Source organism: Takifugu flavidus, chromosome 10, assembly GCF_003711565.1.
Source record: "Takifugu flavidus isolate HTHZ2018 chromosome 10, ASM371156v2, whole genome shotgun sequence".
NCBI lineage: Eukaryota > Metazoa > Chordata > Actinopteri > Tetraodontiformes > Tetraodontidae > Takifugu > Takifugu flavidus.
The window spans coordinates 8,149,217-8,221,305 of NC_079529.1; the positions used below are offsets into that span (position 1 = coordinate 8,149,217).

At 43.4% G+C, this 72,089-nt stretch overlaps 3 protein-coding genes and 1 long non-coding RNA gene across 5 annotated transcripts; 2 read left to right on the top strand and 2 right to left on the bottom strand.

The window, feature by feature from the left end:
* Nucleotides 1-22,959: 22,959 nt before the first annotated feature.
* Nucleotides 22,960-25,983, bottom strand: LOC130532878 (transmembrane protein 74). Of its 2 annotated transcripts, none has more exons than XM_057045795.1 (2): nt 25,844-25,983; nt 22,960-25,253 (listed from the first exon to the last, which is right to left on the bottom strand). In XM_057045795.1, the coding sequence occupies exon 2, from the start codon at nt 25,190-25,192 to the stop codon at nt 24,377-24,379; it is 816 nt and encodes a 271-aa protein (XP_056901775.1). In that variant the 5' UTR covers nt 25,193-25,253; nt 25,844-25,983; the 3' UTR covers nt 22,960-24,376. The 2 variants fall into 2 exon arrangements, with proteins under 2 accessions (XP_056901775.1, XP_056901777.1); XM_057045797.1 differs by lacking the exon at nt 25,844-25,983 and adding an exon at nt 25,702-25,840.
* Nucleotides 25,984-30,584: 4,601 nt separating this feature from the next.
* trhra (thyrotropin-releasing hormone receptor a) lies at nt 30,585-36,571 on the top strand. Its single transcript, XM_057045634.1, has 2 exons — nt 30,585-31,828; nt 33,693-36,571. Exons 1-2 carry the CDS (start codon nt 31,019-31,021, stop codon nt 34,134-34,136), a joined length of 1,254 nt encoding a protein of 417 aa, XP_056901614.1. The 5' UTR covers nt 30,585-31,018; the 3' UTR covers nt 34,137-36,571.
* On the bottom strand, nt 31,921-32,698 carry LOC130532788 (uncharacterized). The gene is made up of 2 exons (XR_008952430.1): nt 32,265-32,698; nt 31,921-32,207 (listed from the first exon to the last, which is right to left on the bottom strand). It is a non-coding gene; the product is annotated as an uncharacterized LOC130532788 (long non-coding RNA).
* Nucleotides 36,572-58,793: 22,222 nt separating the features above from the next.
* eny2 (ENY2 transcription and export complex 2 subunit) lies at nt 58,794-60,230 on the top strand. Its single transcript, XM_057044973.1, has 5 exons — nt 58,794-58,882; nt 59,044-59,126; nt 59,269-59,339; nt 59,740-59,814; nt 59,935-60,230. Exons 2-5 carry the CDS (start codon nt 59,059-59,061, stop codon nt 60,006-60,008), a joined length of 288 nt encoding a protein of 95 aa, XP_056900953.1. The 5' UTR covers nt 58,794-58,882; nt 59,044-59,058; the 3' UTR covers nt 60,009-60,230.
* Nucleotides 60,231-72,089: the final 11,859 nt, after the last annotated feature.

Below are 72,089 nucleotides of genomic sequence, written 5' to 3' on the forward strand. Positions count from 1 at the left end.
TGGAGCAGTGCCACCAGTTGTTCTTATCTGGTGACCAATCTGTTGCCGAGCAACGCTCTTTAAATGCCATTTCCGACTCTTGAACTGAACGTCCCGCTCTGTGGAAACGCAATAGTCCCATGTTGGAAATAAATACTGCAGGAGCCGACGTGTTGTGAAGCGACGTCCCAATATTACCCTGATTGAAGGGAGTTTCACCTCAGAAATCACCACAGCTATTCCATTCATGTTCATTTGTTTTTATTGGATTATATTAGCCCTCATCATTTAAAACCAAACCGAATCACAGCAGTGGTGAATTATAGTATTATTCAGACACACTCCATGACCTGACTAATCTAAAGTGCTCTGAAAACGTCAAATAACTTCAGAGATAATTTGACAAATATAACGCGATGTTCCGTCTGGGGCCAGGATTCCAGTTTACCTCTTGAATTCATTCATAGCTTTTCATCCCCTCTTTCCTTGTCTTCATTTCTCCTTTTACATTTGCTGGGTATGGGTTATGGGTTATGCTTCAAATAACCCCAGCTCCCTTCCTTTTCCCCTTTCTTGCTCAGAAACGCGTAAAAATGTCTGGTCATAATAGAATTATACGGGGTAATTAAAGTAATAGTTCTATTTTCATTTTTATGGATTTAGATGAGAAAAATGTCTTATTGGTTTGGAGGAAATGGGGGATTTAATGCTGCACGACTGCACACTTTCACCTGTATTATACAATGGAAATCAATTGTTTTTCTGCCAGATGAAGCTCACCTGAAGGAGGGACATATTTGTGTCTTCCATGGAACAAGCTCAGCAACACCCCTTGGAAGACAGTTCAAAATATCCCAGGAAATATCGCATTTTTCTTTAAGCTATCGAATTCTGCACGCTCCGATGAACTTCACCGTCTCTCCGCAACCTCTTGCGGACTCTTTATTCCAGCTCAATAATCTCAATTGTCCCGGTCTGCTCGCATTGAACCCACTGTATCAAACAGATGTAATGATACTGTACATATCATATGCTGAGTGATGCATCATGGTCTCAAGAGTAAGATTACCTTTGCGGTGGACGTTTGTCGATAATTTCCTCCGGGATGTTGAATATTTGTCATTTCGCTCTGAGAAACGATCATAGAAGCAAATTTGGTGGTTTAAAGCAAGGCGGAGACATCTTGTGTCTCAACACTGCCGTGGTTCTCATTTATGATTCGGAAATGTAAGGAATGAAGCAATAATGGGGACCTTCGCTGGTATGGGTTTGAAACATGATTTTACCTTTATGTTTTAATGTACAGAGAACCCACGCTGGTCCCTTTTGGTCCATGTCTCGTCTCTGAAGATTTATGAGCCATTTTACAGTCACAGAGTGCAACATTACTCCCAATGACAGGTCGGTGTCTGTGACCTTTGTTACGTCAATAAACGTCATTTGTGATTCACGCGTCTTTTCACAAGCACATCCGCCAATCCCGACGACAACATAAGGGTTAAATGTTTTCAAAAATAAAGTATTGCTTTGGAATTTGGATTCCACATCTGTCAGCAGCGAAAGAGGGAAAACGAATTATCCATCATCAAGAAGCATAGAACCAGTAATTTGTTCATGGCCGTCCAGCACCGAATCATCCACAGCAGATGCCCCAGTGCGGCTCTCTGCCATCCCAGCTAACCTTCCTCGATTCTCGTCTAAGTTGCCGTCACTCATTAGGCACTAAAGTGGCCCAGGTTCTCAGTACCACACCTACTAAAAGGTTTAATTCTATCAATAGTGAATAAAATGTCTCTTTAATGTGGATTTAAAGGTTCTCGCTGCCATTCTCCACTGAGCAGCTTTTAATTTCGACCGTTTTCAGGCTAACTCTTAAACAAGTCCAACCATTTCAGACAAAAATGTGCAGATGAGGGAATTTAATCCAAGTGAGCTGTTTTGTCTCTAATTCATACTGCTAATATAATATGCTGTGAGGGATTTATGCCTGCTGGACGCTCCGGTGTGCGTTTCAAAGCGTCACACGGTGCAGTATGAGTTGCAGGTTTGGTTTTTGTCCATGGGAAGGTCTGAGACGAGCCTGATTTATTTCCTGACCACAATGAAATCAATTCAACGGCTGTCACGGTCCATCAATAAATCTGATGGCTCATACAGGAAACGTCAAGCTGAAGTCCCACACAATGGTCCAAAGGGGTTTTACTGCTGGTCTGTTGTTGACAAGTTCTTTCCGAGCTATAGTTATTGCCAGGTCAACCTACGGACATAGTATTCACAGAATTCTAAGGGAATCATCTGATATTTCTGAGAATCAAAACACACCAGCTGAATTTTAGACCCTATGACCACAGTACACTTTGGGTAGTTTTCCCTGTTTTCTTCTCTGATGTAAGTCCAACTGCTGAGTGACTGACAGAACCAAAGTCCACTATAAAACTGACACACCCTTTTACTCACTGAATCACACTTTTCCCCACCTCTTCAAAGCTTGAATATCAGCTCACACACATAGCAAAAACAGTCAAAATATCCCGTCTGTTAGCTTTTGTACCTTCAGACATCCAGCCTCATTTTGGTGGGGATTTTTTGCCAGAGACTTCTGAGGGCTTTTAGGTGACTGCCTTTTAGATTAGCTCATCTTTACTCCAAAGCTATCTAATAGTTCTAAGGTGTCTCCTCACTAGCATGATGCTCCCAGCACGCTCACAGAGTCATTCGTCATTGTGAAATGTAATCTAAATATAATCGTGTGGGCGCTGAAGGCTACATTAGCACGCCCGCAAAGTCAAATGAAATAATTCTCAAGTTTACTTTCCTAGATTAGCATGACAGCACACAGATGCAGATACACCGTGCATTCTGAGCTGATCATTGCTACCACCGAGTAAGAAATGTCGGGAGTCACAGAACTATAAACTGTGACAATGCATTACTATTCACACACAGATGTGTATGTTGGGTGAACACTTTATGTAAGGCCTTAACTGATGATGGTCCTGCGGAGGGAGGCTTGAGTTACTGAGGAGGCAGCTGAAAGGACCTGAGAAGCGTGAAGCACGGTACATATGGCCTTCTGGACCGGCCTGATTTCCAAAGAGATAAATAGCCAGGGGGGAAATGTGGATATTACAGAGCCATCACTTTTAGAGAAGGAAGACGGAAGATTTTTCATCCCCTCCTTTCATGGAGGCGATAAATGGCAGCAGAGAACAGATTAATATAAACTGTTTGATCCGTTTTTACTTGAGGCCTCAAGTAGAACTATACAAAATCATTTCCTGTTGATCTAACATTCAACCTTAAGGTAATTGGTGCTGAAAAGGGCTTGATTTTTAAGTGCAAAAACTATTTGTAATTCTTTTCAAACATGCTAAGAACACATGATATTTGCTTTGCCTGAAGAATGAAAAATGAGCAAAATGTGGTTCTGAGATACTAAAATGAAGTTCTAAGCTTAATTTATTCATAATTTTTGTTTGTTTTATCAATAATGTGATGAGATCTCCTCAATCTAGATTCTAGACAGAGACTCCCAAGAAAACAGAAAAGTGCAGCGTCATCTACAAACTGACGCATTCAAATTTGAAGTTTCACTTCCATCTTGATCAGATTTAAAAGTGTGGAGACTCTGGAAGAGTTTATGACCCATGCTGCAGTCTTCCCCTTCTACAGAGCTCTCATGGTCTCCATTTTTTTTCCCCCTGCAATCTATGGTCTGGATAAGATCGCTACATGGTTTAGAGAGCCCAGGCAATTATCACTTTAAACACATACCTCATCTTTTTGCATTAAGAGTGATTTTAACTGTGATTGCAATGTACTTTCAACTATGTACCGAAATCCCACAAATCCAAGGACAATGCCGAAAGCCAACTTCTAATTTGTTTACTTTCAACAGCAATGTTCCTTCTGATCACAGAGTTCGGGAAACTTCTGGCACCTGAAGAACATCTTTGAGGTAAGGCAGATTATTGAACTCAAGCTGTGGTTCTCTAATATCTGGCACAATGAAAATGGGCCTTTTTTTTTTACCCCAGTGAGCAGTAAGATGGGGGTCATGTATCACCTCCTGATAGATTCGATCATTAAACCGGTCTTCTTTCATTGTTCTCTGTCATTTCAGGATGGATGTCCGACCAACCACTCTTAGTTGCGCTCTTACAATAATTCAAAAGCAAAGAGTGTTTGAAGGCGACCCTGAAATGACAAATGAAATCAGTGGCAATAAGTCAACATGCAGCATATGAAATGGACCAAACTGGGCCATTTGGAGATGACAGATACTCTTGCTATCCCACTGTCCATTATCTTGACCACCTTTGCACTGGCCTTTCACTCCACAAGGAAGAGAGGGAACATCTGAAGGTAATCAGAAGGAGTGGATGGAAGCGTTTTCCAGGCTGACCGCAGTACAAAGAGGGTCATCGTAGTTGTGGGGTCCTGAGGAATGACTGATGCTGGGTCATGTTTTGGTACAGCATGCTTCTCAAAGGATCATCTTTCCAAACACCACGGGGTGATATCACATATGTACCTGTTTAACTCACATATTCTGGCCTAAAGCACCAGCAGGTGCCATCGGCTTTAAACTTGAGACAGACAAGAAGTGAGAAGAGAGACAAAACTCTGAAAATAAGCGGGAAAGTTTGACCTGTTAAATACACCCAAAGACACTGATTTGATACAGATGCATACTGTGGAATAAAGTAACTACGGGTAGATTTTGCTGTTTTACTTCATATTAACCCAAAGTCTCCAAATCGGAACGAGCTGGACATTCACCTTCAACTTTAGGGTAGCTTTTGATCAATTTCAAACTGCCATACCATTAGTGGAATGTTAGCCGTCAAGGCCCGAGCATAATTTCTGTCTTCTTGAGGGAGGGCACTTGCTTGAATCGCTTCAAATCAGGTAACGCTCCATTTACTGGGTGTAATATTCCCATCGAGATGTGTTTTGGTTTTGCAGGCCTCTCCAGGGAGATGGACTGCAGCTCATGGTGAGTCATCCCTCAATAACATCAACAAAACGTCCTCTTATTCATGCTGGCACTAATCCTGGATTGCAATGCAGTCGCTGCTGACCCCGTCTGGGAAGGACATACATGCCTGACAAGTTCACACCAGCATGATGAACCAATCATTGATTATTTCAATGGAGTCAATGGAGGCTAAATATATAATGACACTTCATTAAGTCAGCTATATGGAAAGGGGCAGGGGCAGTGTTTCAGCCAAAAAATCATTCTGGTGCACCACCATTCTGGTGTTCTGTTCATCCCCAGAAGAGCTGAAGAGGATTCAAAATCATACTGTCTCCCTAAATAGGAAATCTGTACTCATTAAAAGTGGGAATTGAGAGCTCGATTGTATCAGCGTTTACCCGGCGTGGAGCTTCCCTAAGTGTAGAAATAAAAAAAACAATTACAAAAAATAAAGGCAAACATTGTTTGTAATGACTAGCTTGGGCATCAGGATCAGTAACCATTCACACAGTCACACTCTATTGCCTGACCATCCTGGGCAATTTGGGGTTTAGCATCTTGCTCAAGGACTGCGGTGGCAGGGAGTCAAGCCAGTGTGCTCAGGCCCGGGCACAACCACCCTGGTTTTGGTTGAGACATCCATGACCATACGAGGCGCTTTTTGAAACAATAACATGATTCAACGTATTGGACTGACTAGTCGACATAATCACATAGCTACTGTATTTACATCGGTTGGATGCAAATACATTAAGACCGAGACAAGAAGGAGCCAGAAGATAGACTCAGATATCTAAAAAATATTTCGACACTTTAGAAGGCTCAACATAGACAACATAATAGGACTCCTGGCGTTAAAGTGCAACACTGACAAAACAGGAAGTTACAAAAAGCTGAAAGACACTCATGGGATAGAAGCCACTGCAACGAAGATGCCCTGAAATGAGCAGCTGATCAATCAATTGCAAAATCTCCCTCTTTTGTCAAGTCCAGTCTAATCTAACACTTGCTTATTACATCTTGATACGTTTTATTGAGAATGGTATAACATTATGTTCTTAATGAGTCCATACTGCACTGCGGTGCTCTGTGTCCTCCAAGTGATTATCATTTAACACTCACCGCTCTTTATTGGTTTTATATCGCTCGTATAACACCAGATGTAGGAAAGCTGAATTCTCTTTTCCTCCGTGCCGGAGACTCCTGCGCTCTCCTTTACATGTTCCATAGATTCGCCTTCGACATCCTGCTTTCAGCACTTTGGGATTTATATAGAGGCCGTTTGAACATCCACCAGAGGTTTATGAACCCCGATAAAATTATATTTTGTCCAGTCTTCCAAATGGTCAGACCACAAACCATCCAATCGTGGCATTAACAGTCAGTATTGACCTGATTTTCAGCTGCGGCCTGCTCCCATGGCATCCTTTCAAAACTTTGAAGACAGGCCTCTAGCCCAAACCTTTGCACGGCTGGAGAAAGCAAACGAAGCCAGGCGCTTATTCTTATTCTACAAATGTGAACAAAAAAAAATGTTGGATGCATTTCCAGGTCTATCACTGTTTCAGACGCTTTGGATGACTGCCTTGATCGCAGCATCAAACGCTCACCGGTATGTTCCGTGTGAACCGAGGATCTCGTAAGAGCATTCCGTGTGGTATTAGCCATGTGTTTGTTCGCGATAAAAATCTTTTTTGAATGCATGGTGTGGTGGACACGTTTATTCTGACAGATTAATATGGATACTGATGGGCAATCTTGGCGAACCCGGAGCATTTTTTGATTCCGAACAATGAACAGATGAGTGAACTCCAAGAAACTTCTCACCATATTCTATTTCAATAAACATCTACACTGCTGATCATTATTTTATTTAAACTCAATTAGAGCATAAATTAGATATTTATCTTGTCAATTTAAAGTCCTGTTGGATTGCGAGGTCATTGACAGTTTTTCCATGATTGTTGTCATAGGCCTTGCAGACTTGACGCTTGTTTTGAAACCACACAGAATCCTATCTTTGCACAGTCCAGGCTCCCCTGGACGATTAATCACAACATGAATACGGCCAAAACAATCCCCCTTGAACCCATTCACATCTTTTCCAATCAGAAGGAAAAGGCTCATTTTTTTCAGATGATGTTCAATATATTTCATTTTCAAAGGCATATTAGCTGTCTTGCACCTAAGATGATTGTTTTCTTCAGATTGTCTCACTGGACAGTCTATTTGTCCATATCAGAAGACAATAACAGTGCATGATGACTATAACTGTCCTCTGAACATGGTGTCCAAAAGTCTGGCAGCACCAGCCCAACATCCTAAACTTCAGACGTGTGGAATATATCCTCCCACCACCAAAGGATTACACAAAGGAGACATGAGTAGAAACTGGCTGTGGTTTGACATAGAAACATCACAGAGGAAAGATAAGCTCCTGTGGTTGTTAGAGAAGGACCCAAAACACCCAGTGACCCCAGGAAACAACGGTGAAGATGCATCTCAGTTCATGCATTATCATGATTCCAGTCCTTTGGGTGCAACAATTCTTGGTAGTCTTCCAGTGAGCTTAACTGCTCAGTGATCATAACCTTTGGTATGGAGCTGTGGGAAAGTATCACATTGAAGTGAATACCAGTGCATTTCCACAGGATGGCTCAACTTGACCTTAGGATAAAGGGCATGGAGCTCCAAGATCCCATAGAAGGTTAGTAGAGGCATTTCTCCTCTCTATCAAGAGGAACCAACTAAAGAGAATCAGTGTCCGCCCCAGCATCACCAGGCAGGAGACTCGGAGGGAGAGCCAGGATAGGGTGTGCAGCTCTGTATCTGATCTAGAGGAGCTGCAGGACGACGATGGTGAGAGGACGAGGACAAGATGATGTCAACTTCATATGGCTCTAGGGTTCATTTCAACAGGTTTACTGCTAAAGACAGGCCACATTTTAAAGTCAATAACCACACTATAAATTATTGGTGCAGCTCATTAGCAGTCAGTTGGTGAAATGAGCAGAGATCTGGTAGATTTAGTAGAGTTGCTCCAACATGAAAAGAAAAGTGAAGGTTGACCTTTCCACATTGAACATTATTCATCTCGGCCTTATGAAAAGTACTTAAATTAAAAATGACCATACAAAAACATTCGTACGATATTAAAAATGGGCTCTTTTTCCATTAATAATATCAGTTATTAAACTTGGTGAATGATGACAAATCATGACAAGTATGTGGTCAGCACTGATCCAGTTATAATTGGACAGCTTTAAGAAATAACCCTACCCAAGAACCATGTCAACCATCACAATGAGGAACAAGAACTGCATAAGCCGTGTTTTATTCAAACAAGGTGTGCACAGTATGAACTGAAAAATGAGCTGGCTCGGATCCTCCGGTGCTGCAGAAGCAACTATTTGCGTTTCAAAACACAAGACACACACATATTTCAGTCCGCATGAGTCAGATTTGTCTGTGGTGTTCTGATCTCACACACACACACACACACACACACACACACACACACACTGTGACAAGCACATTTCCGTGTGCTCCCTCCTCAAGGCTATGAATCAATCAAGCTTAGGTGCAATAAAACCAGAAATGCGGTGTGCTTATTATTACATTAAACACACTGTTGTCAGTGTCTCTTTTTTTTCTGCTTCTGTGTCTTTTGCTGCTGGTCACTGATGAGTGTTTTATGGCCCTGCAAATCTTAGCACATGATCTAGATACATTAATGGGGCCCTGTACTCCAGTAAGACTGTGTTTAAGCACTGACGTTATAATTTTGACTGGCGAAGGGTCTGTGATGCAGCGGTCACAGTGGTCCAGCTATCTTCATGTGGCCTGTTTAAAAGCTTGGATCGGAAGTCTGTGGCAATGTTCCTGTAAGAAAGTCATCTGAACAATAGCTCAGACTGTGCTCGCTCGTGCCTCAGCCAGTATCAAAACAGAAAACATAATGTCTGTGTTTTGTAATATCAGATTCCATAATAAAAAAGGCGGCACTGGGCCGCAACCACAGTTTGAACACACCTAGTGAGTTGTGTTCAGATGTTGCGTAGCCCTGCGAATATGTTTGTGATCCATGTTTAAGGAAACATGCAGGTATCAGTGAGTCAGACTTAAAATTATTGGACTTTGGCCAAAGTGGAGGTCTAAGCCCTGAGTGCTATGTGCCGGTGGACATCGCTGCCTGGGCAGTGCACACCCAGGACCACATATTGTGTTTCTATAAGTCCTACTGCACAGCTTTAGACTAAAGTCTGTTTGGCCCTCAAAATCCTAAACTATCAAAGTTTTTACCACAAAACCAATGGAAATGTTTAACAATACCCAAAAGACAAACTTGTGTTCTCCTCTATTTCATCCCCTGAATCTCTTCTGTAGCCTGACAGAGATGATTTATTTGTAATTTATTCTAAGATTACTGTTGGGATGGAATTGTTTTGTAAGTGAAATAAACCATGATGAATTGACAAATTCTATTGGTATTTATTTGATACTTGGGAATAATACATATCCAACTGCACCCTGTTTCTGAATGTTCTGCAAGTTTGCACATGAAAGCACTCTAAGCACGCTTACTGAGGCAGAGCCTTTGGTAAAATGTGAGGATATACGATGTCTCAGGCAACAACAGTACTCAAGGTGCTTTGAACAGCTGCAGTTTCTGATGTTCAAGAAAGAAGATCTTTGTAAACTTCCTTTTTAAAGTCTTGTACTAACAGAATTTTACAATCTCTCATTAAGGATTGTTTTTGAGGTACCTGTGTGCACTGAACCATTATATTGCTCCGTTATTTGTTTTGCAGAGCTTCACTATAAAAACAATCTTCCACTGTTATTTTGTCTCTCCCTCTTTACAACTTGCATTCACTTTTATATGCAGTGTTTTGAGGCTTCCCCTCTTATAGCTCAGGATGCCTTCATGCTTCTCACCTGTGGTGCTCCCTGATGCACCACACCTGAGGCTACAATACATAAACAGCATGTTTGTGTGTTGCAAATTTTAAATGTTAGCACTGAACTGTCTCCATTTAAGCCAAAACTCCTGACTTCTGTTTCTTTCACATTTCTGGTAACCAGAAACCCAAAAGCTGTTACATCAAGGAGCCAATGCCAAGCTCCAGAATTACTTACTTGGGTATTGGAAAAGGAATGTCCTGATTTAAACTTTGATCTAAAGCATTGCAGCAAATGGCCACACCCCCAACAGTTCCATTTGTATCTGTCTAAAAAGTCATGGTTTGCATTTTAGAGCCATAGTAAAGTTAAAGAATTAGAATTCTTCCCACATGCCAACAGAGGCTGGTATGAATGTGCCCACTGTGGATGAATTTTAAAAAAGGAACATTGTGAAGGTCACGATGCCACAATCCACAAAGTACATTGCTTTGGGAGATGTTGAAACAGATGTTTTTCATATTGGCTTTGCCACACAGAGCAGATTGTTGCATTAGTGGAGCCTCACTGCAGTAATTGGATTCAATTTGATTGCTGGCTAATTACAAACTAACAGTTCTTACATTCAGTCTAAAGTTACCCTGATCTCTCACTGTTTTACAATGATATTCTTTAAAAATGTCCATTTATCATCCAGAGCAAAGGTGAAAATATTAGTAAGGTGATGCAACGGTTTTTGCTTAAAAATGATTGAAATGTTTGGCCTAGTGCTGGTAGGCTTAACCAAGGAAGGCAGTTAATCATGCCAATTTTCCGATACATTTTCATATCAAGCTGCACGTTGGACGGGACGCCACTTGAGCATGACACGCTGTGGAAAATATGCTGTCATTTTGGTATCCTTTCTGGCTCATTTCTTCAAATACCAGACTAATGGAAACAAGTGTTATTCTGAAATCCCTACATTAGTTCCTCTTTTGAAATGATCCCCCTAACCTATCATCTTCATATAAAGTTGCACTTTCTCTTTTATCAAGTACATTTGCAGAGAGTACGAGTGAGTCATCATTTTCGTAGAGAGCATCTCCAGCCTGCGTCAGAGCTACCCTCCATTTATCCTTTCACCCAAGTAGAGGGGGTTATATTCTAATTCACTGCCATACATCAGCCAACCATCAAGCCACACAAATGCGTCTTAGTTTCACTGTAACCTCTGTGTTTTTTAGATTAAGGTTGGAGAGTGGATGATGGCTCTTTGGTCTCAGGAATGAAACGACGCCCGTGGCTACCAGAAAGGTTCGGCGGTTGAGAAACAATGACACGCCCTGTGTGATTCTCGCTGCTCTTGGAACTCCGCACGTCCTCCTAGATCTGATACCCTCATCCTATTATTTGTCAGATCATGGTCATATTTTGTGAACGCTCTTGTCAGTTTTTGGTGCAGGAACAGTGGAACAACCAGCATAGCCGCGTCCGTTGCCCGAGAAGACAGGATGAGGGGAAAAAGTAAATGCTTTAATTGTTACAAGGGTCGATAGTCGGGGAAACTTTTTGAGAAATGTGCGGCAAATAAGAATGGAAAAGTGTCGGCGATCCAGTGGACTGGGGAGCTTCCATGTTCAACTTGTGTGGCGGTCTGGGCCCAAGCCACTTGTACAATAGTCAAACATTTCAGTCTAGTTGGGCGTGTTCCTCAAGATGAGCAAAAGTAAATCAGTGAGAGGCCAGCACAATCCGGGGATGTTACTCAGATATTTGACATGTGGAAATATGTGATCGGGACTCAGGGTTAATTCATTACATGTGTTTGTGTGATTTGGGGGTTTGCGTTATTGTCCCAAAGTTGGTGATAAGCTGCAGCTTTTTTGAGATCACGGCCTGTGTTGTGGTTCTTTTTGTGTTCCTGATATCATATTTGGTCATAATGTTTCAGAATCTGGATTTTCCTTAAAACTCCAGTGATTGTTTTCAAGTCTGCATCATGTCTCACCCCACATCCCCCTGAAATCTCACCTTATTTACCTTAGCATTCAGATAAATTTGCAAAAACAGGACTCCTTCTCCCTCCCAGACCACTTTCTCTTCATAATGGGCTTAGCTGCGCTGGTAAATTGAGAATTAATAAAAAGGAGTCACAAATTAGGTTATAAACCTTTTTAGGTATGAAAGTATGTGCAACACATGGCCAAAACCACAAACAAATGGAAGGAAATTAGCTGATGGCTGGAAAGCGTACGTTGTGGTCGGGTGTCAACGTACACACGCTATATGATGGAAACATATCTTTGAATTGCTGTTGTGGGACTCGACATCATAGCATAATGTATTTTTTCAGAGTGAAAGCATTGTTTTGATATATAACAAACATAAGGTGTGATGTAATCTTTATGATACACATGAATACATGGCCCATCACATCAGTTTAGTGTTTCAGAACAGCTGCGTTGACATTTGAATAGGCGAGCATCCTGGTGCTACTCGGAATATTTTCCACACTTTGACAGGTTTGTAGTGTTAATTACACAGATGCTTGGAATAGTATTGATTCTAGGGGTCCCGATAAAATTGTTCAAAGGCCTCACTGGTCAGATATTTTGACAGAAGACATGCAGAAAGCTTGATTCAGGCTCTGCTGAGAGCTGTGAAAGTGGTTATCACCAAGGTTTCTGCTGCTTTTCAAACATTCGCAGCATTTTAACGCACTGTTTGGTTCCCATGGCAGATATTTGAATCAAGCACAAAGTTGTGTCGTCAAATACCTACTCATTAATTCAATTTGGAGAAACCTGCGGCAAAAACACTTTAAGCTTGCCTTTTTTTGCGGTGGGTTTATGGGAAAGGACATGTGAGAAGAACAAAATTAATAGCTCTCACTTTATCTTGGCAATTTCAACTCCAATAAAGTGCAAAGAAAAATTAAAATCTGGCCAGCAAGAGCGCTGAACTGTGACTCGTATGATGAGTGATGGCAGAGGTGTTCCAAGAGCCCACAGGTGACTCTTTTCACAGCCTTGATTTTCAATTCAGAATGGAGACTTTATTAGCGGCCGAGTGTGGAAACAAGATTGCTCATTTCCCAAATAAAGTTTTCCTCACATGAATGTGACTGTTAAGTGAGATTAATCGTCACCTGGTTTAACCTGCTTGAAAACTATAAAGACACACCTATAAAAACTGCTGGAGTATAGGAGCCATTTACAAAACCCATAAAAATTGCACTAAAACACGTTTAATGACAAAAAATGTTGTTTTAAAAAACATTCATATGTCGGCAAAAAGACTTGGAAATGTCTCACAATCTCCTTTCCTGACCCTTTCTGGCGCCAAAGGGACAAACTCAAGGTGAGTTCACGCATGAATAAGGCAGCAGAAAGTCTGAGGGGTCACGCGAAACAGAGTAAATTAGCGCAGGTGAAGCAGGAGGTTGTGAGGTCATCACAGGAGATGAAGGGCTCCAAGAGCATGAGCTAATACGGGGGACAGTGTCTGTCTGCTCCACCCATGATTTACCTCTCATTTGGACCATGACCAAGACATCAGATGTGGACATTCTCTTGTTTCCAGCTTGCGTGAGCAGATACATGTCAAAAACAAAAATCTCCCTATTTAATTCTCTGGAGATCCTCTAGTGCATATGTTAAAGGGGTTATTGTGTCTAATCTCTTAAGGCATTTCTCCAGTGGATAAGTTATGACCATGTTGTGATAAGATCTCTTTATTGCTGGCAATTTTCTTCAGGCTGCTGCATTCATTCCAGCTGTCCTCCTCGCACCAAGGCCGCCTTATATCTCTTTTGCATTTTGGCAAATGGGCCCAGGCCAGGCCAGCCCACTCCCACCTTCCTTATATGATGCCCTGCTGGCTGCAGGGTTCAGCATGAGGGCAGTCTGTGGTAAATGTAGTACTAGAAGTAGTGAATGCCACAGAGAAGCCTGATGGATGGAAGCCATTATGAACACTGGGCCCCTTTTTTGACCCAGGTCAAAGATAGCCAAACAAAGTACAAGACTAGATAACACACCAGGAAAATGTGATTGTGGTCTCTATCACCCTGCAGGCTAGTTTTTAAGCAGTTCCAGCTTTAAAGCCGAAGCTGCACTTCTTGATCGTACTCATTAACACTAGTGCGAGGGCACCAGACAGGGTCGCGAGGATGTATGGAGCTGAGAATGCCAATGTGCTGGCCTGTAATTGGGTGCCAGTCAGGCCATCGTACAGTGAAGGCCAGCCCCGTGAGAAAAGATATCACATAGCCTGGTTGGCTGACAGCTTCAAGGCCCTTATTGAAAAATCAATGTCCATTTGTGCGTCCAGCTCACCTGGCCGTCTGCCAGCTCGGCTGAAGTCACCTAATGAAGCCTGATCCCGTTACCTGATTCCTGATTCACTGAGTCAAAGTGACTTTGCAGCTGAAGTCATCCACCCATCATGGGCCTGGAGGTGAGCTCCACACGCAGCTTGGAGCTGTGGTGGTGTCGTGCTGGCACGCCTGCTGCCACTGCTGCATTCTCATGCTGCCCCGCCGCTGTCAGAGATCACTTGGAGTCGTCATATTTCAAAAAATACCCCAGCGGTTTTGCGAAGACGTGAACGATTTAAAATGTTACGGTTTGAAGGAATCAAAAAGTCGGCGGAGGTTAAGCAGCGTCGGTTAAATAAAAATCAGACATCCAGTCTAATGCCCCGCTCATGTCATACCAGAGTTACAGTAATTACCAGTTTTCATCATTGAAATCATGTTCATGTCAGCGTCCCAGCATCAATTATGAAAGAGCTTTTATTTTTCAGTTTTCTTTTCTGAAGACTTCAGGAGGACTTGATTATACAGTAGGACACCATTGGACTGGAGATGACTGGAACACAAAGTTCTGCAGCTCTGCAGTATCACCAAGGCACACCACCTTTAAACTGACTCTGCACTTTCTTGATGTGTTTATGAGTCTATTTTTTTTACAGTCCTGTCATTACAGTCTCTTCTGTATGACATTAACAAGCATTAGGTAAATCTTATTACATGAACTCTTTAATGGAAAGCCCTGTTTTCCTACCTGCTTATTGGCCAGAAGTTTTGCCTCATCAGAGTTGACCCTCTTGGTGCACTCGGCCTCCACTATAAATCCACTATTAGATATTTTATTATTGCACAGGGGACTTTCATTACTCTTTTTCCTTTTTATTTACACAGGAGAAACTGCAGCTTCCTCTCTGCTTCCATTATTCACTATACAGTCTGTAATATTAGTCATCATTTGTTCCCCGTGGACAAACTTTTTTTTCAATGCTGATGTCTTACCAAAGGTTCTTCTCCACTGCCTGACTATTCAAAGCACATGTATTATGGTGTAATTATTATCAAAGTTGGATTGAAATAACTTGTGTATATATTCTGGGTTTGACTAACGAAGGAAGGAGCTTGTTGCCGCGATACTTCACGCTGTTTGCTCGTTTGCTCAATGTTAGCATTGGTACCACTGTGTTGTTCTATATTCTCAATGACTCATAATAGGATGGGTTGCAAAAACCAAAATGTATATCTTAGACTATACACTGCGCACCAGATTTCAACTGTGGCCATCTTGTTAAGCGTTGTGGATAAAACCACTGTAATATCACAACTTAGACTGAGGCTTTTCTTCCAGTCACTCCACTCACGGGTTGCCATTAGATGGATGGTGGAACTACACTACACTATTGTGCATTGTGATTCATTTTTAGCCCGAGCGAGGACTGTGGTCTAATTGTGTCCGGGAAACCTTTCCCATGTGTAAACGCTCGGCCACTCTGACTGATCATTATGTTAAATGTCAGCTGGCTTTCAAGTTGTGGCTGAGGCAGCTGAGTAGCAAAGCCACCGTTCTTCAGTGGATTACTGCTCTCTGTGATGTTTCATCTGTCCATGGATGAATGGCTGACACGCGGCAGCAGGCTGTAATCCCTCAGGCTACAACAGCAGTGCCTGATCCAAGGTGGAATGAAACATCCAACTGTATCCAAGCCCCCCCCCTCAATCAGAATTAAAACCCCCGTAACTCTAGTGGAGCAGGATCCCGGTGATTAGCACAGTACTGGATGCAGATATACAATCCTCCTCCATCCGGTTGGGTGGGAAGCGTTTAGTCAAACAACGTGCATCAACAATGTTCTTCTAAAGGATGATTCATGTCAGCTGGGGTGAAGTCAAAGCAAGGGAGAGCAGGAAGGTGCTGTCGCATGGAAAGGTGAAGAGAAGAGGGGCCCTGTGAGGGACACTGTGTCCAAGAGTTGCTGTTTCACTACAAGATGAGCTGGCTTTAATTATCAGAATGACGTCCATCTGTGCACCTTGTCTGTCCTCAGTCCGACCCTGGATTTAAACTGGTTCCTGTGTGTTTCCTTCACAAGCGTGCAATATAAGATGCCAAAATACTGGGAATGCCCCCCTTGGAGCTTCCAGTTTGTCCCTCTTCTGATTTTGCCATGGAGCCTCACAGAGGAGGCAGTGTGTAATGCAATTTGGTTGATTAAAAGAAAACATTAAAGCACTAACTGATTGAATTTGACGGCACGTACAGATCCGGATCTCACCGGCCACTCTCTTTTATTGGCTGGGATGAAGGGGATCACGTCACTGACTTCCACCTCCACACAGCCCTCCAATGCAGTAGCCCCGCCCTCCTTCCTGTCCAGCCGGAGAGACAAACCTTGACAGGAGGACGTCCTGGGAGATTTGTTTAGGGCCTCTCTCTGACTCCATGATTTCTCATTGCGCCTCGGTAACCTTGGCCACAACAAATGAGGGAAAGGAATAAGCGAAAGACATTAAACAATGATAAAAATGGAGAATGACCTGGGGAATAATTAAAGAGGAGTCATTTTCACTAATCTCATAAGTGAAAAGGACAGATTTGACTTTTTCCTGTCCTTTTTTTAAATAGAGATTCTGCTTTTTCAGCCACTTGAGTAAAGACAATAGCCTTGAAGCTCCCCCAACCTAAATTGAACTAAAAATACATCTTAAGTACCTGGGTAATTTTATTGATACAAATAATCATACATCATGAATGTAATGGGGTGAGTTAGCCCAATGTCAACAGTCCTGATCCAGTTTATGTATCAATATTGGAGCGATATCTGATACTGCTATCAACGCATCCTCAGACGTAGCACCTCAGTTACTTTCTTTCCAAGATGACTCATCTGTTTTTCCAAACAGGCTCCAAGTCTATCAAACTCTGTCAGAGATGTTTTGGGGGTAAAGAGAGACAGATGCGAGACCCGCGCGCATATGTGTATGTGTGTGTGTGTTTGATATCTATAAATATCAAACACTCGCCAATGCCCTCTGCAGAAGCCAAATGCACTCTCATCTTGCCATAGCCAGTCGATTTATTAGCGTTGGTGACGGAGGTTAGTCTGACCGCTCGTGTACAGGCGCAACAAAACAACTTCTGAATGGACGTCCTGTATTTAGATGACATCATCCGCGGCTGCTTCAATTATGCTGCAAGAAATGAGTAACGGCACAAAAAGGGTGACGTAATGTATCAGCGCTATATTGAGCTACCCAATTGTGACTTTTAATCCATATTGGCTTCGGTGCACTGTTGATTCCAAAACTTTAATGACTTCATCTGCATTCTGTCTTTTCAGCAGAGTGATGAAGCTATTTTCTTTTGTTCCTGAGGAGGAGTGACCTCAGATGTGTTCCGCAGATCCCGGGACTCCAGTTAACATTGAACCAAGGTTGTTGGTGTCATTTAGCAGACATTTAAACTAAAGTGAGTGTTGGTTGTGTCTGAAATCGCTTAAATATTTACGAATGTCCCTTTTTTATAAATCATGGATTTCATCATAGAAACAGAGAGAAAAGCCAATAAGAAAACGTTGATGCTCCCTAAACTTGTCAGTGGGGAAAAAAAGGTGATGTTAGCCTGTCTGTGCACCACACAATTGTCTTCCAACTATCAAATCTACCAGCTGGGTAAAGAGAGGTGAATATTTATGCGTTCAGTATGACGGCAATATCCTCAGCATGTCTACCACCGCCTGGACAGAGCCTTTTGAAAAAGCAACATGTGTTCATGGACACTCCCAGTGGAGACCCTGCCCCATAATAGACGCTTAATTACTCCCCTAGTAAGAAAAAACACATTCTTTTAACCAAAACCTTCCTAGTTCCTGCATTGCAAACATACAAGGGCCTTTCAGGAAATTGTGGTGGGAACTGGAAGGTTTGCTCTGGTGTGGTCTTACTCCAGGCCTGTTAATGTCAGCTTTAATTCAATCCACAGAAAATTATGAGAGCTAGAAATCTCAAGGCGACGTGACGGTCTTCTGTGTCCAGAAATCAGCCCTGCTTAACAGATATTCACGCTATTTTTTGGCGATCTAATGAGGTTCGAATAGGGAGGTTTGACAGACAAACATGACATGCCACCAGCACCAGCCAATTAATGCTTGTTAATTCAAGTTTATTGAATTTAATGTGTCACGTTTACATCAACTCTTCATGGCACAGGGCAGCAGCGCTTTTCATTACAGCCCTCATCACATTTATCAAAGATGAGTTCCATCAACGGTAACTTTTACTTTAACTGCCAGTCAGTCATTTTGGTCTCTGGAAAAGATTAGGAGCTGCTTCTGAGTGAGCCCACGTGTTCTGGAGGAGGCAGCTTATAGGAAATCAATTAGCAGAGAAAGCTAATGGGTGCAGCCCTGCAAAAACAGCGCAGATACATTGATATTGTTGGAGTTCCATCACATGGAGCATAATTTAGAAAAAGGGACATGCTGAAATTGGAGGGAAAGCAGAGTGAAAAGCTAATGTGGAGGTTCAAATGGAGAAAAGACTGTGCTATTGAGAAACTTGAGATGTGAACAGATACAATTGTATGCTAGAGTTTCCCGCAAAGAGCCCCCTCAAGAAGAGAGCTGGGTGGAGGTATTATTGCGTTAAGACATCAGATCCAGGGTAGCATCTGTGTGTATCGGTTCCATAACACTTTCTCTGCCAGGGCAGAAAGGTAGGGGGGAAAAGTGAAACTGCAAAATTTGAGACAAGCCGGGTAGGTGACATTTAGAGGTGGCAAGGGGTCAGAATGAGGTTTATAAACTACAGGGGGGAGATAGTCGAAGAGGACGTAAATGTTCAGAGGTAGAGTGTTGGTAAATGCTCATCTGCTCCGACTGTTGATGCTTTGAGGAGGCTCGAGCTCAGATGAATTATTCAGCTCCTGGCTGGCTGACCTCCTGAGACAGACACGGGTTCAGCTTGAACATTAGAGCACCACTTGACGGTAAATGCTCACCGGGACAAATAAGAGGTCCTTAAAAGAAGAGACCCAGGCACTTAACTTACACTGCAAACTCAACCCCCCAGTTCTTTTGCCCCTGTGCATTGACCTCGATCGATACCTTGCTGGAACCAGACTCGTGCACAGTATCACACATGGGAAAAGAGGGTCTTTAAGAGGAAACCTTGTGAAGTTGTTAATAACTTTACCCATTAGCATGTAGAATGTGCACACAAAGGTGAAGATCGTGAAACTTTGATTTTCTAACCACGTGTATGTTTTTGCTGTGCTGCAGTGCTGCAAGTGTCAGCGCCTGCATCCTGACAGGGACACTTAGGATTGAAGCAGCCAGTTGGATTATAAAGTCCAGTGCTGCCATCTTCAGGAGGTCTTTAACTATTAAAAGAAGACAACTGGAAACGGTGGAAATCTCTAGTTTGGTGAAAGATAGTGTCATAATGGATGTTACTGATTTTTCTCTGAGGATGTTGAGGTTCAGAGGTTGAAGCTTATCCAAACGAGGTCCCAAGTTCACCTGCCCCCCCCCCCCCCCCCAGGCCACCACCCCACTCTCCAAACGACTGCTGAACTATAAACTGCTGCTGAACCGATGTCTTGGTTAAAACACAGGCTTGTAGATTGACTTCCTGTTTTATTTTGAAGTTCTTGTTATTATTATTAATATTTATCTTGTGTGACTTTGCACTTCCTGTTTTTGTATTTTCCCACCTCCTGACAACGTTACTCTGACTACCTCCACCTGTTCCTTATTACCTTTCTTAGCCAGCTTATCCTGTTACTGATACCCTTCTCAGGGTTAGTTGCACCATAGTTTTACCTTTTGTGGACTTGTTCATTTCCTGGGTTCACTTTAATGGTTGTGACCTCTGCCTGTCTTGACGTACAGTAAGCCTGTTATATTAAACCAATACCACAGACCTGTGTCTCCATCTGTGTCCAATAAGCCAGCTCACACTTGGCAATCAATCAAAGGAAGCTCATCATGAGTGAAGAATACATCTCCTGGAAAGCAACGTGTCACTGCGCGTGCACGGTTATATGTGCAATATCTCCCACGGCCATGTATTAGCATGTAGGCAGCATTTCTGTCCACATCCTGCTGGAGTTCTCCACTGACTGGTATCATCTCTCAGCAGTTCGCTGCTCGCTGGTAACACAACACTGGAGGCAAATGAAAAGCAGCGCCAGCGATTAGCTCTGCAGAGCCTGATCTTATTTTCAGACTCGGGGTCCAACGCCATCATTGACATTGACCAGGGCTATCGTCTGTCACTGGTCCATCTACAGACCAAAAAGTCAGGAATTGTATTTCTTAATTCTTCCATCTAAGAGCAGGAAACCACAGTTTGTAACAAATTAAGAACCTTCTTTTAACTTTTACATGTGTGGATAGTCAAATAGGCCATCAATTCTCTTTGTTTGCCAGGTGGCCACCCAAACCTGTTCAGCCACGTACTGATGATATTTATCATACTGTTTTATTCCATTTTATTATTAGTTATATCAACATGAGATGAAGCATTACTGTTGCACATGCATCAGTGTCAATTAGGTGATTTTTACATTTTTAAAAAAATCCAGGTGTCCCAGTGAATGGTATAACTATTTATGGCAATAAACTATTTATTAAAATTGCATTTTCAAAGAGGATTGTAGGGAACTCAACGCATCACCCAGCGTTTGCTGCGTTTGGCTTTGACAGGAGGAGCTGCTTTCTCTGTTCTCTGTCAGCTTTCTAAAAGCCACACTCAACGTTGACTGTGATACACCATGCATTCATTATTTACCATAATTGGAGGTAAACGCAGCGGCTTAACGAGGGGAAACAAGCAAACATGGGATACCGTGCATGACGAATAACCACATTAGTAATTTAATACAAATTAAATCAATGGAGCCCAGCAGGACTGTGATTTACAACAGAATGGGACTAAACGGTGAGGATGGGGGGAGGGCCTGTGATTTGTCTGTGCAATACATCTCCATTACCTGATAGGTTAAGGAGGCATTCAGGTCATGCTGATGGTGTTGTTTTTAAAGCAGCCACCTTGTTGCCGTGTCCTCCGCCACATAAATCGGTTAAACGTGAAGCAGCAGTTCAGAGAGGGACAAGGCCTGATTTCGCCCCCCCCCCCCATTCCCCAGGGGCTCAGTGGTTTTTCCCGCAGGACTGCTCTAGCTGATCATTTGCTCTCTCATCCACCATAGTAGCCAGATGCAGATAGTTTATCCACAACGGGAAAAGTGGTCTTAAGGTGCCAAGAACAACGTGGAAAACCGTCCCGGGTCTGATTACCATGACGTGGACCAGATAGGGAGCCCACGGGGGCTCTCTCTTTGTCGGCCAGGCGGACCTTGACTAAGATGTGGGTATTTTTTGCCATTTATTGTGCATCTTCTCAACACAAAATATGGATTCCTCTCTCAGTTCTGGATGAGGCATGACTCACGAGGAAGTAAACGCACACACAGACAAACTTAATAAATATACATAACTTTAAGTTCAGGGGGGTAAAAAAGAGAGCTCAGGAAATTCAAAACTGCTCCTGCAGTCAAAATGTAAAACAGCTGACAGGGTGCATCCATGACAACAGGCTTTGAGGACTGAATAACATTTACAGTACAATAGTCTTTCCAGAAAATCCAGTGGAACTAAAAATATCCTGTGCTGAATAAGGCAGCAGAAAGTAAGCAACCAAGAGTGAAATTGTATCTCTGAGGAGTTGGAGCTCAAAGGAAATCAATCCAAGAGGGAAAAGGAAAAGGCCATCCTGTCCACTCGGGGAAAGCTGACGCAGGTATAAACCTATGAGCATGGGTTTTTAGCCTAGTTGCCTTCAAAGCCGATTTTTCGTATCTCCGTGCACTATTAAAGAATCACTGTGGGAGATGTGCTCATCGTGCTTAAACTGAAGGTGTGATGCTGTCAGCCACAAAGCTGCGATCCTCATAATTTGGGGTTATCACACATATACAAACCTTGAACACCGGATGGCTGGAACTGGGTAGTTCTGGGGTTGTCCTTCAAGCCTTCTGGTCTTCAAGAGGATTAGAGGAGATTCGGGCAAAAGAGCTATAAATTTATGAGTTTAAAGGTGAAGTAGTTGCACTTGGGTATTTTTTTAGCCACACAAAGGCATGCAAATAATCAGATAAACCCACAGGGAATGAGCACACAAGGTCAGGGAGCGTAATGACACCTTTAGAAAAATGGCTGATGGCAGCAGTGCGGCTCCCCCAGCCCCACCTTACCTGAAAAGATCAACTTACAGAGGAGTCAACCAAATATCAATAAGGGTGACTTAGCTGTGCGCGGCTCAAGGATAAAGAGCTTATGCATGAAACCTCTGAAAATACAGTTGAGGGTTGGCACATAAATGCTGTTGCCTCGAGCAAATCCCAGATTAAATCCCCCAAACATGTTTAGTTGGCCGTATGAGGAAGCCTGGTGTTGGCTGAGAGACGTCCTTTCAACCACAGAGAAAGATATAAACAAGTGGGCAAAGTAGGCAAAGCTGTGAGGGGGAGGAACAATACTGTGCATGTCTGAAGTCTTGCCAAGTGCTTTACATGCTCGTGCAGATAAGTATGTTTGAGGTCTGTAAGGTTAACAGCTTCCTTTAGGCAGTTTTGCTCCCTGGGGGTGATAAAAGTGACTTTTTTACAGATCACAACACACAGGCGGAAACACAGGGATGTGCTGCCTCTAAAATTCCATTTCTCTTGCACTTTCCGACATTACTAGCGGGATTTCTGGTGAATATGATGATCTGTAGCTCCTGTGAAAAGATCAAGACAACATTTCCTCTTGCGGATTATTTATTACCTCTTCCGGGAAATCGCTTCATTTGGCATTTCAGTGCCATTTCGTGACGTTATGGTTCTTTTTCAGAGATGCACGTGTGCGCGCACATGCACAGAGTCCGCTCTGTGGTCACAGCCACTGAAAATAAAAAGCCTTAGTCAGAAAAATGACCATCTCATTGATGCAACAAAAGATCCTCAGCTTGGCTATTAGTCCCATTAACAACCCCCACAGCCTTTTTCACTCGTGTGAACAGACGGGATATACAAAATATGTTCTGACATTTTAATAAAAAAAGCAAATTGCTGATTAAATGCAGTGCCAGTGTGGCCTTATGCTGCTAAACATACACTGATCGTCATGTTGAAACAGCCCCACAGCTCAAATAAACACAGAAACCAGTGACAGCAGACAAGACTCCCTCTTACAGAAAGCAACATTTGGTCTTTTATGTCAATTTATGCAAATACTTTGCATACCCTGTAACACTCATGAATCATGCATGAATCACGCGGGAATCCACCGCGCATGGAACATGACTGCTGCTTTGGATTGTAGGGTATTTATCAAAAATATTGAGTCTGAGGAAGAAAAAAAGCAGCTTTCACAGGAGCAAAGGAGGAACTTCTCAAATGTACCTAGCAGTGTTAATAATCTAAACTGGCCTGCTGCAACTTGTAAGTTTGCTCCTTAAATCGGCATCATAACTTTAAATAGATTCTCTTTGAAAGAATATTATCTTTAAAACGTGAGGGTTTTACATTTTGGAAGTCCTCTTCGTGTGATCCTTAAGTGATTCCTCAGAGGAAATGAAACATGGAAGGAAAAGCTAATCAACCTCAAAATGTCACAGGCACTTGTAGTCACTTAGGACCTGCTGCATGTGCTAATTTAGCATCCAAGACCTGGATGTCTCCAGTATGGACAAGTAGAAGGCGGCAACTTCTTTCTGATCGCCCTGGTGAGCTGGAAACAGATGCACGGAGCTGATTTTATAGCTTACCTCAGCACGGCACCGCGGGGGGATTGTCACTGGATATTACCATGCGGGTCACTGATCAGACTCTCCCACAGCACAGTGGACAGAGGCAGCCCTCCTCCCCACATCCCTCCCACTCTCCTGCGCTGGGGGGCACCCACTTCCTTCGCTTCCTGAAATGCATCTGCACATATTCCCATTAAATATGAATAGCCTTAATAATAATTGTCTCCTTTCAGAGACCATCTTGGGGAGAAGGTGATGTGTGTGTGGACCGAAATATTTGAAATGTTTTCTATGATTTGATGTCAATTAAATAATAAGTTAAAAAAATCTTGACTTCAGCCTGATAATATGTTCAAGCTTTCTGGCTGAGCTTTTGCTAGAATATTAGAGAGGGTGTTTAATTCTTACACACGCTGAATATAAAACATTCAAGTCAAAGTTTCTTCGATTTCCTCGTCCAGAGACAAGTGCACGGACGAGTGGCTTGGGCTGGATCTCGTTTTGAGGCTGATGGAGCCGTAATGTTTGGCGGAGCGTTTGGAATACGCAATGACTTTCCTCCTGTACATTTCCCCCTTCCACATGGAGATCATGAGCAGCGTGGACAGCACCACGCCGCCCAGCGTGAGCAGGCACAGCCCTGCGATGACGCACCGGTCCAGGTGGGCGCCTATCCGGGCGCTCTCCATCTCCAGCCTCTCCATCTCTCGCGCTGACACGCTGTCACGGTCCACGCGCACGTCCCGAGGCACGGCGTAGGAGATGATCACCAAAGAGATTCCGGTCACCAGACAGGTGACGGCACTGATAAAGCCGTAGTCTATGGAGGTGCCGGAGCCCTCAGACAGGTCGTCCTCGGACAGGAAGGACAGTTCCGGGAACGTTTCTGAGCACGGTTCTCCATTCCGGATGGGTCGGTGGATAGTTTTACAGGAACTGTCCGGGCTGGCGAGTCGCAGGTTCACGTTTTCATCGACGTACGTGAAAGAAGTCTCTAAATCCTCCCCGCAACAAGCGCGCACTTTCTCCTCGCCCGCTTTGCGCGCCGCCGTCTTCGGCGACGAGTGACGGCGATCATGGCAGCTGCGTGCCGGGTTACAGCTGCCTTCCGCTGTCACGGATCCTCCTGTTGATCCCAGACACTTGCGGACGTGCAGCGGTGCACCGGAGACCCGATCCAGGAGGTCGAGATGATCAGGCGGTTTGATTCCCCCGTTTGCGGGAAGCAGTTCCGGAGCGGCCATTCGTGTACCCGTTGACTCCCTCTAAACGTTCCTCCCTCGACGGTGTCAAACCACAGCATCCCTGATAGGACACACACACACACACACACACACACACACACACACACACACACACACACACACACACACACACACACATCAGATATAAGTTCTACAGCTCATCTTAATTAGGTTGCCCTTAACGCGCCTATACACAATGCGCAAAAAGCTTGCGTGTGTGGTTCCGAAGCGTGCCAGACCGGCCTCATCCGACACCAATTCAAAGTTGATCCGATTGTCTCCAAAAAACCGGCGGAGCCTTTTGTGGAAGGCGCTTACAGTGATCGTGATTAGAGAAATACCTCCGTATCCAATTAGGTGGGCAAATCCAAGTGAATCGAGATTAAGCAACAGTATTTCTTTTCCGTTTAAACGCCAAAACTGAATTAATATGGCTTCGAATCAACGCTCATATATGGAAAAATGCACAAGCACAGTTGGTTTCAGAGTTCAGCAGCTTCAACGGGCACCTGAATGCAGCAGAAATCTCTCCCAGCCTCCGGTTGAAGATGCGTGAAATGCCTCCCTGCAGAAGGGTGGACCAGTCACGCACATTTCTGTTCTAATCCCTCACGGAAGGCTGCACAAACCGCCAGTAGAAGACTGACTCACCGCGCTATTCCAGCATCCTCTCCTCCCTCACAGGGTGCAGGACACACGGCCGGCGAACGCGCCCTCAGCAGCCTGTCTGCCTTCTCTCCGGCTCCCGGCGCTGTGGCGACGGGCTGCGCCGATCGGAACCGTCCGTTAGTCCCTCCCCCACGCACAGAGCCTCAGCCGACCGCGGCGCGGCGCTGAAAGCAACATCCCGCCAGCCAGACAGCGCACATTTGAAGGGCTGAGGCCTGAACTCTGGGACCTGACGACAGCATTTTGCCGGCACAGCCTCTCATCAAGCGTTTGAGGAGAGCACGAGAAAAGTCCTTCTCTGAAGAAGCTGGATGCATGTTTAATAAAACAATAATGCAGCTACAATTAAATATCAGGCCGTGGATGTGACATTATACAACATTACGCAACATTTGTGCAGTATATGCGCAGGGCACTGTTACTGTATCATGCACCATCTGTCCTATTGGGCTCTCTCGGAAGATTACTGGTCACTATGTCAAAGCCATCCTAATCCACGTTTAATCTTCGAGATCTCATAGTTTGCTTGACTTGTGACCTGCTTCGAATCGTGTGTCTCATCTTCAGGATTTATGCTGGTTATAACACCAGTGAAGAAAAAAAAAAAACCAACAGATTTTCTTGGGAAATTGAGACTTTGTTTACGAGCCATTCGACAGGTCATCACGAATGATATGAGTGCTCAATCAAACTTCTACATTAATATTGGCTTGTCGGCTAGCCCGCCTCCCTTTAGAGCGGCAGCTATAAATAAAGTCGCCACTTGTCCTGGAGTCCTGGGTGAATGGCTCTGGCACCTCTCCCAACAAGACTCCATTTATGAGATGAGTTAAGATGAAGAAAAAGAAACACCCCTCTCTCTGCCCCTCCTCTTGGAAGAGGATGTAGAATGTAAAGCAACATCTTGGCAAAAGTCCCTCTGCATGTTTGCAGACAGTTGATGCATGAGACAATGATGATGTCGACAGAGGAAAGATGGGACATTCCTCCATCAGCAGCGGCGGGAGCGAGCGGAGGTGCGCCTCGATGTGACAGCGGATATCATCAAAGCAGCTTCTTCCTCTCCAGTTCTGATATCAAAGATCAGATGAAGGGTTGTAGCTTATTAAACATCCTCCATGAGAGGCTCTCTGGTGAGTTACAACCTGCGTCTGTTCAACTGTCCAATTAGTGGCCTTAAAATGACATGTTTACAGCTTGTTCCGCTGTTTACGTGGCATATATCATCTTTATGAGTAGGCTGCTGAAGAAATCCTGCAGCAGCTTTTGAATCTTTAAGGACATCCATTCAGTCTGAGCAGAAATCCACAGAACAAAAATAAAGCCTTAATTCAGCCCTAGAATCCTGGTGTTCCTCTTTAAACATGACTCATGGCCACGATCACCGAGTAGTTTATTTCTCCTCAAATCTGACGCCCTGATCTCCATCTTGGCACCAGCTTTAAACACCCGAGGCAGTGTTTGAAATTGTGTCCATATCCACCTCATCTGCACTCGACGCAGTTACTCCCAAGCTTCTGCAGACGTCAGCTTAAACTCGTCAATCTGGACCAAAGCACCTTCTGACATGACCTGTAGCTACATCCCAGGGGAACATCGTCCCATACGAAATGTCTTTCAAAGCAAACATGTGCACCATCTCCACCAGCTGAGGGTTACAGAAGGGCAGTAGGCCACGAACAGCAGTGGAGTGTGTATTATTAATAAGCAGATACTCAGAGCGCCCCTGGGTCGGTGTTTCAGAAGTCTTGGCACGCTCAGCTCTTCACTGCCACTTAAGGAAAGTGTATGAGGGCGAAGGTGAGGCGAGGCTGGCTTCTTCCACCGACATCATGTGTGGTTGTGGCGGGGGTGGCCGATCCACCACTATGAAATATTCAGCACTTAGAAGTTGAAGTAAATCTGAAGTGGCTTCCTGATTGAGGTGTCGCACTGATGGAGACATTGGGTGATTCATCAGAGCAACTTGCGCTCCTCCTTCCTCCTCATCTCATATTATTATTTAATATAATTACCACAGCTGCTTTTATAGATTGTAACACACTTAATGGCTCTTAATGACAACTGTGCATCAGGATGGTCTCCTGTAGGCACATCCAGTGGGCATCATAATTACATCACAGAAACATTTGGTTTTAGCCACCAGATCCCATTTGTTTGGATAAATGCTCTCCATGCTGATATCCCTGGGCTGGATAAATGGTGAGCATCTGTTCATTATGGACGAGGCAAACGTTCGAGGTGGGATGAGGCGGTGCATTGAGGCAGTTGAGGAAATCCTGTCTTGAAGCCAGAGATGTCATTTACGTCTTGGTGAAAACTCTGAGCCAAAGTCTGAGTAGTCTGCTGGCAGTGCTGGAGGTTTGTGCTGGAATTGAGACGTTTGCATTTAATTTTCCTTTTGGAAATGTGACTAATCTCTAAAGTTTGCACCGGGTGAATAATGCATCAATTTGCAATGATTCTGAAAAGAAGAAAAATTACTTTTCTCCATACAAATGAGGTGTTATTTGTGTAAACTGAGATTTTTCTTATTTTGCTGGTGTGGTGGTAAAAGACCATACATCACTGAACTTTTTATTTTGACTACGACAAATGGTGCCAGTTAATATTTTTAACTCCGAGACAACCGACTCTCATCGGCGATTATTGCATGACCTGAGGCGGTTATTCCGAAAAAGTTAAAATCTTGGAGGGAAAAGTGAAAGACTGCATTTAATAAATGAAATGTAATTTGGAGAAGTACCTCAAGCAGAACCCTGGCAGTAAAATAGCTCTTAACTCTGAGCAATGTTGATCTTAGACAAGCAAATCACATATTTTATTCTATAATATTCTAATTGAACTAGAATCACTACTGTGGTTTTGTAACTGTGTAGACCAGAGATTAAAACATGTTCACAGTTGAGGGGTTTTAGGTTTAGGTTTAGGTTATTCCTATTCAGAGCAACATGGCAGCGTTTCCTATTTAGTGTAATTGTAAAGATACCCGCTAGATGGCAGCAAACACCCACCACCAGGGGAACCATCGCCATAAGTTGTTTGGGTTGCACGTTGTGCACGATACATACCATATGTCTCGTGCACAAAGTACACGATGCGTACCATAATATGTATGAGAATGATTGTATACTGTTTTTTTCTCCTAAACACATTTTCTTGATTGATTGTGCCCCGTCGTGTCACCATAATTTATGCGCCAATCCTGATGTTGGTTAGTAAAGCAGCATCGATCACAGAGTTCATTCATCTTTTGCTGTCAATATAGCATAAAACTCACGTGACACAAATCCTGTTTTCTTTAATTTATGAAATAGATGCGTGTTGCTGAATGATTGAAATGCACAATTTATGTTATTATTGCACCCCTGAGCATTTCTATGCAACTCGTGCCGCCACTGCTATAGATTTTTGTAAATTAGATGTTAATTTACAAAACATAAAGGATTTTTCATTCTCTATACCAGCCTGGAAAGAGGGAAATGCTGAAAATGCCCGTCTACTTACAAATAACAGAAGAAAAGACCTGAATACCAACAAGGTTGTGATCCTGGCAGAAATGTCGTATATTGCTTACCTTTAAATTGTATTTTTGCAATTGTGATCGTGTCTTATCAGCATTGAGTTATAACAACAAAACATCATATTAATAGTCAGTATTCACTTCAATTTGCCAGAGTAATAACATAATCTCTTGCCCACCTGTGACTTACATAATGCTGGTGAATTTCACCTCCTCACCCCTAGCTGAGAGGAGGGATGATCTATGGTGGCGCCCAAGGTGGAATCGATGGAGGGGGGACACAGAATTAACGCCACGCTGTGACTTATGTGCAAACTGACACAAAACCTCTGGAAGGATTGTAGGATTAACCCAGCAGAGGTGGGGCGAGGAGGACCTGGAAACCACACCTGGCTTCCAGTAAACACCATCACGACCTGCTTGAGAAGACAGTGGGTGTTTGTTTATGGGGTGGGGGGGGGGGGTGATGATGTGCCAATCACTGCCTGTCTGCTCTCAGGCCTGCTGTAGACCGTCTGAGCAGATAAAGCAGCATTTCCTTCCCTGGTTGATGAGGCGTGAGAAGCAATCAGGATGCACGTAGACAACAGAAAGCTGGAGGGAGACCACAGAACGGAGGCACCACTTGCGCCGCAGACTCTCACAAGAGTCACCCAAAAAGTGTCTGCCATGTCTCCGAAGTCACGCTGGGAGCCCTTTCGACAGCGCAGCGTGAAATGATGAAAAGGCACATCATCACAGCGTAGCAATAAAAAGTAACTATGGCCTTCTTTATGGCTTTTGATTCAGGCTCCCTCACAGTAATAGACCTCTGACTGGGCCACGGGGTTCCAGCAGGACACTGAGAATGATTTTATTGTGCTTTGTTGGTTTAACTCGTCAGCTTTTCTTACATTTCCCTTGTTTCTATGGCCCTTTACTTGGCATTTGTGTGTTTACACATGGATGTGAGTGTAAATAGCTCCAAACAATTATTATATCTCATCTCTCTGTTTTCAGTTATTGCCTGATCTGAGTCGAACTTTGTATCGTTTACTGATATTAAACATTTCTGTTCTGGAAATGTTCAAATGATCCACTGTAACAGGTGTCAATATGTGCTGGTAGGATTATTATTGTTGATTATTATCTACCTCTCTTTCTATCTCTATCTATCTCTCTCTATCTCTCCGTCTATCAGACCTGACATGCGTGAATGACGCATGTCTGCGTGAAGGAAAAGTTTGCGGCTCCATTCTGGGGCTGACTTAAGCAGAAACGGCGTGAGGAGCATCTCGGGAGATGCGGCGAGACTCTGCGGGAGACGATCATTTATGACTGTAAGCTGAGAGGCGGCGGCGGGGCGCGCAGCCACACGCAACACCTCCAGCTTCCCAACTTTAACCAAGACGCACTCGAGCTTTGCGCTTTTGTAAAAGAACATTAGAAGGGTTTTTTCCAAGATCGGAAATCGGATTTCGCGAATCAGAAATGGCGTTTTTGACCGGATTACATGCGGCTGAACTGAAATTGTTGCGGGGTTTGCAGTCCGTGGACCTCTGGAGCCATGGGCCCCATGGTTCATCCGTGTGATCTCCTCCGAATGCCCAGTCTTTAATTTTGCTGAACGCGCACAGAGCTGGAGCTTTCCACTCATGGAAAACCTCACCATGGATAACGTCACTGTGGAGAACCGCACGTCGGTGCTGGACAATCAAACCTTGGGTGTTTGGACTGACTACTCCGTTGAATATAAAGCGGTCAGTGTGTTTTTGGTGTCCTTCATATGCGGCGTGGGGATCGTGGGCAACATGATGGTCATCCTGGTGGTGCTGACGACCAAACACATGCGCACACCCACCAACTGTTACTTGGTGAGCCTGGCCGCGGCAGACCTGATGGTCCTGATCGCAGCGGGGCTTCCCAACATCACCGACGCCCTGTACGGACAGTGGGTGTTCGGCTACGTGGGCTGTCTCGGGATCACTTATTTCCAGTACCTGGGAATAAACGCGTCCTCCTGCTCCATCACCGCCTTCACCGTGGAGCGCTACATCGCCATCTGCCACCCCATCAAAGCGCAGTTCCTGTGCACCTTATCCAGGGCGAAGCGGATCATCACGCTGGTGTGGACGCTCACCTCAGCCTACTGCGTAATGTGGCTCTTCCTGTCGGACACTAAGAAGTTTGTATACGACAACGTGGTGCTGCTCAGCTGCGCGTACAAAGTGTCCAGGAGCCACTACCTGCCCATTTACTTCACGGATTTCGCGGTGTTTTACGTTTTGCCCCTCGTCCTGGCCACCATTCTGTACGGACTGATCGCCCGGATACTTTTCCTCAATCCGATGCCTTCCAATCCCAAAGGCAGCTCCAAGATGTGGAAGAAGGAGACGGTGAGTCAGGGAGAGAGAATGATCAGCAGCGGCTCCTCCAGCAGCGCCACCGCGTCCTCCCGCAGACAGGTAACAACAATGATAATAAGCACAATAATAGGGTGCGTGAACACCATCCGCACGCTCCGCCAACATCAAAAGAATGACATCTTAAACCGAAGTTTTCTGTAAAAAATTTATTCTATCAATTCAACCTGAAATTGCACATGTGGAGTTACTCCACATTGTTAACCATTGTCAACACACAACTGTAAAGAATCATTTACACTTTAAATTTCAGTGATAAAAGTGGACTTCATCTTTGCGGTAAGTAATGAAATAACTCAACTATGGAGCGACAGGCTGCACAGCAGCATCAACTCACTTCATGTCTGGACTACTAACAAAACTAACACGTAGCCCATGGGCTATTTAAAAAAATAAGTAATAGCAAATAATGCATTATTTGCTATTTCTGTGCCAACAAACTCCAATTAGCAGGGACAGTGAGGACGCAGAGTTGAACTCCGATGAAGCAAAATGTCCAAAAATCGACGGAGTTTTTGCACTTTGAGAGAAATCATCAAGATCCAGTAAGAGAAATTTTTCCAGGATTAGAAAAACCTTGGGATTATTCTACCTTCTGAAGTCCTTTATCAAACCTCCCGTTGCAGCCTCCTGTGACTATCAGCTAACTGTAACTTTTAACATTTAGTGCAAAGCTCATAACACCCAGTAAAGCTCCTGCTGCAGCAGAAGCCTCCGAAAACACACACACGCACGCACGCACGCACGCACGCACACACCACACACACACACACACACACACTGTCAGATGCGGGTAGATAGCAGACCTTTGTTTATCAGATCAGTGAAGAGGCCTTCTCAGATGAGGGGGTGTGTTACCCTGAGGGAGCAGCGCCGTTGGCTTGGGCAACCTCAACTCAAACAGACACGGGCTGTATTGGTGTTGACTTGGGTTTGTGGGTTTTGGTTTTTTTTTAACACAAACCCCTACTATCACCCATTATCTGAACCAGCCAATCACGGCACACACCAGCGGTGTTCTTCCAGGTAGTTTACTGAATTACCTAAAGGTCAGGAAATAATGAGGACAGAGGATTAGCTTCTTTGCTCAGTGGTGACGTTGGCAGCACCCTTGTCCAATCCAATTAGAATCACCCGACTCCCGCTGAGACATCACAGCAGAACCAGAGCAACAGAAACAGTTTCTCCCCAGGATCGCACAGATTTAACTGATAAATAAATAAAAACAGGTTATTAGCTTTGACAATTTGATTTTCTTTAACAAAGACACGTTGGAGGTAAATGTCAGTAAAATAGAAGGAATGCATGAGAATCCATCAATGTTTTTGGTCGTTCAGTTTCTGAAGAACAAAAATGAGTAGAAACGTTGCCCCTGGTTTCGTTGGGCTGAAGAAATTGAATATTTAGCTTTTATCAGAAGGTTTACTGGTGCCATATTGCCATGTTTTCCTCCAGAAGGTACAAGCTTGACTGAAGAATGCAGCACTTCCTGTCCCACTGAGACGTATTTTTCACAATTGGGGCAGAGCGCCGGACAGCTCCCCCCGTGCCATTGACATATATCAGCAGGAACGAGGCAGCATCCTCTTGATGTCTTTAAACGTACTCTGTTCAATACAAATGTTTCAGCAGAGCCGCAGCTACGAGCCGTTGCCGCTGCAGTCTGATCATATGTCATCTGGTTAACAAGAGAATTGACCTTTCGCCTGGGTCTCTAGATGTATACCTACATTTTAGCTGGTAAAGGCAGTTGATCCTTTCTTCTTATTGATTATGAGCCCTCTGCGCATTTCAGGAACCTATAGAAAATGTATATTGTCTATAAAGGATGACCCCTTAACAGGAATGGTGCATGTGGACAGTAAATCTCTTGGTGGTTTTCTAACCTATAACTGACCTTTGCTAGGTAACCAAGATGCTAGCTGTGGTGGTGATCCTTTTTGCCGTACTTTGGATGCCCTACCGGACCTTAGTGGTAGTCAACTCCTTCCTGGACAAGCCCTACCTGGACACCTGGTTCCTCCTCTTCTGCCGTCTGTGCATCTACCTGAACAGCGCCATCAATCCTGTCATTTACAACGCCATGTCTCAGAAGTTCCGCGCCGCCTTCAAGAAGCTGTGCCACTGCGGCCCCCAGCGTCTGGAGAAACCAGCATCTTACAGTTTGGCGCTGACCTACAGTGTCATCAAGGACATGTCCAACGGGGAAAGTCCCGACCACTTTGCTACAGAAATGGAGGACGAGCTCAACGCGCCCATGGATCGGTCCCCGGCCGCTGGCGTCCGGCCTAGTGGCAAGAAGACGCCCTTTAAAGAGCCGTCATTGTCAAGGCGTCAGAGCAAAGACTAAATAGAAATAAGCTGTCTGTGCTTTAAGAAATGTGACGTTATTGAGCTAGTGGGAATCTTTTAGAAAAATTCCCAAAAAACTGCCCCTAAAGCCCCAAGATACTAAAGAGTACAGTGAGATACAGGAAATAAGGACAAATCCAGAAATCTTTTTAAGTCTAGTTGTGCAGACCACAATCGATGTAATCCTGATATGGGGGGGTGCTTGCAGATAAACATTAACTCCAACCCTTCTGGGAAATGGCGCGAGAGAGCAGTTAATGTCATGAAGTCATCCTATACTTAAATGATTTGTTTGGCTGAAGCCAGCTGCTTCCTGCTCCATCTTTGCCTCCAGTTAAAACGGAACCAGGCTAATTCGACCATATTTGACCATTCGCGATCCAATTTTTCATCCCAATGTGCATAATTTTCTGCGACACGACAAAATATTTAGTCGCGTTGTATACATTTCAGTCCGTCGGTTTAGGTAGATTTCCTTGTTGGATAACTTGAACATGAAATATGTCAGGGAAAGAATTCAAATCGGTCCACTTATCCGGAGGCCTGACAGCTCTTGCTGTCATGGAGCTCAGACCGAGCACTGCTGCGCTGTGGCGGTGCATACAGGAAATTAACCCTAAATCCCATAGGAACCGCAGAAACTTACTATAATTAACCATGTTTAGTAATAATAGTGCTGAAAGTACTTTTCCAGCCTCTTTCAGAAGATCAGCAGACTCATTTGGCTGATGCTGGCTCCATCAGAGCACAGGTGGGTCAGCTCTCGACAACCCTCTAATCAAACAACGTGCTGTGTTCACTGCCTCCCTAATCGGACTTTGGCCCCTCTGCGCGAGAATGTAAATGTAGCCAAAATCTTTTTGTTGAGTGGGCGGTACACCATAAAGGTTACATGCTCCTAGACCTCTTTGTGCTCATGAGTGATATAATGTGATTTCTGTCATTTCAATGAGAACTTGTTAGATAATTGATGTGGATTTAACGGAGGCCACGCCTCCTTCTGCCTAATCGGTGGTTGCACAGATGCTGACACGCTGCAGGGCCTCAGTCAGTCCATCACCTGTTATTGTTATTTGTTTGGAGACCTCAGAGCCAGATGCCTGACAGAAAGAGTCATAAAAGCATCGTTTGAGATGGTAGATTTTGCTTTTCCCATCGCACCACACCAGTGGTGATTATTGTATCAGCTGGATTCTTGGTGTTTTGTAAGCAACTATTTATTTCAATTCATATATTGAAATGAAATGAGTCCCTTTTCGCTGTCAGTAGTCTAGTTTTGAGAAGTAACGCTGCTTTTAATGAACTTGTTATGTGAATCCAATATAATGTATTGTTATTATTATTATTGTTATATCACGACGATGTCTCTCGTAACAGTGTATTAGACTGCTACAATTGCAATCCCTTCCCTCTGGGATTCGATTGATACAATCTACGTTATTAAAGCATGTAATTTGCTTAGAGTGTTTCGGTTTCTTGCAGCGTCTCATAAGAAACATGTAAGTCGTGACAGTGTGGCATTTTAATCTCGCTCCTGGAGAGACGGAATCGCATGACCTTTTGAAAGGCTCCATGTAAATAAATGCACTCGCTTTGCATGTACGCACTCATTTAAGCATATTGTGTGGATATAAACTGTCTAATGTGCACAGGACTCAACGTTAACAGAGACACCACCCCACCGCTGTTTCGGCCGGAGCGAGGTCGGTGAGCAATGTGAAAGAGGCGAAGGTCGGTGATAATGAGGCCGAAATGTGTAACCTTGATGTACAGACACTGAGGCCATTTATTAAAGGTTCTGGCAACTGTTGAGGCAGTAATTCACCGCGCGAAGCACCTTTCTGTGATTTATCTGCACAGCAAACCCACAGAGAAATCAACGTGTAAATAGATCAGCACAAACCTCAGAGTGTGTGTGGCTTAGCCTGCTTTTAAAGATCAAGCTACGTAAATGTGCTGTGTACCATAAAAGGAGCAGAGGAGGACTTTGCCTTCACTCTAAACCTGCTTGATATCGTCTCTAGTGCCGTGTGTGAAATCTGTGAAATGCTCTTGTGTCTTCAAACCTGCATACCTTATTACAAGCCGTTGTTCCGGCTTACTTTTTAAATTTCAAACCAGCCAATGGAAGCTAGTGAAAGCTAGTGGAGTGACAAGAACTATTAAAACAACTGAAGCCTAGCTGGTAGCACAGTGTGTGTCTGCGATATTGTTTCAGGCGTTCCCATTTCGGGTAAAAGGTATGAGGTATTACTCTTTTGCCCTCTGCACAATTTATGGCATGATTGCTCGTTATTGTGATGTGAGCAAAACCCGACACCATCCAAGATGACAGTTCTGTCTCCAGTAGCTTTCTCTCTTCTCTTCATGTGTGATAGATACTTTTTTGGATTTTGTATTGTTCTCTGTCTATAATAAACACATACAGCAACACCATGAGCCTCATTGCCTTTTAATGTCCTTAACGACCTTTTATTCAAAGATCTTATATTTGCCCCCGACTGTCTGGTTGCATCACCAGCAGCCGCTGAAGACGCGGCCCCATCCTTGAGACGATTGCATCGGCTACAGATGGTTTCTTTATGAGCTCTGGCCGCACCAGCGACATCAGTCAGGGGGCTGATGGCTTCGTTTTGCCGTCGCTCAGCATGAGGTGGCCAACTTTCACACAAATCCATCTGACTGAAGCCACGAGGCCAACCGAGGGACTAACACAAACATAACACCCTTGTGCAATTCAGGGTGATCTACTGATGTAATGGCACCCTAAATATCCCAGTGATCAAACTCTGATGAACCTGCTGATGGTTAGGTGATAAAGCTAATGTAGTAATTACCCATGCAGTGTTCTCCTAATACTTCCATGTACTGGGAGATAATGTCCCAGTAATAAAAAGCACCAGCTGGCCTCCTGTGCACCTCAATGATAAAGCCGACACACTTTATTTTGTTAATAAAGCACAGTGACACTGTTGTTGTTGAGTAGAAAGTGGTAGGTGTTCATGAGTAGCCTGGAGCTGCATGGAAACGGCTCTTCAGCGCACGGCTGAGCTAAAAAGGTGTCATTTAGGAGCCCAAACTGCACACACCAGGGGCAGTTTAAAGGACCTGATGAATGCTTCTCTTTGGTCCGGGAGAGGTGCTTTAAACGTTCAGATTAGTAGATGTGGAATTTGTGATTATGTTTTAGGTTACACATCAGCTCAGAGCTGAAGTCAAACATGCAACAAACAACAGGAAACCTTTTACTTTAGACTAGATCACGAATGTTGCAGAATGCCTGTCCGATTTTAGCCGAGAGGACTGTGGGCCGATAACAGCACTCCAGATTCTCTAAATCACCCTTGTTCCTCCCTCTGGTGGTTTGTTCTTCCAATTATGTCAGAATTTTTCAACATGTCAACTTGTAGCTCTGCCAGCTGCTCCGAAGGCTCTGCTGCTGTTTTCATTCAGACACAAGACTGGGTGCAAGCTGCTTGTAAACCAGCGGAAATAAGTGCAGGTCCTTGGATAAGACCAAGGGTCTTTATTTTAGGTCTAAATGAAAGTTTAATGTGCATTAGTCACTCCTTTCATGCTGGCCTCTGTCATTGTGTGGGTTTTCTAACCTTCTCTTCGTGTTACTGTTTAAAAAAGAGACAGTTATGATGTAGTCATATGCATCCTTATTCCTCCCTCCAGGCTTTCATGAATCTCAGAGGGTTTTTTTCCCGTCTCCCTGAAAGATTTGTTTAATATGACATCTTTTACAACAAATATTGTCTTTCATCTTATCCCTCAACCAAACATGTGCTGATGTTATCCTGTAGTTTAGCTTGCTTAAAGGGTAAAATTATGACTGAGGCGAGAGAAGAACTGTAGAAAGCAAGAAGAGCTGCCATGCCAACCTGCCTATTTAGTATTTAAAAGTCATGTTGAATGAGATTTCCTTTTCAGTGCATCATTTCACGCTGGGAAAATGGTTGGCAATCCTCAGCTCCCTTTAATATCCGCAGTCGTGACATTATCACGAACGGCAGTGTTGGCAGAAGGATGGCAACTCTGAGATGAAACACTCACAGGGGAAGGGTGTGAGGAGACGCAGGTGTAACACTCCAGAGTGGGATACCTGGACGGACGCAGGTGTGCAGCTAAGAATATCACACTAGAAATGATGCATTAATATTAATTAAGTTTTGGCCTTGTAACGCTGTTCTACTGCAGCAGAGGATGTCTGAGCTTAAAAAAACTGTCCGGAACAAACCAGATATCTGATTTGGCAAAAATATAATCAGTTAGAGCTTCAAACGGGTGAAAATGACAGATTGAGGAGGCGAAAAAGCGGCGCAGAGGACGAGCAGGCAGCTGCTTGGATGATACAGCCGGGCTGTCTCTAAGATCCATTATGTTTGAAGTGCTGTATGTTTTCCATGCTGACGAAGAGGAACGAGGAGAGAAACAAAGCCACCGCCATTAACGCTGCGCACATATATTTACATGAAAAAGGCAGATCACTTGCAAACGATTCAGAATATGACAATATTCGGGGAGAATCAATGGCTGTTTTTCCTTCTCTGCAGTAAATCTCTACAATGGGTGATTTGCTCCGCCGATCACTGGATAAACAGCGGGAGCTATTAGAGACATTGAACAAAATGAGCACATTTTCCCTCCGTGTTTTACATTTATGGAGAACAGTCAACAAATAACAATCCTAACGTTGAGATACAGTGAAGGAAGGGATTATAGTTCCCCAATTTCCACTCCAAAACCTACCAAATCTGGTGGCGCACTCTGTGAATCGGTCTAAAATCGTGACACCTGTACAATCGAGACTGAACATTATGCCTGACTGACATTTCCAGAATCCGTTGGTCAATATTCATTTGTATGGCGGCCCAGGAGAGTTTAACAACGCATGCCGAATTAGACGTGGCGAACGGTCCACGGAGTATCCCTGTCTCTTCTTTTTCTTCGACCCTCGTCAGGAGTAAGTGGTGTTTAACAGGAGAGGGATGGATCCATAGAAATTAGTTTTTGAGGGTCGTTTCAACGGCCAACAAGAGATACAAGACGCTGTCCGCAAGCCTTCATAGCATAAAAATGACATGTTCTGTGCACACCAGCGAGTGAAGCAGCTATAATCATTATCAAGCTATAGCGGCGCTCCATACGTGTGTAAACATCACCCCCGGTCCATTTATCTCGCTATTGATTCTGTAATTTGCCAACTAAATTCATTTTTCTCACTCTTTTGTACTTGAATCTTAAAACTCTGATATAAAGAGCATGAGCAGACCTCAAAACATTTGATACAATCGAAAGAACTCTGTAGAACCTTCGAGGTTATGGACTGAGGTAGACCTGGAGACATCTGGCCTTGGGTGCGTAAATACAATTCACCTCCCATCTGGAGCTGCTTCAGTTCTAAAAGAGAGGCCACTCATGCTCATGATGTTTCTTGGAGATGTTTCTTATTTTAAAAGAACAGTTTGGAGTTTCTGCTTTCGCCTTTTTGTTTGCGTTCCGGCGCAGTGCGTGTTGAAAGGGGAGCGAGCCCTGCCATCACCTGCCCGGCTAAAAATGAGTGATGCATGAAGAATTCCAAAGATGGGGAAGACACAACCATACAGGCTAACCTCCTCAGCCGATAGTGTCTGGCTCGGAAGAATGTGTGCAATCACAGCTTGTCTCCGCGGCTCCCCAGGACACAGGAGTGCAGCCTTTATGAAACATGCCAGTGGTCAATAAGGCTGGAGGAGAGGAGGTGGGAGGTAGAAAATGCTAAAGTTATCAGAGTATCTTTAATCTTTAAACATCTGGATAATTGTTGGCAAGGATAGGCTTAAACACACAACCACCCAGCATTCTGCTAAAGAACGAAACACCGGAGGGCATCGATTAAAATGGGTAAGTGGCCACCATTGTACCTCACTATGCTGTCCTCCGGGGCCCTGTGAGGGCCAAACAATAGAAAACTGTGGAGGAGAATCATTCATTGCAGCAGTTATTGGGAAAAATGCGGTTGTCTGCTGAGGGGGAATCATTCCTGGCCCGAAAATAGCTCCTCACAAAACCACAGCGCATTTCCCGTTCCGTCTGTGGTCTGGTAGGTGTAACACCTCCACCACATCTCACCGATGGCCAGAGTGCTGCCCCTTTGGCCGTTTGGTCAAGAAGAATCTCAGTAGCCATCAAAGTTGGGCTGCACCATTCAAGCTATCAATGGCCAACATGACCTATTTTAATAATCCGCCACTGTGGAGACACACTTGTACATGATAGCTTTGCTGTTGCCATGGCACACTACAACCTCTCGGGCTTGAAAGTTACCAGTTATTTGAAACTTCTCCCTCCATCCAGAGGCCCCCTTTGAAACTGAGCAGGGGGTTGTTTCCTCAGCTGGAGCTCCACATTCTCTTCTTCATGTGTGAATAGTTGCATATGGACGTGCATTCACACGCTGGTCATTTAGCTCCTGTCTGCGAGGCTTCCTCTATGCGCCTGTAGCGCTCACACACTACTGATCTCACCCTGACAGCCATCATGAGTTATGGGCATTTGTAGTTGTAGCTGAGTATGTATAGTGACTGTGATGAACTGAACACAGTGTACATTTGGACGAGGGTTACGATCATTCGTTCACATGTTAGCAAGGTTGGATGGGGGGGGGGGGGGGGGGGGGGTGTCATTTATCATTTTTCAGCTCCTACTGCTGACAGCTATGGAGCCGCGTTAACCTCAGAGCACCTTTCTGCTTTTGAGTGATGGAGAAAATGTTGCCGAGCAACAACAGACGGCTCCTCAAGTGGAGCTGCTGGTGTCCTTTGACTCATACAGAATTAAGCAGAGAATGTGTATTGTATATATCAATATCCTGATCAAAATGCTTCCAACTGCTATCTCCAGCTACGGTTTGGAACTCAGAAGAGGATTTATCTGAGCTCTGACTAAAGACCGGAAACACAGATAATGCTGATTTTTCTTTTTAAATATGAATGCCTGCTGCCGGCACAGTTTTCTCTTTATTCATTGCACTGGCAGTGTTTTTTTTTTGTACTTCTTCTATGCTTCTCCTACTACATGCATTAAATGTAGCAGAAGTATTTGTTAACAGGAGGAGCGGACTAGAAAAAACAAGGACATAGTCAGGCATGAGCTGCAGGCTAGTTCACATTTGTCATAGGTCTGGCATTGTGCTTTTAAGGTTTCAGCTACACAATTAATGAAATAAAATAGTTCAAAAGCAATTTACCTGGTTTCTGAGTTTTATACATGCTGACTCAACTGACTCATTTTTTACTAATTCAACATTTGTTAGTAGTGTTGGTGATTTTGGAGGGAAAATGTCTTGAATAAATCAAAGGCAAGCAAATCGGGGATAAGGATAAATATGACTATTCCGTCATCAGTATCCCAATGTTGGCTTTAACCACCAAAAAAAGAAAAAAAGCTAAACATGTCATCTCAGGAATCCTCTCTAGCCTCTGGGTTAGTTACTTATTTATCAAAAAGACTAATCAAAAAAGGTCAAAGCACAAGGCTCAAGCCTGGACACGCCGAATCTCATTCATCCTTCAAAAAAACCAAACAGTTCAAACTCGGCGTCGAGCATCGTGCTAGCATAACCACGTGTAAGTCAGACAGGGTGGCAGCGCTACCAAAGCGAAAATCCAACTGTATTGACAAACTAATTGGTCTAACGTGTCATCAGTGAAGCAGCCTCCGCGATGTCAGACAGTCTCTTCTCCTGCAGTTTGATGTTATATACAAAGGGTAACTTCTTACATAAGCGTGACCCAGTTCTGCTTTGTCTTCTGTTTTTATCTGAAGAAATAATTACACAGCGAGAAGATAAACTGCTTACCGAATGCCTTTGGTTTGACCTTTTGGGATTACAGGAAATTCCATGGAAATGTCATAAATAAAACTTCTTATTGTACCTTTAAAACAAAGAGAAATGTCCCACATAGCCTATTTGGACATGACAGCCAGGGCATTTGTTTTAATAACTACTATCCACCATATAATAAAAAAACAAAGCAGATATAAATGTTTGATTTGTGGGCCTGGTTATGTATAAAGCTGAGGCATATCTGTTTCAGCTCAGTGAAGACCTGGCCTGCACAACTGGGTTTCCTCATAAATCACCATGTGTATAGTTTTATTTTGTCTCCGTGCATGGTTTCCTTCAGCCAGGATGAGTTTGCTCCAGGTTCACCAGGTTCTTCTTCACATACTTGCCAAGTTAGTTCCCATGCAGAGGTCAGATTTTACTGTTTACATGTACATCACAAATGCTTGGACCTGCTACAGTGCAGTGGATTAGCTGACATGCTAATCCATTTGTTCATATAAAAATGAATAACAAACAAGCTAATTTATTAAATTAACAATAAGGACCGAGTGTCAGTGTTAATGGCCAAACATAAGCTCCTGCAGATGAGGCGCTGCGTCGTTCTGAGCCAACCTGCTGATCTAATCAGGTTAAATAACGCTCACCTCCGTGATAATTCTGGCTTCAAACCCATGTCGACATGCCTCAAAATTCACCAAACTGCTCTAACAAGCGCACAGTGTAGCCCAGCAGGCCTCGCCATGGCCAGATGCAGCCCAATTGGTTTCAAGACAGGCAGGAGTAACAATGCCAGATGGATTTTACCGTTTGTTCACAACCCCAGATTTGGTATTTGTTTGAGAAAAGCTGCACATTGGCTCTGTGGGTCAAACAGCGTAGACGGGAACACCAGTGGAGGGCAACAGGCAACGCCAGATGCTGTTTATTGACCAGCAGCGGAAGCAACCAGACCCACTTTCACTGATAAGCCTCTTCACACAGGCGCGTCTGACCACATTTGAGCGGCGGCGGCTCTCACATCCAGCAGAAACACGAGCAGCAACGGCCATTTTGCTGTCATTGCCACAAACAAGGAAGTTGGTCTGGCTAATGCGTTTTCTGTGTTGCAGTACAGCGTACTCTCCTCGACCCTCTGACCCTCCCTCTGACGGCACAGGAGGTAGAGCGACGCGATTGTGTTGCAGCTGTAAATAAAGGTCGGCCGACCGGGATGAGACCCGCGAGGGGAAACACTTGCAGCTGCGGTTTTTTGATGACTCAAACTGAAGGAAAGGATCCGGCGAACCAGCTGCCAAAAACTGCCCAAATGAACTCCTGTCTACAGCACATTAGCATCGCCCAATCAAACAAACTGCACTTCCTGTTTTGCATGTCCGAGTTACAGAGGCAGTGCAGGAAAAGATCTGAGCTTTGTATATAGATTTAACAGATATTTCTCCATGTATCATGATCAACTAACGTCTTGTCTATGCTCCAACGATAGCCCGGATTTGAGTTGTGTTTACATCTATTAAACATCAGATACTAAAATACCAGTATAAATTCCATGTAACCACGGTAATGGAATAAACTTTAATCATATATTCCTCCCAGTTTGAGATTACCTTTGGAGTTTTCAATTTTCAGTGTTGTTAGGTTTGTGGCAGCGGTAAATATACCCGACCAATGGCCTTGGGAGCCCTCAGAGGATAGGACTTGTGTGGACACACTTTACAGAGATTGTTTGCCCGACAACGTGGTGAAATGACGGCCAGAGGCTGTTCGTTCCTCCTTGACCCAGTAATAAATGGAGGGAAAAAAAAGAGTATTCTCTAAAAATGGCTCTTATATGAAAATTGCTTGCACAAGGCGCCCTGATTTTACGTGATCATAACAGGTGACATAACATGTAACACACCTAATGCATGCCTCACTCATCTTACCTTAATAGTGTTCTATAATAAACCTCAGTAATAGATATTTTAATGCTAATTCTGTATACAGGATAATAGAGATTTATTCACCGGCTTATGAACATGATAGAACTGCTGTTCAGCTTTTGGCGGGGAGAAACGACCTTTATTTTCAATACGATAATTAACCAGAGATTGAGAAGAAAGGTCATGAGAGCCAGGCTTGATTTACTCCAACGGCTCCATTTTGCTGATTCAAAAGCTAATTTACTTAATGACTCAGAACACAACACTTAGCTCACTAGCTGTCTTCTCGTCTTCTATACTTTGTGAAGATTAAACACTTGGACAAGTTTTAGTGCTGGGAGACAGGAAACCTTCAGCGTATTTGTCCTGTGGGGACTGTAAATGGCTGAACTATATTTCATAACATATTTCAGCGAGGTCTGATCCGTCTGCTGTCTGCTGTAGCCTGTATCGCCCCTTTGTTTCTCTACAGAACAGTTCACTTTAGGGATTCCGCATGTTGTCTGTTCTTAGAAGGATCAGTAAGGCAGAAATAATCCATACTCAGAAATCTTCAGGTTTCAATTTAAATGTTGGAGCCTTCCTTTTATCCTAATGCTAATTTTAGAAGAATTTACAACTATGCTAATTTAATTTTTATTTAAAAATAAGAAGAAATAGTTTTTTTGCTCTTCTTCTCTCCTTGTTTTCTGTTATTATTCCTAATGTGGGGTTTAATGCCTATGTTTGCTCTGCTACATACACAGAATTTAGAGGAAAATGGTGAATGAAGCATTCATACCTTTTTGTTGTTGTTTTTTAACTGAACTTTGTGAAAGAATGATTAAGAACTTTGTACACTATGGAAGCACACAAAAATCATTACAAGAAGTCAGCCTCCAGATCGTTGTTCCAGAGTCCCGGAGGAGGTCCCTGTCGGCTGCGCTGGTTTTGTTCCAGCACCAAAGGGGAGCTCTGGGAGACAATACAGCCTAATTGGTTTTTATGAAAAGATATTTAATTGATGTCAAAGTGGAGTGTCATAATACCCTGTTAAACTGGTTAACTAGTGGAGGCAGCATGATATGACAAAACCCAATTTCACCCGTAAAGTGCTTCACGTTTTCTGGAGCCATGAAAGTTAAGGGTATTTCTGACACGTACAGTGATGCGTACCCACTCCTAAATGAGGAATCCAGGCAGGAAATGGTGGCAGGAAAGTTTGTTTCCTTCATCAAGGCACGAGAACTCCTGTTCTGGCTCAAGGCTGCAGCACCCGGTGAGTCAGCTGTGTGACGACAGCTGCTCAAGGGACGTACAGGAAGACATCACCACCGTGACACAGCAGACAGTGGGCGGCAGCAGAGGCCACATGGTATTTTTTCTTCTTTGTGGGCTTATAACAATAGTCTGTTTCCAGTCAACTCTGTTCTTCATTAATTGAGCATTAAATGTTTTATTCCTGGATGATGAGACCAGGGTCCATCTTTAGGAATGTAAATCCCCAAATGGTAACCAAATCCTTTTGTAAGTGGCATTTTGCACATTTTTGCCCCAAATTTAAAATTACATGTAACATGTCAAAGGAAACACAATTAACAGCTGATGAATTAGCCCAAGTTAACCTGTTTTATTGCACCACCTCACATCAATTAATCTTTTGGAACTCTTTATCTCTTACAATTTTGTGTGTACATTAAAGGCACTGTTGAAAAGCATATATATATATATATATATATATATACACACACACACACACATATATATATATATACACACACACACACACACACATATATATATATATATAATATATATATATACACACACACACACACACACACATATATATATATATATATATATATATGTATATATATATATATACATATACATAATACATAGTTACATTGTTTGCACAAGTTGTAATCATTACATTGTTCAGCAGGAAGTGTACAGTGTGCAGATAATGGTGACCTTTTCCCCACTTTAGTCCTGTTGCCAGATGTTTAATCCATAGTTTATATGAAAGTGAATTGTTAAAATGTATTTCCAGGGTTTATTAGTTCTAGATGTAAAATAATAGCGGTTTGTTGGTTGGTTTTGATCCGGCTTGACAGCCAATGTGGGAATAATTCCCCAATCTGGCATCTCTGTTTGCTTCACCTGATTACTCTTGCCCAAAGCTGTTTACACTTACCTCATCCATCCACTCTGTGGTCACTCCTGAGGGGTGAGCTGAGTTATATAGGGCACACGTCAGCTTTTATTAGAGGGATGAACCCATTTTTCCTTTCCTTTGATCCTTCATAACCTTTGCTTTTCTGCCCTCTCTCCTCACAGTCTTTGTTATATCAATTACCAGCAGCCGACTTTCAGTTTGGCAAGTCTGTCAAGTGGCGCATTAATAAAGCCCAAAAGTTACAATCAGCCCAGCCCCGTCTGCAGACAGTGTGGGCAGCCAAGCAAAGGCCACATTAGTCTATTCATGTCTGATGTAGATGGACAGCAAAGCTCCATGTCAAATCCACTGTCCTTTAAGGCTCATTAAACACTGCTGGTGCGCGGTCACCTACAGACAGGCGGGCAGGCTGAAGGGCAGCAGCCAGCCAGGGACTGGGACCAGCAGGTAAGGAGATAAGTGAGCACGCAAGCAGCCATGTGCACAGTGCAGCAGGCTCCTGACAGAGAACATTAGCGTGTCCTTGTTCTTTATGCTGTCTCCATGCTGGATTGATAAAGACGCATCTGCAGCGGTGGGTATGAGGCGAGCAAAACTAGACAAAGGCAAAAAGAACAGGTGGCTTTGGAGACGGCGGAAGGAGGATTAACATCTAAATTCTATATATAAAGTTCAAACGAGTTATTTCTTGATCTAAACACGGCGTCTCGGTCAGCGATTCATCAGAGGTTCAGGGTGATATTTGAAAGGCTTGTCCACATTACGTGTTTTTATGACTGCATTCTTCCACATGGAGTAGCTCAGAAATTACCTTCAGAAAGAGCTTGTGCTTTCAATTCATCTCACCGTGTTTCTCCAATTTATCCATGTTCCCGCAGGTAGGTATCAAGAAGACACTGGGAAAATGATATTAAAGGCTGAGAAATAACATGCTGATTATGTCCATCACTGAGGCTCAGCCAGGCAGGAACAACATTAGCACATCATTATTATCTGCAGTTATATAGTAACATGGTACGGCTGGATCGAGCATTTTTTTATGAAATGTTGGTTTTTCTATCGTGCTGGAGCCAAATGGTCCTTGGAATTCAAAACTATGACCTGTCCATCAATCACAGCTGTCCTCCATGGTCCAGAACAAGGTTAAAAGGAGACAAACGACCCCTCGGAGGGCCTTTAATTGATCTTTTAAATAAATTGCCTGTGAATAAAAGTCTTTTGCTCTTTGATGTAAACGAGAACCACGCTGTGGTGGACATGCTTCGGGTGTGGTTAATGACATGTTGCGACTGTAAAATAACCTCTCTCGTTAACATCAAAGCTTTAATGTCACCTAATGCATCACTGTCTTGTCCATCGACGCGATCAAGCGTCTATTTGTCGAGAGACTGACGAGGACGTTAGAGGAGCATTTGTCGAGCTTTTGAATTGATGGATCCAGTGGACCCGACAGTCTTTCCGCTCTGGTTTTAGACCCAAATCTTTCTTTCCCGGATTGAGTGAAGAGAAAATGTGATGGTTTCATTCATCACCTTTTTAAATCCAGTGCTGTCATATCATTTTTTTTACTATGGTGGGGATCAGCTCTGCATGAGTGAGGTTTTTTTTTAAAAAAGTTTATCTTTTGTTTCTCGCTTTTATGTTTAAAGGCTTTTTAAACTTTAATTCACTATTTTCTCCTTAGTCAAAATCAATATAAACTGGTTCTCTCTCAGATGGATGTCATTCATCAAGATTAGAGCCTGATTTGCATGTCTTTGTAATGTGCACATTACTCAGATTTGGACTTTAATTGAAACATGTGTTGTTGTCCCTTGTGACCCTGAGGGAACACCAGGATTACAACATTTTAATCAGCTGATTAAACGTTACATTTAAATGCCTGCCTGTGCGATATTTCAGTGAACACGCAGGTGCATCCCAGCACCTCTGTTCTGTGGCATTATGATAGGACAGTTTCTTGACTTTGAAGCCTGATAAATGGTCAGAGTGAAGAGGTCCACGTCCCTCTGTAGATACAGCGCATCATGAGGAGAACATGACCGGCGCCTCCGCGGCGGCGGTTTTCAGCAGTGTGTTTGCTGGACGGAAGCTGTGGGCTCACGATGACGTGCCAGCAGAAATGTCAGCCCCTGAATCTTCCGCTCCTCAAACAACAGACATGAACCTGTACTTGAAATGAAAGAAAAGTCTCTAATCAATAGATGCTTTTCTGCAGAAATATTAAAATAATAGCTCACCGCAGTCACTCTCTGCAGAGTGCTTCAAAGCACAAGTTAATTTTAAAAGCCTTTCACTGCGATCTGCCATTACTGGGAGCCCTTTGCTACCGTATATATCAATAACTTTAATAATATACCCCCCCACCCCCTGTATTATTTACCTTCCAATGACGTAGAGCACAGAACCCAAAGGAAAATGGTTTATTTGTTTTCTTTTCACGAGCACACACTTACACACCTTTGCTATTTTTGTTTTAACTGAGCTGTCAGTAGCCGAGCCTGTGGGTGACGTGTGGGCTTATCACAATAGTGCATGACAGAATAAAATGTTAATAGAGGGCAGGCCATGCCAGAGTGGAGTCTCTTCAAGCTCCTCATCAGCCAGTTCTGTCATGGTTAAGGGAATCGTTTCGCCGTTGGAAATGAATAACTTATTATTCCTCAGATTGAAATACGGGACATCAAACGGCATTTGCATGCATTTAACAGCATTTTCTTTCCTTTGAGATATTATATACGTACAATATTAGCTTTTATTTATTGCCGGCTTTATTGGGTGATATGTCTCTGCAGCTCCTCCAAATCTTATATAGCGAATGTCTTGGTTATGGAGACAGTCAACAAGAAGCCCAAGCTGTGCCAGCCGTGTTAGCGTCCTACTGAGCTGAGCCGCGCCCGCAGTGACTTGCCCTTTCAATGCAGACAGTTGGCTGGAATGTCAAACATTGCAATGCTACCTGTGGAATATGGCTACAATGTAACCAAAGAGCTGGGGTACCCTCGCAATGATGTCTCATTTTGCATTTTTTAAAATTTGTAAGATTTGTATGTTGCAAAGAAAAAAACAACAAAACACTTTAATCAATTGTGGAAAGATGAGGTGGTGTCAGTTCATTGTCATTCCTGCAGTTGATTCTGCAAAGAAATAGGACTAGTTTCTTTATCCAACTCTAATTGCTTTTTTTTGTTTTATTAAAAAAGAGAGGCTTTCAGAGAAACCTGAAATTGCTCTGCGATCAATTTTTGTGTTTGACGACTCGTTTTTGAAGATAAGAGAAATGGAACGTGCTGAAGACAAATCCAGCAGTGAACGGCTCCTCGGACCTCCAAGTCAGGCCACTGCGGCTCTGAGCGGCACAAGAGCGCGACTGAAGAAGAAACGGTGGAGAGCCTGAAATGGGCCCTCGCACCCAGAGCAGCTCATTTCGGGTCTGATATTAAAGCTGAGTGGCTCTGAAGGTTCTCGCTTTTTTTTTTTTTTAAAGACACCAGGGCTGGAAAATTTCACCACAGACAGCAGCTGGGGAGGATCAAGAGAATGTGTTATCAGCAGCAGAGGGACATAATCATCCAGAGAGGCTGGACGGGGTGGATCTGCTCAAGTGGTGCCGAGCAGCTGGCCATCGTGGGCTCCCTCCTCTCCTCGGTAACCAAACTGTGTGACATGTCAAACAACCAGCAAATCCCACCGGGCAGCAGCTGGTTCTTCGGCGGAGTTTGAACAACCGTGTGGGTGGAGGGCTGGAGCGGCTGGACACAACAACGCCAACAACTTAAATATTCAGCACCCATATTCCACCAGCCCCTTGGTGTTTGGACGGTAAGATGAGGAGCGGTTCATCTTTTAGACAGCTCAACACAGTGGCTGCTGTTTGACAGACTGACTCACATTATTGATCTTATGTATTATTCATCATCGAATCAGCTCCATAATAACCGCCGACGTGCACAGAAGATGCAGTCGGCCCGCTCCCAGACTGACACCGGAGGACACCGTCACTCAGAGGGAGCGTTGGTTTTATTGTTCAGGTAGAGTCAAAGAGCAGGGATCAGTCAACAACCACCCAGACTGGTCTCTTTAGAAACTGGCCTGACTTGCAGCCCTCTTACAGCAGCTCCACTCCAGTCCGAGCAGATGGCCGATTGCAGGCACAAGTGTCAATCTGCCGAGATCCGAGACAGCGAGAGCCTCTGGAGTGACTCCAGGCACCTGTGTGAGGACTTGTTAACTTATGCGCGAACATACACGAACCTATCAGCCGCCTGGGTCTGATAGCCGTATGAAATAAAGAGTAAATGATATGTAGGACCCTGGATTTAGCTGTAATTTGCACCTCTGCTCACAGAATAAGTTGACTTCATTGGTCGATATGGTGCAGAGAAACAAACCATCGTGCCTGCATATTTGCAAGCACTTTCGTTCATTTCCACATCATAGTTTTTTATAAACTGGCTCCTTTTTGTTGTAAAGTCAAATGTGAACAAAGCATTCTTTATTACTGGTGGTAAAATTCTACTCTGCTTTTATCTTTGCAGCTGTGTGACATCATTTTGTACCTTCCGTGACACTTTAATTAGTCAAGACTAACGCTAAAGTCAGAAAGAATTAATGTAATCAATTGAATTTATACATTTAAGTGCATTTTTAGCAGCGTTTGATGGGAAGAGGGGAGAAATAATACTTTTATTTTTCAGAACTCCAGAAATGTAGGACTTTGACTGTATTATTTACCTCCTGCTGAAATATCAAATATTATATTAAATTTATGCAAATACACACTTAAGTTTCCCTGTAGCATATTAGAATAGCCTGATTATTCCGACATCGATTCACAGTGGCCTCAGAGCTGGCTGAATTATTTAGGGTTTATACACTATCCCTGTATTATTGAGGCAGACTTGTTGTGTTTATTGGTATAAGGATATTTATTTTCAAGATATCTACACACTGCGTTTCCAATTTACACAAATTTAAATTATCTGCACCCAGAGGGAAGACAAGCTGTAAGTCCTGCATAATGATGATAGCAACTTAATTTCTTGTTACCCGGTCCATCTTCAGCATCCTTCCACTTATTTCTTGTACGTGTGAGTCAAATGTATAGTCATATTTGTGTTTGTGAGATAAAGTCCAAGGGAAATAACTTCATTACTTGTATTCTTAAATCATTTTCATTTTTTACTTCTACACATTTTTGCCAATATTGTTGTTGCTCTCCAACTCATTATCATGTTCAACATGCGCAACACTTAATTGTAGCACCAATAACCGTATTTGGCATATTTGCACTAACTAACCATAACTACCTCTGGAATGTCTTATTTGCACCTTAAATTTTCTTCACACTGTCCGACACTCCTGTACATAATTTTTAATTTCTGTATATACTATACAATGTACATAGCAATGTACATAATAGAAGAGTCTTTTATTTTTTTTTCTTTTAGTACTTTCTGTATTGTACACCATGGGCTACCGCTGTAACGTGCAATTTCCCCGATGTGGGATCAATAAAGTCTTTTATCCTTATCCTTATCCTTATCCTTATCCTTATCATCAACTCTCCAGCTTTTCGTTTTTAAACGTTTTAATCAAAGACAATGTCACCATCCTGTGTGTCTGAAATGGCCACCAACCATCCTTTAAATATAGAAGAAATGAAAACCTTCAATCAAAAATATTAACATACGCAGTGTCCATGAAGTACTTGAATTAGTTTTAATTAATTTAATTAAAATGAGCAGAAAAGATTTTATCTAACTGATGCCATAAAATAATTGAACCTTAATTTCCTGAGTCTTGTCTTAGCACATTTAAAGTAAGAAATGGCCAAAAATGAAATGAGATACCGTCCGTGTTTGTATAACCCAAAACACTTTCTAATTTCATGCCATAGTAGGTAAGCAAATGAAGATGGGCTGCTGTTGGTGTGTGTGTGTGTGTGTGTGTGTGTGTGTGTGTGTGTGTGTGTGTGTGTGTGCGTGTGCGTGCATGCACATCCGCGTGTGTGGCTGATTAGTGAGGCAGTGCATTAAGCTTATCAGGGACTGTGAATAATGACTGACCCCTCTTCTCCAAGTGCACAGTTGTCCACAATACAGCATCCAGCAGGGCTCCATTCACAGCAACGCCATCCTTACTGGTTACTGTGGCAACCAGACAGAGGGGCAGTTATAATTTTGAAATGATTCACTCTTGCTAGGGCTGGGAAGAAGGTAAATGAGTGTTTGCGTGTGTGCTGGGGTGAGGAAAACATGCTGGAAAAAGCAAGGCACGATTAAGGCAGGTGTGATCAATGTAATGTTCATATAGTTCAATAGGATGAGTCACTGCTGCCGGACAGTTGGTCCTTTTCATTTGTAAAAGATGACAGGATGAAATGAGCTATGAAATGATATCCCTTAGATGCCACCAGGCCACAGCGTTGTTGTCTTTGTAAACTGAAACCAGATTAATCCAGCTGTTATTTCATAACGGATGGTTCCTGTTTACTTTGCAGGAGGGTTGCTTTTCGTCTTTTGCGTCTTTTTTTCATCTTTTTTTTTTTAGTCCAAGGTGAGCGCGGATAAAATGCTCAAAAGTGTAAAGGGTGAAATTCTGCCTGGGTTGTGTTGGGGATAATTTATATCCAGTGTACAGATGGATTTATTTCCCCTGAGTGATGTAAATACAGAGAATACTTCAATGTATCATAGTCTAGTGTGGCTTAAAAACAGCAGCCTGAAAGGAAATCCATCAGGAAAGCTCTTGCTTTGATGGCGGCTCGCTCATTTAAACCTGAACAGGAGCTTCTACTTTCTCCCAAAATAAAGCTGCATTTGCAGACCATCAATCCAGTAAAAGCTATTGTTGGGTGCGCGCGCTTTCGCGCACAGGACTGTCGAGCGTGACCTGTTCACCCTTTGCTCTGGTTATTGCCTCCTGTTATAATGCATTACTCTGGTTTCTTTAGTGTCAACATATCATTTTGACTAATTCGGTCTCCCTGTGAGCCGTCTCCTTTAAACCATTAGTCTGCTGGGACTTCCTGGCTCGTATGTTATTGTCACGGCCTTGCCTTAAACAACACGCTGTTTTCACTCGGACGCCCCGCTGAAGCATGAACGTGCTAACAGCAATGAGGAGCGTAGACTCCCGAGTGCATTCCCTCCCACTGGAAACTGCTCTCTTTCCCTCGCTGCCGCCTGACAAGTTTGTCTGATGGGTTAATGATGCTTTTGTTAATCACAGCTTTGCAAATTACAGCCTCATCCTGCATGACAGAAGCGATGCACTCCTACATACAGGACGGGAAAAGGTTAAATATAGCAAAGGAGCCACGGAGTAGACTGATTAATGTTGCCTTTACTATATAAAGACATTAAAGATAAATACAGGAAACAGATCTTACATTAACCTGCTCAGTATCGTGCTACTTGGAGCATATTTTCACGGTTTCCTCAGTGTATATCTACAGATTTAAAGGGGCAGCAGGAGGTACAACTCAATAATTTTAGTTACAAATGAAAAGTTTGAGCAGAATAGCACAGACCAATAATAATAGGGAAAAAAATGGACTTTTGGTGGTTCCACAGGTTTGACATCAGCTCCTGATTCTTATGTTAGGAGCTGAGGAAAGTAATTGGTTGTCTGACCTCAGTGACCTTGCAGGGGCATTGCTCCATGAACAATCAGATATATATGAAGGTGATCTTAAAGTTGATCCGTACTGGAAGCCGGTGGAGGGAAGCGAGGGCAGGCGACCTCTGACTTAAACAGACTGCTGGTACTGTTACCGCTTATTTCAGAAAATAACTTCTTTCCAGTGGTGGCAAGTTGAAACCAGGATAATCTTGTAAGTTATTTTCTTTGAAATCTTCATGGGAACATTGATGCGTCTGCAAGTCCCAAACAGTTTACTCCCCAGTTAAACCAGTGGCTCAGGCTGCTTCTTTGCTACAAAAGTTTTTAACCCTATTGGCTTATTCTCTCCATTTTAGGTGGATCTCTTTGTCACTCCCACTAAGCCCGCAGCTCATATGTGACCTGAGTGTGTGTGGACGGCGCGTTTTTGGCTCTCCTCCTCAGCATCTCACACTGTGCACACCTGAGCTTCTCCAACACTCAAACATCTTATCAGAACACCTGAACTCTGCAGGACGGCTAAATGATTGACCCTGATCGAAGGTTGTTTCAGAATCAGGACCAACACACTATCATCCACCACAGTGACTATTTTGCCTCCTGCCTGCTTCCAAAAACCCAAAGAACTAATATCAGTCATCAAGCGCCTTTGAGAGGCTCAGTCTGGGACATTGAAGCATTTTATAGGTGGTGTTGGTGGAAGCTAAGCCCATGACGTCTGTGCCAAACTCAATCTATTAGCACTATTGACGTATCTGGAAAATCCATAATATTCTTTGTTTAACGCCACCTGTTCCAAACAAATACGAAGGATGAACCTCAGTGTTATCTTGACCTCTTAGTCAACCATTAAGGCAACACGTTGTCCATTTCACGGTCCTATCTTACCTCTAAACTGTTCTTTACGGAAATGTTTAAACATCTGTCAGGTTTGTACAGATACAACAATGTGTTGCTTTTGTTTCACTGGGCAATTTTCTTGATTTCATCACTTTCTACCTTTCAGATCTCTCACTTCAGTCTTTATTAGTGCCTTAATTCTCTCTTTACTTACCTTTAGCTTGCTATGCATTATCCTTCCGCTCTTTTACAGAACCCGAAACAAGTGCTCTGTCATAAGTCACAGCGGAGATGCGGTGCAGCGACGTGAGCTGCTGATTCAAAAAACAAACCCTTCAAATTTGATTTTTATTTTGGATTTATTCAATTTCAAGAATGTGAAGAATGTTTGTCTTGCAGCCTCTCAGGGGCCGTTACCCCAATATCCTTCCGGGCCTGTACAATTACAGGCTGAAGCATTGCAGCTGCTAATAAACTCATTCCCCAAACCAAGCCTGTGCGTAGAGAGGTCAGATGTGATGGACTTTTAATAAGGAAGCGACGTGGTTAGCAAACAGCAGCTCATTCCAAAGCTCTGCAGCAGATCCCCCTTTTTCATTCCCGCAACACATCAGTGGCAATAAATCATTAGAGCCCGATGCTCAGCGGCATGCTGATGAATGCACAGTTGTGACAGTCTATCTACACACTTCAGTGCCACAACTACATCAATGACACCACCACGCCGGCATCCATTACCCACCGTAACTGCCGCCGCCACTACACGCTGCGACAGCACCAGCTGTATTTTCACATGTGGTCACATGACCACGGAGGTTTCAGTCGAGGAGGTTCTACATGTTTGTTGTTGGTGTCGTGTGTGTGGCAGGCCTTGAGCCACGGTTCCATAACTGAACGTGCTGTAAAGTGAATAAAGTGATAAATGTTTTCCACCAAGTGAGTCATTTGTCAAGGCCCACTGCCCTTCCAGATAATGAAGTCAGGGAGCCTCGGAGCGCTCCTCACCTACCAGCATGGCCAAACTGGGAAGCATGAGTGAGTGCGCAGCTCAGACTGGCCTCTGCTTCTGCTCATCATCAACAGAGGACGCTACTCCTCATCACACCCTTTTGGAGGGAAGCGAGCAGGTGTGGTACTTTATTCAGATTCAGCTGTTCCTTGAGTCCAGGGATGGGTTACTACCAGTAACCAAGAGAATCTAACATTTGGGAGGCAGCATAACCTGTTCCCCAGCAGAAATAAAATGTGCATCATTAGGCTTCGTTACATTCATTCATTTTTAATAAGAGGACAGGTTTAAAGAATCCTCGCTAATTACTGATTTCAGCAGGAGGATGTTCAAGACTTTGGGGAACGATGACTTCAACTCAGCAATTATTGTTTAGAAAACTGTTCACCTGAACGGTATTATGGAAAGTTTGGTGGAGCTGCCTTCTTCTGGAGGCCTGACAAGAGCAGATGGTGAATAGAAATTATTGTTCCGAGTCTAAAATTGGACACTAGAGGCTCATCTGCAGCCAGAAAATGCAGTCAAAAGCTTTTTGATGAATTGTAATGGCTGGTGCTTTACTATCATCTGCCCACGGAATTCACAGAACGACTTGAGAACACATGCTGCTGAAGCTGAATGCTGCTCAATGCAGGTCCCTCTAAACCAACACCTTCTGCTGCTCCTTGTATGAACTTCTGTTGAATCATCAGTGCCATAGGTTTAACATGAGACTGCCGGTATGTCAAAATATGTCTCTTTTAAATTGGCTGCACTCTGTTTTGGCACTTTTCACTTGAAGGCAAATGTGCCAAAACAGGGAGCAGCCAATTTAATGGAGACATCCAATTTAAATTTTTGGAGGACAGTCCCAGAGGATCGTCACTGCAGACTGAGCTCCCTGAAGTATCAACAGCCTCTACGTCTGAAGATTATCCTCCCATTTTTGTTTAAAAAAATGGTGCACACTTCTTTTTGCAAACTCTGGTTGAAGCTAAAAAAAAATAAAGCAGTTTCAAATGAAATAATGAAGCTCAGGTTAAATGAGTGAGTGATATCTGCATTCTTCTATACTTTTCTCAGTGCCCAGCAGGAAAAATGTCATTAGATCTTATCTGTCCTCGACTGTTCAGACATTCCTCTGCCACTCACATCATCAGACGGCTGATCAGTCCACCCTCACACTCACCACTGGTTACAAGAAGCATCATATGTTAACGTTTTAATGTGTTGAGTCAATAAAAGAAAGAGGTTTATTAACACACTGTTGTGAAAAAATGTTGTCCCATCTCTGAATCTTTAATTAGCATTTCAGAATATCCTTTTATCAATACTTCTAAGCATACTGTAAATCCAAACATCATGGGTGAAGTAGTGTTACTTGGCAGACATTATCTGAAGTGCCCAGACAGAAGCATTATGGGTATTATAGTTCTCCCCCAAATTTCAAAAACACGACCCAGAAATGTCATCAAATTTGTGTCCTACAGCATATTTTTCTATTTTAATATTAGGGTAAAAAAAAAAAAAATTATAATGTGTTATGGGGGGAACCTCCTCTGGAACCTCCCATTCTCAGATGCTTCACTGAGATAACTGTGGAGCTCACAGTTGGGACTAATGCAGATAAGGAGCGTCTCTAAAGCTCCAGGTGGGAGCGTCTCAAAGTTGCATTTACTCGTGTGCATTCACCCTGTTGAAAAAGCAGCAATAAGAGCTCTCATTTGAACCTTTCTCGCTACCTGTATCACTGACTGTCAGGGGAGGCAACTAATTAAAGCTCAGCACAGGTACAGACGCTTCAGCTGTGTCGTGGAAACCGAAAGGAGGAAATCCATGTTTCTGCTCAGAGCCGGTCAAGCATCTCTCAGTCTGTCAGGAAGTGATGCAGAAACACTAAGGGGAATTGAACCTTCAAAAGAGCAAGAAGTCAGTCTTTTTATTAAACTACACTTATATTCAAGCTCTAAACTCTGATCATTTGCCTCTGAATTTATTGTGGCCTTTTGTCCAGTTTTAGGGAAAAGAAAACTTGCAGTTAAAGTTGAGATAGAGTATAAGTCTAAAATAAGGTTAATTAGATAGAGCAACTGAGCAGAACTGGAGTGGTACTAGTGTGACAGGCTTTTTATAATGAGGGTTGGTCCTTTAAATTTGGAATTTTCAAGGGGCACTTGATCAAGTTTGATGTTGAGAACTGTGTTGTCAGACACTCGTGGGCTCTTTTGAGATTTGAGTGCCAAATTGAACTCAGGAACACTTAATTTGTCATTAATTATGGTTTCCATTTGCTGACTGGATTGACATGTCTGTTTTTACTGTTATGCCAACCAAACACCTCTGTTCTGCCAATCAGGAATGCCACTCAGTTTGTCACACATTTCCTGCTGAGTGAATCCCCACTGTTGGAGAAGCAATGCCAAGAGTGTAAGCCTTCAATGTTGGAATGGATGCCACATGTCAAAATAACATCCACATGAATGCCAGGATAAACCTTTTCACATGGCTATGTTGCATTCCTCTGAAACGATGGTGGAATTAATTTCACTTCTCAGTGGTTTTAATACTGTAGCTGACTCATATGAATGTGTGCATTGGCAAGGTTTTAATAACTTCATTGTCTTTGCCAGATGCATTTCAGAAGACAATGATGCGATTGTGCTGGGCGTACTTAATGAGAAATGTTTGATATTTTCAGGCACAAATCTGAGATTAGAATGCGAATTTGGGTCTGAGCTTCATCTGTTGGTTGAGGGTGTTTGTCATTTGTTTTGTATCCAAATTGAGCCTGAAATCCAGCAGGGCTTAGCAGGAGGGTGTGGATGAAGAAGAGGCTTAGAATTACATTTGGAAAATAAAAGTACAACACTTAAAATAATCCCACTTTAAACATCATTGTATCATTATTACTCGTTTTAGTAAGAATGTGCATAAAGTTAGAGGCGTTTGTACTGTGAGAGATGTTTGTTCAGTTTTATGCCTTTGACGAAACAGTTATCATAAGGCATAAAACTGAACATAAAAACATTCACTACTGAACAACATTTTGGAAATTTATAATGCTTTAGGAACCAGGGTAAGCATAAAGTTACAAAAGAGATGTTTCAACTTATGTTTTTTACTTCTGAAATTATTACTTGTATCTTACTAATTCAAGTAAATAATGAAGTCAATCTATAGCCCATTTAATGTTTTAACCAACAGTGTCGCTTTGTGGCGGAACATCACATTGCACTTAACACTGACCTAGGAACCTTTGTATCGTCCATGTTTCCTATCGGAACGTTATAGTGTAAGGAAACATCGTGAAGAGGCGTAAACGTATAATCTTGGAGTTGATAAGTGCACAATACATCAAATTTGTGTTGAAACGGTACATTCATCTGATTGCGTTTTCTTTTTTGAGCGGAGTTCTGTTTTTTTCTATTTTATCTTTTTAACAACACGGACACCGGCTTTTAATGGATGTGTGTTAGTAAGAGATTGTCTTCTTTTTTAAACTTCTTTTTTTAAACATAAGTGATTGATTTATAGGTGTTGCTTGATATTATGAATCCAGAAGCTAGAATGAAAGCAACGTTAAACCAGAAACTGACGGAAATGGGCGAACGAGAAAGGTACAATCAATTCCTCCCATTTTGAGTCAATAGGTCGAGAACAGAATTGAGCAAAAGTGTATGTTCCTTATTTATTAATCCGACTGACGCATTAATGACTTGCTGCTGCTGTGCTGACACACTTGATGGTTCATATTTACAGGTTGAAGGAGCTCCTGAGGACAAAGCTCGCCGAGTGTGGATGGAGGGACCAAGTGAAAGCCCACTGCAAAGGTGCAATGTACAGTCCTGTACGGTCCTCGCAACTGCTGATTTATACCAGCATTTTGTGGTGTTATGAATTATGGGCTGGAAGTATGATCAACACTCAAGGATAATTTAAATACACGGGTCTTGAGAAAGTTCATCATTGGTATTGTCTTTTAGAGCAAGTGTTTTTTTTGTTGTTGTTTTAATAGTCTTAAGTAATAATGATACAGTTCTAAATTGTGTAATTTTGCTTTTACAGTGGACACGTTGCAGTAATTATTACTAGATGATTTGTGGTGCTGCTGACTCAAATGAACACATCATAATACACAAATATTTTAAAAAAATGTAGGTCATTAAGACCTTTTGTAAACATGCATGCTATTTCTGGCAGAACTGATTTTAAAACAATGTTTTTTTCTAGAGATTATTAAAGAAAGGGGCTTGGAGCATGTCACAGTGGAGGACCTGGTGGCAGAAATCACTCCTAAAGGAAGAGGTATGTTCACTATTTACAGCATCAAACTGCTGCATAGTCGTAGCCCTTCCAGTCACACTGACGTCTAAAAATCCATAATATATGACTGTATTGTAAGCCTAAGAAAGGCTCTCCTTTCAGGTTTGGTGCCAGACAGTGTCAAGAAGGAGCTTCTTCACAGAATAAGAGAATTTCTTGCTCAAAATGCCTCCTAATAGTATTACTTCTTTAAAGACAACCTAAATACAATCATGTAAATGTAAGGTTCTTTTGTATTCACATTAGGAACATAGAACATATTTTTTTATTGCAACTAATCTGTAACAGGTGAATAAATCTGTGTTTTATACTCTGGCTGTCCAAATATTCTAGCTTGGATTTGTATTAATATACTAGGCAGGAATTGACAAAAATAAAACGCCTTTATGTCGTTGTTATGGTATTTGCTTTTTTCATGGATAATAGAGGTCATTTATCTTGATCACGTTACTGGATTTTGAGATATGGTAACTGAAACTACGAGACAAAACACCAAAAAATTTAAAAATAATGAAAATAAGTGGTTCCTTTTCTGAGGGGAGAAAAAAACCCAAATGTTAATGGAAGTCCGTCATCTGCCTTTTTCCCCTTCTTCTTTTTTGTGGAATCCTGTTCAACAAATTCCGAAACAAACGTAACCATGGTGGAGGTAATCAATCACAGACGAGGAACTTTCATAGTGCAAAACTCTGCCAAGAACCAACAGTCCCCTTAAATGAAAACATCCAGATCTGCTTCAAAATTTAATGGATTCTTCCTTGGCCCGTTCCCCATCTTTCCATCACGTTTTGTTAAATTCCACACGGCGGTTTGTGTGTAATCCTGACAGACAAACGCACACGAGTAGAGACATCCTCGCTGCAGGTCACCGTTTCCTGGGAATCGGTTCCATTCTTACACAATCCGAGTCCTTTTTCAACTGCCCAGCAAGAGTGAAAGTGATAACAGGTCTCAGGCTTGTAGCTCTGAACATCCGTCACATTTCTAATACCACGTTTCTTGATTGCAAAAGATTTATTCCGGCATTATCCGAGTGTGATGGTACAAATATTACTATGATTGCAAACAAATGTCCGTCTTTAAATGAAACCAGTTACTCCAAGTTCACAAATTTCCTGACTGCTGAAAGCCCGGTATCTCCCACTGAGACAGCCTGGATCGAGCTGTGGGAGGGATGGGGTCGTGTGTTCAGGCTCGAGGACATGGAAACGCCAGGTGAAGAGAGATGAAAATGAGCCCGGCCCGACTCGGACTGATCCAAACGGAGGGGGGAGGTCTCTGATGGGGCTGCTTGTCCGACACCAATTTGCGTGAACATTATTTTCCAGTCAACATTTTAAAAAGGGGAGAACAGCTTGAACATTGCTGGTGGATTCATATTCATACACTCAAGATGGTGCATGCTTTGTGTAAGCCTTTGTTTTTGTTTTGCTCCACATGTGTCCTAGATTCTGGGATTAGATGTGCATGTTTCAGCCATCCAGCCATGGAAGAATATCGTTAGTGCTCTTAGGTCTTGGTCTTGTCATGGCTGTAATGCTGATGCTAATGACTTGCTAACACGCGCAGCTGGGTTTTGCGAGTTGTTTTTTGTCCTTTGATTAAACGGATTCAACCCTCAATCCGCGCTGATGTTCCCAGCTGACGGAGGAAATCCTGAGCACTTGTGTAGGTGGATGCACCGGGGACCATTTTCCTTCTTTGAAAAATGGTGTGAGATTGTTTCAAGACAGAAAAGATTAGGCCCTAGGGTCTCAGCCGTATCTTTACAGTCCTTCCAATGCCGTGCAACTCCATAAGCTTCCCATCTACTGCACAAAACCAGGACTATTACTGGAATGTCTAGTCCAGAATCCTTCCTCTCATTTTTCCCCCAACCATCCATATTCTGAGCCACATCATTTTGTTTTGTTGAGAGGTCTGTGCACCGTGCTCGTCTGCTCGTGGGTTGTGCTCGGAGTGGCCGTGAACTTGCGGCATATTAGTGGGTAGTGAGTGAGTCTGAGCAAGCCACCCGACCACGAGAGCCCGCGTGTGTGTTTTCTTAGCCGAAAGACCTACTGTGACATCAGCCCAGGTGACAGCATGCTGATATATGGTGCTGCTGTGGATGCCAACTATAACGCACCCAAACACACAACACAAACACACGCACACATACACACACAATCCTTTTATGGCCCACATCAATCCCCATGTTATCAGCAGATCTCCTCGGGCCCCCAAGTATAAAAAGGAGGTTGTGCATGCAGCAGACCAACACTGGATAGAATTACCAATGATGCAATTTATTATCATACACACTTTTTATTTAGGTACTTTCTCACTCCAACAGCTCAGCTTTTCTTAATCATTCAGGATCTGCACTGCGGGCTAAACACTAACCAGATTACCCTGCACACCATAAAAGAATTTTAAAAAAATGTAAAAAAAAAAAAAAAAACTGGAAAAGTCACAAAGACAAATAAAAAGAAAAAGGTCGGTTGGCTCAGAGATGAGGAAGGCAGGAGATTTAAATGTTTTAGTGATCGCAGCTGCAGCTAATAGTGTGGAAGCGCTTCCTGTGAGGCTGCCTCCGAATGAACCGCCATAACTCATGCAACAACAAAAGGCCTTGTCGAACCCCCCTTCCTTTTTTTTTATTCTACGACAACATCAAGCACCTAATAACATAAAAAGGCATGTGTGTCTTAGTGTGCACAGATATGTTCATCACCTACCTGGAATCAGAGCCTGTCAGCATGACGGCAGCTGTGTCAATAGGCCAGAGAGCCAGAACGTGTGGTCCCAGGAGTCCCATCAGTGCTGCGCGCTCCTCTGAAATAGGCAACATCCAAAGGCCATAAACACCTCGGTTATTGTACAAACACTTGAAGAAAGGGCCGTGCCGGGTGGAAACACATGGCAGAGACGTGTTCGCGTTTCAAAGAATTGCTGGGAAATGATGATGTTACAGCTTTATTTGGGGTAAGAGTGCACCTGCTCCAGTGGCTAAAGCTTTTACACAGTGTCTGTGAAGGGCCGGGTATCTGAAGCCCTGGTCGTGCAACGGGAATACATAAATTTCCCTGTGTTTACAACGGCACCTGACATTTCTGATTTATAGGAAGCAGCTATGGGCTTTTGTGTCTCGTATAAATTTCCCTTTTCATAATGGAAAGGGCAAAGACATTGCATAAACGAACAAAGGGTCACGGAGGGTGTTTCAAAGCAGAAGAAAAGGGGCCATGTGCACCTACAAATTCCCAAGACCTGGCGTGGAGTTGGCCCTCTTTACTGTCAACATGTGTGAGTGCCATGCTCGATAAATTTCTCTTTGAATTCCCTCAGTAGAATTTATGAGACGTACAACATGGGGTTGCAACTCTTTTGAAGCCTACACACACATGTGCGCACACAAGTGTTTGCCCTCCTGTTCTTAACGGAAGAATAAAACAGCAGAGGTGGGGAGAGGTTGGCATAAAGCATCTTGCAGCGTCAAAAACCTTTAAATGAATTTACACTCAGTTGTGTCTCCTGCAAACTGTTCCCTGCCCTAATGAGGTTGAGGAACAAGTTTAATTCTGTTATTCCTGGCATCCGTGCACCAGTTGCAAGCAGGCCGCTCACACTCGCTTGTTTCCCCACCGGCATTCCCACTCAGTAGCCCTGTGCAAATAATAAATAAAAGGAAATCATTATCCTATATTTTCTGTTTTATTATTATTATTTTCTGAGTCCAGTATGCCAGCGTAAACATGGAGGAATCTCAGGTAATGAGCAGTGAAGATCAAGAATTACTAGATTTAGCTATTGTTGGTGTCCATAGAAGAAGGAGACGTGCAGTTTGCAGTTCTTAAATCCTTAAATCTGAATATTAGAAATTATTCTCATTATTTGATTTAATTAAAATGTTATGATTTTTGGTCTCAGGTTGTCTGTTGCACTTTTAGTTGTGCTGCTAATACCTCAAAACCAAGGCAAAGGGATTCTGCTACAACACCTCCCTGAATGTCGCAAACACCAGGTCGGTGTTGGTTGAATGGATCTGATGGATTCCAGTCCACTAGGTGGGGATAAGTGCTAACTATCTCAGGGGAGTAAAACACTAAAATCCCTAAAACCATCTGAGACTTGCAGTAAATGCTACGGTAATATTGTAGTAAATGTGGCAGCAAATAATAACAATAATAGTATGTTTGCCCCATAACGCCACTGTTCAACGTTTTGCTGATTAATTGAATATAGTGTGCTTGTGTGTTTTTAAGGAAATATATGTCATGGTATTAATACTAGACAAATTCAGAATATATGGTATTAATTATTTGAATGCATGTACTGTGAGTTGTTACCTTCAGTTGGTCAAACACACACACACGCACACACACACACTTGGCCCCTGCAGAAGCTTGTTTGTATCAATGCTGCATGTCTGTTTTATAAGTGCTTCTAACTGATTTGCTACGGCCTAACAGCATGGTAGGGATTAGCCATCACTCCTAACCTCAGCACCGTTAACAGCGGCTTTATACATCACACGTGCACATGGAGCGAGGCCGCATCCACTCTTTCACACACACACACACACGGGGGTAGGGGGCGGGCACCAATACCGACCCTTTGGTCCCTGCCCTGTTGATTGAACGCGATGTTTTGTGCGTCCGGACGAGCTGGCTGAGCTGTATCAGTGCCGTACCTACAGCACAGGCGGTCTTCGGGTGCAGAGCCGGGGGGTCTTCATGCAGTGACACAGAGCAAAGGAGTGAAATCCAATCCAGACAATGTTTACGCTGTTTCTGATGTAAAGGCCACTTACTGTCGTGTCCAATGCCTAACCCTTAATTTGCTGCCCCGGCCTTTGAAGTGTGTGCTCATTTCTGCTTCCTGACACTACCTTCCCCTCTCCCGCTCCCTCTCCTCTCTGCGAACCCCAGCAGTCGATATTGCAACTGGATAGGCTATGTTTCCATGTAGGGGGCTCTTTTAAGGCCTGCTATGATGATAGAAAACACAAGTAGGGAAGGGGGGGAGCGAGGAGCGGCGGGCGCACACATCCACAGAGAGGCCCCGGCTCTGGCCCAGACAACGCTGCAGGGGATTAGAGCACACCCTGGCAGCAGAATGGTTTCACTTAAGAATTTCAGTAATCACTTTTAGGAGTGTAATATATAGCTGACCTTCGGCAGCGCCACACGACCCCCCCGCCCCCCCAGCCATTTGATCAAAGGAAGCGGCAGTGGCTGTGCAAACAGGCGCTATCAGTGGACTCCAATGGATTTACTGCCTGCTTCTTCTCTCTTGTCTCCCTTGAGTCGTACGTTGATATGCACAGAAACACAGTTTCATCTTACAGAACCCGCTTTTCTCCCAGTACTAATTTACGGGCCAGATCGTGACTGGAGGGAACCTGAAAGAGAGGGAGGTGGAGGCTCCGGAGGCCTCCGGGAAGGGGAGAGAGCGGAGGTGGGAACAGCCTGGGGGCCCTCTCGTCCACTGCCTGCTGTCCGTGCTGGGCAGGATGGCTCTCGTCATGGGAAAAGCTCGGTGGGTGCTCTCCTCTCAGCTGGAGCAGTCAGACTCTGTGGCCTGTGCACCGTAACAATAACACCAACCAGAGAAATTGGCCCAGTATGGGTTTATAATGTGTGTGCTCGCATTCACAGGAGCCTGAGAGCATGTGGATACCATAGCAACAGCTGAGGTGTCCAAATCTCTTTAACGCTTGAGTGAAATTTTAATGAATAAACTTTTAATTACCTGTGCACATTGGGCTAATTTAACGGACTGTTTAATGGCCTGAAATAACATGTGACTTTCATTAATTTAAAATAAGCAAAATCTCAAATGGTCTCTGCTTTTTTTTTCTTTAAAAAAAGCTCCACATGTTTATGCTTCAGGTGGTCAAACTCCTGCCAACTTTGCTGCTTATTGGTGTTATTGTATGGATTTTGCAGTGGAGGAAGTTCAGCTTGTGGCCAGTTGAGGGAGTCACAGAACAGCTGAGGTGGGAATCTATATGCTGGCTTTGTCGTGCCTTTACCTCATCCAGTAGATTTCACCCATAAAGTCTGAAATATATGCCGAAATACAATGCCTCAAGGTTATTCTTTATGCCCCCAAAATCATCAACACTCCGGAGGTTATCGTGTTCCTCCTCGGTTGTATCGACATGGTTTTCATTTTCCTTCAAGGTTTTCATGTGCGTAATAAACATTCCGTCCATGAGACCCTGGATGTAAACGTAAAATAGATTTAGGCTGCCATGTCAGGTTGTGCTTATTTGAGTCGGGTACTGACAATGTGCGGCGTGCCGTTAACTGTTCCCAGGAAGTTGTGCTTTTGTGAGCTTCTTAGAGAAACTTAGGGGGGATATTGGGACGGACCAGGTCGGCCTGTGTGCGTGGATGTCTACTGAGGTTGTGTATCGGGACAAGAGAGGCCGATTTCTTTCCAGTGAAAATTCCAACTGGCCTGAATGTGGATGTGACTGCTCGTGTGTTTAGAGAGTGATGAGGAGGAAGTGAAGGTGCAGGCTGTTCTTGCTGAAATATTCCTGCATTCCCTTCATCAGCTGATAAGGTCCTACATTTGGGAAGCCAACAGGCTCTAAAGTACCTGTTATAATTTCTCTGTAGCCCTTGAATGTGTTTGGTGTAACAGAGCTGAATTCTTGTCTTCTTACACAGCTGCTGATGTCAACCTCTGCATAACCAGTAACAATACTGGAACCAGCCTTGCTCAGACTATGATTACACAATAGATTATTGAGTTCAGAACCTGCTACATTAACTTATCCATGTTTGGAAGGCATGGAGATCCCCTGTGGTACCTGCTCATTATGCAGAGGAGTGTAGAGCAGTCAGTGTGCTCAGTGTGGGTGTTCCTGTTTAAAACATATGCTGTTTTAGCCACCTAATCCCACAAATACGCGCACATGAGCGGGTCAGGACATCCACATGTAGGGCCGATAGTGGTATGGATCAGCTGAGGCTCATGTGGCTGGCTTTGCCTTGCTCTCTGCGACCCAGTGGGGCTGAGTCACCAGCTGGTTAGCACCCACTACACATTCCTGCTTCATTCCCGACCTCGACTCCCTCAGCTGCACCTATCAAGAGAAAATTCAAAACACCTGCAGCATCATCAGACTCTTACACTTTTTTTTTTTAAATTATTATTGCTGCCAGATTTCTAACAAAGGTTTTTGCTTTTCCGGAGGACAGAATGTAAAAAATGGTAGAAGTTTGTAAATGAATACAATTGCTTCCGTACAGACGATACATCAAACATTTACACAAATAAAAAGGGTAGCGCATTTATTAAAAATGGGATTGAGCCCATCTAGCACCACTCTCCTTGAAGTGAACTGTACCTATTCTAGCCCTCGGTTACATAGCAATGTTGCACGCAAACACTTAAAACAATTTTGTGTGAATTCCAGGTTTACATGATAATGGAGTGGGAGGATGGGGGTGTGGGGGGATTCACATACAATGGAATGCTGTAAAGATGTTGTGAAAATGCTGTAGTTTCCACATCAAGCCACTAGTTGGCGGTGTGTTTTGTGTTATACAATGATGTAATACAAAGTGGAGGTTCCTCCCAATTCAGAAGAGGTTTCAAAATGTTTCATTATCAGGGACTGAAAAGTTTGTGTCCGTGTAAATGGACAGTCAAAATGGGACAGAAGTTAAACGTAATTGTGTAAACGGGGCCGTAGACATCACCATTCCGACACAACAGCCTCTAATGAGCAAGATACTATGGTATTAGCAACATGGAGTTCATCCCTAAATGTGACCCTAACAGATTTAATGAAATCTATAAACCAAGTATCAGCTGTTCTCCCAGAGCTTCTTAGCAAGGGTAAAATAGGAAGTTTTCTGGATTTGTTCAGGATATATTCCGTGGTGTTCAGGATAATATTTGTCATTCTAAGTTTCCTTACATCACTACATGTTCAGTCCATTCCGCACAGCCTGGAAATTGCCGCATCTGGAATATTTACCATTATAAAACTTATCAAAAAAGAATTGCGCTCTAAATGTACATCTGGCTCGGTTGGATAACTCACAAGTATAGATTTGATTGTTGTGACACGTGTCCCTGGTCCCTGTAGACACAAATGCACACACCGGCATTTCCACATCACCTACAGACCGTCAGACAACACACAGACAGACATACACACCCTTCCCTCAAGACTGCCGTCACAGCTTTTCGAGCACAGCTGTCAAAACTCTGAGACATCCAATACAACAATTGTTAGAGAGCCAGTAAAAAAAAGCGCAAAAAACCCCAAACACACGAACAGTTGCTGATCTGACACTTATGGACGACTCAAATGTTCCAAACCGGCCCTTCGCAGGTTAGATCCATGCTCCTCGTGTCACATCTTTTTTTCCATGATTCTCCCCCATTCAAATTATTCCCCCCTTCTCTGTTTAATTCCATTTCTTTCCACCTCTCAATCCAACCTCTTCCTCTTTTTTTTTCCTCCTGCCCCAGGCGGAGTCCACTGTTGTCTCGCATCGGCTCTCATAACAGCTCGGCGAAGACCTCCCTCCACCTCGCGCCTCACATGTGAGTCCACACGGCCAAGAGCAGGAATAACACTGAAATCCTCCAAATCAGGTCATGTCAAATTAACGGAGGTATTTCGGGAGCCCACCCAAGTCTCTGAAGGGGTCAGCTGGAAGCTTGCTCAAGGCCAAATCTGCATGTCAAAACACACTCGGTGATTCAGGCTGTAGACTAAAGTGGGACCGAGACTCACTGTCAAAGAAGTTGATCCGGCCTAGAGGTGCAGCAAGGAAACTGGCTGCAATCCGTTTTACCGTCTCATCACTATTTTCCCAACTCGATCAGCTAAACGTGGTGTAGATGAGCTGCGATGTCACGTTAGGTGGGACTGTTTGTGTTGCTCTATTGGTGGAGATGTTGCCGGTGGGGCTCTATTCCAAGACACCACTTTTATCTCAGCTCCATCTCTGATAACACGAAGATGTGTTGAGCACTGATAAGGTTTGGACCTTGCCTGGACTTACAAACAATCATTTGGCAACTCAACAAGCATTCCAGGGAAGTTCACAGTGATTTATTGCCAGGATGCGGCTGCGTAGCGGGAGCGCGTTGGCTCCAGACTGAAGTAGCTGGTGGCACGGCAGGTCAGTCAGCCAGATAGTCGAGCTGCGCGGCAGTCTGGGATTCATTCGGAAAGGCTCCCAGGGGGGCTGTAAGCTGGAAGGGGGCGGTAAATCCCCACCTTCTGCAAGTTGTGAAACATCTTGTGAGGAAATTTGAGCTAATCTGACTTCACACAGTCAGTCCTTGGAGAGTCTATTGTGTGAGGTGTGATGAGGTATGAGGCTTGGAGATATGGAGAGCAGGATGGATGTTTGCAGCTGCTATCTGTGAGGCACTGGCTGAAACACAACTCATTCTGTTACCTCATTTTTAAAACTTAAAAGAACAAACGCCTTCTACATCGACATTTCTATGTAAAGCATCCAGAGTAAAATGAGGAAGAATGTGAGTCATTAGCTTCTGCAGAGTTTTGACTCAACCAGTCATCACTTTATTCTCCACAGGTCAGGACCTTAAAAAAGAATCTTTTTCTAATGCTTTCAGAAAGGGTGTATGTTTGAGGCCGGTACACTGTGCTTCCTAGTTTTAAATGAGTTTATGCAGTTTGGGTACCGTGCCAACTCTTCACAGTTTAATTCCCCCCACCAAGAAAACAAAAACTATGTATATTCGTTAAGGCACAAGTGTAATAAATAAGAAAATAAAAGCTACACCATCGCTCTTTTTTACTCGGGCCATCACAATGTTGACAAAACCCCCCATTGTTGACTGACAAATGACAGTTTGGCCACTTGGAGTCAAAGTAACAGCTCAAACTACAGCATTGGCCATCGCTTATAGAGAAATTAACATTAGCTAACAACTGCAAACATGCAAACAACAAGCATCAACAAACTCCCACCACATAGCCATCTTTTAGCCCCATTTCGCTTTGCATTAACTCCTGAGGGAAACGTCTGCCTCTCTAGTGTGGCTTTACAATATAATGCCTTTGCTATTTTATGAGCTAAAAATGTGGTTAATGAGCACAGTGAAGGTGGAGAACCAAACACTGAAAATTTGCAAATAATAAAATGAAATCATTTAGCTTAAATATGCTTCAGTAAAACCACAACACTGAGGAGGAGAGTGGAGCGGACTAGGAGTGACGTAACCCATCTTCACACTTTTTGTACGGCCTTTAATTCTGGGTTTGGATTCCACAGTAAAATCCAAACAAGCACACATCCTAAACTCATCTGCATGCTCCCTCGGAGCTGATGTACTGTATACACAGCCCCTCAGCGACCCATATGAGATGCCAAGCGCCTCTCAAGTGTAAGGAAACAGTGCGGTTTCACAATTCCAAGATTAGGACAGAAATCTGCTGCTCCCCACACCAATTTAAGTGGCTGTGGTGCACACACAAACCCACTGAGACCATAGAAACATACACAATGGTTTAGTGTTGGTCTCCGGCCAAGACAAATGACTGCTTCAGGTGAAAACAAACTCTGGCCCCAGCAGATTCTGGTCTTTTTTTCTTCCATTTACAAGTTTTAAGTGCAATTTTTCCTTTGTGTGCAGACTTGAGCTTACCCATGAGCTTCTCCTTGGCTCCTCCCCTTCCTCTTTGAATAGTTCTGAATGAGAAATTAAAATTGCACCGTGGACACAAATGCCTCATATGTGGGGGTGGGGGGTGGGGGGGTGAAGGCGAGGCAAGCTTTTAAATTCACATTCATCACATGGCTGTTAGTATGAGAGGAGGAAAATGATGTTTTCATACGCGGCGGTGCCAAATTCACATGTGCGCGCACATTGCACCCCCCCTACTTAGCCCTCCGCTATGTGGCCAACCACAATAAAAGTGTTTGCTGCACCCAGAGCTGCAGTAAATCCCGCATCGGGATTTTTACTCAGACCGTGTCACCAGGTCATTTACCTGCGTGCAGTTTCATAATCATATGTTTGCATTTACCACCCATCTCTGCCTCATGCACCATAACTCTGTGGCATTTACCATTGCTGCTTATGCTAGCTTAAACATTTCATCCGAGAAATCCTCGATTTTGACAGGAGAGCAATTCTGATAAAATCCAACAATTGCCTGAACGGTTTTCTTTAACACCTGAGGGCCACCTGAGGGATGGGGGAGAAGCCCACAAAGGCCCCTCCCTGAATGGCTTCAATTAAAAGAACAATTGCTTTAGTCACACAATTATGAGCTCAGGGTGACTAAATGCAAAAGGCCCTGAAGGAGCATAGCTAAAGATCTCTGGCATCCCATTCAATATGGCCTGCCCACCCCCCACTGCTCATTACTGGGACCACCAACTGGGAGCAACAGTACTGAAATGGGCAACAAGAGCACAGGCTGTAAGAGCCGAGAGGGATTCGGCTTTAAGTGATGACCAGAGGGGACGGGATATTCCCCAACGATGAGCAGGAAAGACTGTTGAGGGATGAGATTTAAACCAAAAAGTCTCTGGTTACTATTCAGAGATACTGTCATTCAACTTCATTAAAAAGCTGTTTGGTGTCACTAAATGAGGGATACTCTGTGATACTTATAATCAGCAATGGATTAATATACTAACCATAGCCGATGTTTGAATAATAACTAAATCAGGACAACAAATTCTATAAAAATACCGGTGTGGCATTAAACCTTAACAAGTTTAAGGTGAGAAAATGGCCCATTTTGCTGTTGTAACAATGCCTGATGGATTATTGCCATTATTTTTGTTTTCTTCAAGATTATTAATGAAAAGTGAAAATGCCTCATATTCCCTCTACTCAACTCATCACACCTCCATGTACAACACAACGTTAAACAGTATCTTTGGATGTGGAATGTGGTGAAAATATGAGTGAACAACTGGAGACCTTTTTGACCTTTCAAGCATCTTCCACACTGTAAAGTCTATACTTAACTCTAGTCTTTACTATGTGCTTTTATTCCACTTTCCCAGCCCAAATCATTTGCTGGTGCTGTAAAAGTGATCACCTTCTCATTACCATTATTTTTAAATGAATGATGCATTCCACACCCAGAATAATGGAGCTGCGCTCGACCCCTGTGACCTCCGATGCCTTTCAATGTAGGTCAAATTTTCCCTCTACTGTATACACGATCAACCTTTCTTTTTTTCTTAAGGGACACATTTTAAAATGAGTGATTTCATACGAAGCACCCCAATAAAGGAATGTCT

Excerpts from the sequence above, each read along its gene's own strand:
- LOC130532878 (XM_057045795.1), bottom strand. The coding sequence starts at position 25,192 with ATGGCCGCTCCGGAACTGCTTCCCGCAAACGGGGGAATCAAACCGCCT.
- eny2 (XM_057044973.1), top strand. The coding sequence starts at position 59,059 with ATGAATCCAGAAGCTAGAATGAAAGCAACGTTAAACCAGAAACTGACG. Across the intron at positions 59,340-59,739 it reads AGTGAAAGCCCACTGCAAAG|AGATTATTAAAGAAAGGGGC; the intron begins GTGCAATGTACA and ends GTTTTTTTCTAG. Across the intron at positions 59,815-59,934 it reads AATCACTCCTAAAGGAAGAG|GTTTGGTGCCAGACAGTGTC; the intron begins GTATGTTCACTA and ends CTCTCCTTTCAG.
- trhra (XM_057045634.1), top strand. The coding sequence starts at position 31,019 with ATGGAAAACCTCACCATGGATAACGTCACTGTGGAGAACCGCACGTCG. Across the intron at positions 31,829-33,692 it reads CCGCGTCCTCCCGCAGACAG|GTAACCAAGATGCTAGCTGT; the intron begins GTAACAACAATG and ends GACCTTTGCTAG.